This window comes from Oreochromis niloticus, linkage group LG11, assembly GCF_001858045.2.
Source record: "Oreochromis niloticus isolate F11D_XX linkage group LG11, O_niloticus_UMD_NMBU, whole genome shotgun sequence".
NCBI lineage: Eukaryota > Metazoa > Chordata > Actinopteri > Cichliformes > Cichlidae > Oreochromis > Oreochromis niloticus.
Window position 1 is genome coordinate 21,078,174 of NC_031976.2, and position 57,898 is coordinate 21,136,071.

The following is a 57,898-nucleotide window of genomic DNA, read 5'->3' on the forward strand; positions in this document are numbered from 1 at the left end:
GCATGTAATATGGGATTGGAACAATGATGTAATGACGAGACGCTTTTTTTCTCCTTCTTCTTCTTATCATAGGGTAATAGTTGGGTTTTCTTTTTTGACTGTGCTACTGGAATACAGGGTGAAAAACAAATGTGTGATTCACAGAAAGGAGGAACTGGAAAGAAAGACTGATGTATTGTGTGAAGCAGTGGAAAAGCTTGCCTTATTTTCCTATTCTGTCTAATCCATCAGTTTAGTGTTATACTTCCACAAGGTGAGATATAACAAAAACATCAAATTACTCCCAGTGTGATCTTTTCATTTGGACAACCTGCGTCTTCAGTGTCCCTTTAATAACTACTGTATGAATGCTTGATGATTTTTCTGGGATGTTGAAAGCTTGTAAAAGTGGGTGCACGATTTGTGCTGTTCCAGTTATAATGTTCTGTTTATGGTGTGAAACCTGACATCTAATACAGCTTTTTTAAGAGTCTTGTCATGGTTTGCAGACCCAAAGAGGACAAACATCTAAGATTTCCTAATCTTGATTTTAATACCGTCTGATAATAATCTTAGTGTCTGTAATAGGCTCAAATATCTTGGACATCTTATTACAGATCAAATGACAGGTAATGATATTGCACAAGCAAAACCCCCACTTATCAAATTTAAGACTTTAATAAACCACAATTATCAGCTGTGGAGACAATCACATTTTAAAGCCTTTTTATTTATTTATTTATTTATTGTGCTTATTTTACTTGGTCTTTGTTTTGTGTGTGTGTGTGTGTGTGTGTGTGTGTGTGTGTGTATGTGTGTGTGTGTGCGTGTGTTTCTACTTTGTCTTCTTTGTATTATATACACTCGCTAGTCACTTTATTAGGTACATATTACCAGTACCTACCTATTTGAATTCTTCATGACACAGATTAAACAGGGTGTGAATCTGTGATATGACGCTCTGGTTCCAGCACTTCCCAAAGGTGCTCTATTAGATTGAGATGGTGATTGTGGAGGCCATTTGAGTACAGTGAACTTACTGTAATGTTCAAGAAACCATTTTGAGATGATGTGAGCTTTGTGACTTTGCGGGTCAACATGCTGGAAGCAGCCATCAGAAGATGGGTTCACTGTAGTCATGAAGGGATGGAGATGCTCAGCAATCATACTCAGGTAGCTGCGGTGCTTAAACAATGCTCAGATGTTAGTAAGGGGGCGTGGCAAAGAAATGTCTCCACACCATTACACCACCAGCAGCAGCATGAACCAATGATATAAGGCTGGAAGGACCGATGCTTGCAAGCTGTTTACGCCAGATTCGGATCCTATCATCTGGAAATTGCAGCAGAAATCAGAACTCATCAGAGCAGACCACATTTTCCAATCTTCTATTGAACCCATGTGAACTGTACTCTCTGTTGTCTGTTCTTAGGTGTGGCACCTGGTGTAGACTTCTGCTGCTGAAGCTCATACGCTTCAAAGTTTGTGTATTTAGAGATTTAGACCTGCTTTTCTGCTCTCCTATCAGCTTCTCCATAAACCCTACTGATGGTTGTGTGGTAAAATTCTAGCAGATCAGACAAGTCACCTACAAAAGTTTCATGTTCAAAAACTTGAACATCACACTTAAATCATCTTAAATTATCCGCCTCTCCCATTCTGATGCTCACTTTGAACTTCCGCAGGTCTTGGCCGGTATACATTGAGTTGCTGCTATATAACTGGCGGGTTAGATATTTATAAAATCCAAAGCCAATTACAGACCTACAGAAGACATATAAAGTTAAATGCGTATGTAAAATGAGAGCCTTCCGGGTCGGGAAACACTGAATGTTTTCATTCTCGCTGACTGCTGAAAAGCTTTAAATAAACTGTATGAGTGACACGAGCTTTCCCACATCCGGGTCCCTCTGGCAGTCACTCGCCATCATCCAGCTCGCTGGACCTTTAAAATTCTTGCAACGCAATTACGTCCCGCGCTACGTTTCTTATCGTTTCAGCACCCTATTGGACCAGCCCTTTGAGCCTATAGCCAATCAGAGGACAGGAACCAGGAGGGCACTGATTGCAAATACGGAAATACAGTGAGAGCATCCGCGTCGTTATATTTACCTTTAATGTCAGGCAGTTTAAGAGTTTGTGATTAAAAGGAGACTGTGCACAAAGCAAGTATTTTTTCTCCCGCTCTATGGATTTGTTGTCGCTTCTGTCATGGGCCTGCATCGTGTTCACAGTCGGGATGTTCTCGACTGGACTGTAAGTTTAAATGATCGTTAATGGCATGCAACTATGTTTTATCTTACTTCCTGCTCTAACTTTGTAAGGATGGGAGAAAGTACGAAGAAAGCAAGATCACACTGAGACAGGATGGAGATTTTCTGAACTGCTTGCACTTGCTAGCATCACAACTTTATAGTGAAGGAATGCGAGAAAGTACTAACACTAAACATGGAGTTATTGGTTTAAATTGCTATTAGCATCTCCAGCCTAATCTTTTTATTCTTTCTCTGTGTATGTATGTATGTATGTATGTGTGTGTGTGTGTGTGTGTGTGTGTGTGTGTGTGTGTTTCTAGGACCGACCTGAAAAAGATGCGAGAATCCAAAAGTACAGACAATATCCAGTTTCTCCCTTTCCTCACCACGTGCCTCAAGTGAGTGTCTCTTTCTGTTTTTGCATCATTCACTGTGATGCATCATCACTAATGTTCCTGTTGTTTCCATAGTAACCTTGGTTGGATGTATTATGGGATTCTGAAGAGAGATCAGACGATTATCCTGGTCAACATCATTGGTGCTCTTCTCCAGCTGCTTTACATCATCATGTACTTCCGCTACACAAAGCAGAAGGTCAGCATAGTCAGACCTGTCATAAAGCACTCTCCTTAGTTGCAGCTGGATCTTTCATTTATCTGTCTCTGTATTTGTTGGTTTCAGAGGTTAGTGTCCTCCCAGACCCTCGCAGCAGGGGTTGTACTGATCTGCGGTTGGCTCTACTTCACCATGTTTCTTACTGATGGAGACATTCGTCTCAGCCAGCTGGGACTCACCTGCAGCGTGGTCACCGTCAGCATGTACCTGTCACCGCTCACCGACCTGGTACAATTCACAGGCACCGCAGACAAACACAACATACATGCAGCGTGTAGAACCTCACCTGTATTTGTTTTCTCTCACTGAACTGAATAATATTTCAGAACATAATCTGGAAATCAGTTACATTTGGATCATAGTACCAAAAAACTCGTCTTAATGAGTTTTATATTGTAAAGGTAAACACTTTTAGTAGTAGAGAGAAAATCCTGCTAACAGCAAGGTGGGAAGGAAGAACTGTCTTTTTAACAGGAAGACATCACACAGCAAACGAGTCGATTTCCACAATGCTGCGAATCGCTTCCTATGTGGATGCAGCTTAAGGGATCCAGCCCTAATTATAATCTTTATCAAAAAGTCACGTTTATTTTTATTTTTTGCACATTTAAAACAACAGCTTTTGGCGAAAGTGCATTACGAATAAAGTAATCAAATTGGATAAAACAGAGTTAATGACAGAGTTAAAAAAGGAAACCCGAATTTAAAAGAAACACATTTAAAAGTACTCAGAACTCATTTTGATTTAAAAGCCAAACAAATTAAGAAAAAAAAAAAAAAGGACAGGAAAGTCTAATCTGAAAGGTAAAGAGGGTGTCTGTCTCCTCAACCCAAACTGGGAGCTGGTTCCACAGAAGAGCGTCTTAAAAGCTGAGGGATCTGCCTCCCATTCTACTTTTAAATGGCCCAGGAACCCGGCCAGTTCAGCTCAGTGCATTGAGCAGGCGACCCATACGGCTGAGAGCGGTCAGCCTGGGTTCAAGTCTGACCCGCGGCCGCATGTCTCCCCCCTTCTCGCTGTCCTTTCTTTACTGCATCTATCAAATAAAGCTGAAGAAGGCCAAAAAAAGTATTCTTTTAAAAATGCCCCAGGAACCAAAAGTAAACCAAAAGAGGAATTACAACAGTCAAACCTCAAAGTAATGAATGTGTGGACTAAATTTTCATCATCACTGTGAAACAGAACATTTTTCTTTTTACTTATAGCAATAGTGCAAAGACTAAAGAAAGCAATGTTATTTGTTTAACGTACATGGTGTTTGTTTAATGTGCACGGTTGAAGGCAATGTCCTGGTCAGAAATGACTCTAAGATTCCTCGCAGTGTTACTACAGGCCAAAGTAAAGCCATCCAGAGCTCAGGGTGAAATACAATAACCTCAGCGTTTTTCAAATGAAGTAGAATCAGAAAATCACTTGCCAAAATATTTATAAAAACTAGTGTACATTATTATCTGATATTATCTGCTAATATGGGGATAATTAACAGCATACCAAACTGATACTATTTTTGTGCAGTTAATGAAGTCCGTTTGCAGTTTGCTGCTTTATTTCCAGTAAACGGTGATGGGCTTGGCTGGTAAATGTTTTTTTTCCTTCTAGTTTTGGTTTCGTTTTCACTTTTGTTTTGTTCTTTCCTTTCCAGTTTAGCCTGTTCTATACCTAGGATACATAATCCTCATATCCATGAATCTAATTTTTCAGGACATAATAAAAACACTAGATTGAGGGGAAATTAATTTTCTCAAAAAGCCATATGAGAAACTGGGACTGCTGTATAGGGCTGCACCAACAAGCTTATAAAGATATACAATTAGTATTGAGTTCAACTTTATGGACCCTTCAAAAACAGTCCCAGTTTCTGTTGGGAAAATTAATTCCCCTCCTCTGCACTATATAAACTCAGCCACTGGGGCGAAAGTCATTTTGTAAAGTAATTTCTTTTCTTTTTTTTAAATCTCCCCACAAACTCTGAGGTCCTCGAGGAGCCCAGAAATGGGACTGGCTATGAGTCTTAAAAGATTTACATATGCCAGTCTTACACATGCACGGCACCTGTGAACATCTTAGAACTTAACCAAAGGAGGTTCTTGTGATAATGCAAAATCCAGCAGAGTCTGATCAGGCGTTAAACAGTATTTAATCTGCCAGGATCAAAGTCCATGTAACATCTGTTTTCACGGATATGAGAGTCAGTGTCATGTGTTCTGCCTTCTGCACACTCTACCCAGGCAGTACCCTAAATCAAACTGAATATTTACAACAGTGAAGAAGCGTCTCTGTGGAGTCATTATTAACACATTTGGCTAACACGTGGAAGAGCTAAGCCATCAAAGCATCAGTGGGGGCATCAGTAAGACGCGTATCATGATACAGCATAGTAGATTACGATGAACATCTATCTAAAAACTGGTGCCATGTCTCCTGATGATACACCCAAGGGGCAGCATTTAAAAGCTAAAGAAGGTTAGTCCCAGGATCGAGCCATGTGGTGTGCCACAGCTGTTATAATAATCCTCATTCAGAGCAACAACAATATCTCTATCCAAACTACTGAAGAACATTTGCACATAAGTACTATATATATCCTGTACTATATGAGAACATCTCAACAATTGGGTGTTACACTAAAAACAGTCATTTGACAGGTGGTTGGATTCAAAGGGACTTTCCTTCAACCAGAGGCATCAGACAAGTAGATTTTTAATAGCATATATTGTGTGTGCTTTACTGCACACCTCCCCCCCTCAACTAAAAGTTAGTTGATGAAAAGTGTCGTAATCAACAAAGTGTTTGATTGGTCGGTCGCTCACACATGGACAGTGTCAGTTTCATGTCTTGTGCCTGCAGTTAACAGATTAGAAATGTCAGGCAGGAAATCTAAAGGGTTGAGAGGGTAAAGAACAGCCCCATGAAGCAAATACTCCTCAAACAGCATAGTATACTATTTGAAACTTGAAGCTCCACTAGTAGCGGACTCCTTGCTGGTTGTTGCCGCTCATTCAAAATCATTATTGCTTTTTCCATTAACAGGCAGCCCACACAGTGCTTGCCCTTGTACAATTCATATTTTAGAGGCTTGTTATTGTGGTCATATTTTTCTATAATGTAGCACAGCATTAACAGTGCTACATTATTTCTTATTCTTTGAACTCAAATTATTTGTGAGTCACTTCAAAACATTTATTTAAAAGATTCTATTAAACCTAACCTTGCAGCGGCGAGTTAAATAATCACTTGAACTAATGGCTGCTACTAGGAAGATTTTTGTTTGGGTAAACCTTTTTGCAATATAGACTTACTGGACAATTTATTAGGTACCCATTGCTAATACCATATCAGTCCTACTTTTCCCTTTAGAACTGCCTTAATTTTATTTTTCATGGTATAGATTCAACAGGGTGCTGGAAATACTCCTCTGAGATCTTTCTCCATATTGACATGATAGCATCACACAGTTGCTGCAGATTTGTTGGCTCCACATCTGTGATGTACTACTGGTTTGAGATCTGGTGACTGTGGATGACATTGGAGTACAGTGAACTCATTGTCATCTTTAAGAAAGCAATTTGAGATGATTTAAACTTTGTGGCATGGGGTGTTATACTGCTGGAAGCAGCCATGGGCACACTGTGATCATAAAGGGATGGACATGGTCAGCAACAATACTCAGGCAGGCTGTGGCGATTAAATCCTTAATTGATTCCAAGGTGGCCAGAGGGTACCAAGAAAGTCTCCCCCACACCATTATACCCCCACCAGCTTGAACTGTCTACATAAGGTTCGACATGTTTTACATTTAAAGATATTCTTCTGCGTGCCTTGGTTGTAATGGGTGTTGCCTTCTTATCAGCTCAAATCAGTCTGTCCATTCTCCTCTGACATCAACAGGCACTCAGAGAAAATATCCAGTGAGCAGGAATTTTCTTTCTTATACCATTCAAGCCTTAGAGATGGTTGTTTGGGAAAATCCAAGAAGATCAGCAGAGTCTGAAATATTCAGACCACCCTGTCTGGCACCAACAACCATGCCATATTCAAAGTCACTTAAATCACCTTTCTTCCCCACTGTGATGCTCAGTTTGAACTTCAGCAGTCATGTTGATAATGTCTGTGTGCGTAAATGCACTGAGTTGCTACGATATGATTGGTTAGTTAGATGTTTGCGTTAATAAGCATTTATATAGGTGTATCTAATATAGTGGGAGGTGATTGTGTACATGCGTTGCAGTTCATAGTGCCCTCACTGTATTCATGATAACACTGATTGTGTTTAGTATCTACAACAGAAACCTCATATCTTCAGTCTCATTTCCTGAACGTGTTCCTCTTTGAACCCACTGCACTGGCAGCAGCTGCTCGCTTTAATTCATCTGCTCACATCATCTCAGTCTGCATGTGCAGCTATGCAGCGAAGGGATAAATCCCCTGTTCTCGCTCTTTCCTTTTGTCACTGTATTTGATCTTCTGGTTCCGTCTTCTATCCTGTTTGTCTCCTTCCCTCCATCTGCCTCACAGCACCGAATGACCCCCAGTCAGCTTCCTGCCTTTCTTTCCCTCATCTGTCTTCCTGTTATTCCCAGTTTCTGTCTTGTGTGTTCCCTGGCCCTTTGGTTCCATTATGTTTTCTGCTTAAAGTTTATATAAAATGATGTAGGCACTGCACAAATTACTTAAAATCCAAAGCTGCCTGCTTAAAGATCATTGTTTTGTTGTTTTGATTACAGGTTGGGAATGTGGTGAAATTTCTAAGCAAAAATTGGATATAAAAAAAAGACTCTAACAAGCAGCCAGATACTTTAAACTAACCCAGAGGACAACTAAATATATTCAGAAAGTAAAACAAACGTATAAATATAAATTTACTGCCTAAGCTCTTAATTTAAAACACTCATAGGTTTCCTTTGCACCGAGTTATCAACACTTTAGTTAAGTTCTCTTTTGGGTTTCAGTACCTTCAAATAAAATGTACAGTATGTCATCTGACCACTTTAGAAGTACCCAGTGTTTATATCACTTCCAAATGGCCCCTTTTAAAAGCAGCATGAAGAGTCTGCCAGTCATAAAGTGGCGCAAGACACAATAGTTAAAATGTGGGCAAAGCAGTGCACACTTACTCTTTCCAGCATTAGAAGTGTGTGACAATGTAGCTGTGGGAACATCTATAGAGAGCACTTCTGAAGAGGCATGCTGGTATGTTGATATTTGAATAGAGTAATTCTCTCTCTCAGGGGTCATCACTGAATGGCACCTTTCATGTAGCAGTTGGTAATTCGATCCCTTGTAAATATTAAAAACTGTAATAATCCAGCTTTAAAGTGTATGTTAATGGCATCCCTCCTCCTCTCTTCCTTTGTAGGTAGAGATTGTGCGTAGTGGTAACGTGCAGTGCTTGTCCTTCCCTCTGACTGTAGCCACCTTCTTCACTTCAACCTCCTGGGTCTTCTACGGCCTTCAGCTGAGCGACTACTACATTGTGGTAAGACATCATGAATACACTCTTGCATACCTGTAAGCTCAGCTGTCAGTGTTGTGTGAGGATTGAAGCGATAACATGTTTTTTTCTTCTTCCTTGTTTTGCTCGTTTTCCAGGTTCCAAACACTCCTGGTATCTTCACTAGCCTCATCAGATTTTATCTATTTTGGAAATTTGCGTCAGTCAATCAAGGTTCGCCTTCCTACAAACCCGTGCACATTTGATGTTGACAGTTGAAAAATTCATCTTCACGGATGGACGGTTGGCAACAAAGCTTTAGAGTTACATGTTGGAACGAACTCACCGAGTGACTCGACGTGTAAAGTGTTTTGTTTACTTTTTGGGGGGGAAGAATAATGAGGACTTTTACTCAGCTGAGAGTAAATTTCATGATGTCTTTAATATGATTCAACTGTTACTGTTCTGCAGCTATTTGTTAGACATGTGACCACGTGTCTCTCTCTGTGTCTCCAAGTGCCTTCATTTAGGTAATGTTTGCCATTAAAGATTTATGCGAATTTTTAGAGATTAAAAACTTTATATATATATATATATGTCGTACAGTGGTTAGCACTGTCGCCTCACAGCAGAGAGGTGCTGGGTTTGGATGCACTGGCAAGCTGGGGCCTTTCTTGTGGAGTTTATCTTTGGGTGCTCTGGCCTGTTTCCTTCCACAGTCCAAAGACGCACTCATTAGTTTAACTGGGGATTTTAAATTGGCGATAGGTGTGAGTGTGAGGGTAACTGGTTGTTGGTTTCTCTATGTTTAGTGGGATTTATACCTCTGATTTAAATCTACTCCATAACGTCATAATCACAAACTCTTCCAAAACCCTGCACCCTAACCAATGTGCACCTCCCTAGAAATGTAACGTAAAATGTAATGCCAATTATTGAAACAACTGGAAGAGAATGAATGAGCTCAAAACTAAAAGTTTACTGCCAACTAGTGTATTGGAGGTGAAATTGCAGACTTATGCGGGCACACTACACAGAAGTACGAATGCTAACAGCAGCGTTAGCCAATTGCTTAGGCTATGCTGTTTTATTTTTTAGACTCTGAAGTATAAATTAAGCTTTTGCCTTGAGATAGGCTGGCGACCTCTTCAGGGTGTACCTCATCTCTCACATATGACAGACTCCAGCTTCCCTGAAAGCCTGAATGGATATATAACAGCACATGCAGTTTGTTACAGTTATATTACAAAAAGGAAAAATATTGTAAAGGAAGAAATTTATGTCCATTTTCTGCTGGACAAACAATGTGTTTTATTATTAAATAATGAAAGGTGCCATATCAATAAATTTTTTTACCGTAACTGTCACTGTGTGCTGTTTTTTCTCCTTGCTGAGGCTGTACTTGACCCTTTGAAGAAGAGGAATTTGTGCTTTAGTTTGGAGGTTTTGTTTTGGGTTCAGTAATGAGCTTTCATGCATGTGACGAGGTAAGTGTGTATGATTGGAGTGGCAGTGCAGGAGAGACAAAAGCCTGTTTGATGGTGCAGCAGTGCGAATGAGCTTGTTTGTGTGAGCTTGTTGATTTAGTGAGGGCAGCGGTGGGAAAGGCTATGCCAGAGATTCTCATCCTCAGTGTGTGTGTGTATGTGTGTGTGCGCGTGAATGCTACTTGGACCGCTCTTCCTGAGCTCAAAGAGCTTGCCCCTGACAGGGAACACACATACACAACAACAAGACAGTATTGTGTTGGAAGCTGAGTGTTATGTAGAGGCAAAGAGAAGACTGGAGGTGGGAGATAAATGAGATATACTTGAAAGAAACGTGGGGGAAATATAAGCAGCAGGTGAAAAAGCAACGAGAAAGGATGTATAAATGAGATGGAGGTAGTAAAGCGTGGGAAAAGAATAAAGGAATTTCACGGATAAATTTAGGTTTGGCTTCTTCTAATAGGTTGTAATTATGTAGCACAGTTCTTTAAGTATTGTTTGCTAGTATTTCATGGAGAGACACAACAAGGACATGTGCACAGAGTGTTTTTACCCCTCCACCAGCGCTCTGATTTCCTTTTTTTACGTCCAGTTTTGACCTTTATGAATCAATTTGGCCTTTGTATCGTATTGTCTGTCGGATCTCTATCTAGGAATTCTGTTTTTCTTGTCTTTGTTGCCCTAATGCAATCGATACACAACTGAAGATAACAGCACACATTCTCAGACAGTCTCTCTAAAACATTCATGGTGCTGTTATTGATTGTACATGCAAAAGGTGACAGAATTAGTTTTGTAGAGAATAAGAAAACAGGCGAAGGTGAAGTTAATATCCTCCTGATTTTCTCACATCTGTACATTTAGCTAAATGCTCAGTAATGCGAGTGTTGCAGAAATGGCCTGATACATAACGCCCCCTCACTGCTGTGGGACCACTCACTAAGAAGCTCTTAAATAAATGCTTTATCACAATAAGTAATTTAACCTGTGGTCAGGAACAATTAAGTAAATACAATTTTATTCAAGATAAAAATATTACAGTGCTTTACAACGAAATGCTAAAATTAAAGACAAAAATAAAGTCTGCTTTCATCCTAAGCTTTGTATGCTGCACAGCCAGCAGGTCCTGATCACATGACCTCAGGGACCTGCTTTGAATGCATTGATGTAAAAGTTCACTGATGCTGGTCCATGCTTAGCTCTAGAAGTCAAAACTGAGTCTTGAACCAGGATCTCACAACAGTGTGATTTGAGTATGTAAGACTTAGAAGCCTTGCTGCAGATGCTCTAATGAAACTTTAAGACAAATGAACAATGACTTACAATAATCCAGACATGATGAAATGAATCATGAACAACAATCTCCGATTCAGAGCATGACACAATGTAACTCAACTTGGCAACATTTTTCAAGTGATTTTAAGTGAAAGAGTGAACCAGAGATCTAACATGGGCATGTTACTCCAAAGTTCCTGATAGATTTGGCAAAAGCGGCAAGGAGACCTAGAGTACACATTACTGTACACATTACAGTATTCATTACCTTAGGCACAAATCTCTTTAGGGGACAAAACAGACTTATTTGTTTTTATTAATATTAAAAGAGCATAATAATCTATTCAAGATTTGTAACTTAGAAACATCTTAGGGCTTTAAAGAAACACCTAACAGTGTGTCACCAACATAGTCTCTACATTTTGATTTTCACTCACTGGGCCCATGTTTTAGTTTAGGTTTGACAGCGTTTTAGTAGATAAAGGTGAATGACTTGGACATGAATTGAGCTGCGGGGGCGCATGTAAACAAGAACGAACAGCTTGTAGAACTGGTGGAACATAGATAAGCTCGGAGGCGTGGTCCTGAAATTTTGATACTTTATCTCCAGTTATGCTTTTTATTTTTTCATTTCATTGTAGTCCACTAAACTTAAAGAAAGCCTTCATCAATATGTAGCAAGATTGTGTCTTTGGATTCCATGAATGTCAGTACATGTTAAAATATACAACTTTACAGTATTAAAAAAAGTCCTTGTTAGATTTTTTCTCACTTTATAACATCTCTGAGGTGATGTAACTAAATCAAGTGTGCTAGGCCCCACTATCACCAACTATATTTCTTCATCCTGTCTGTGCTGTTCTTGGCTTTAACAGTCTAAAAACAGTTTGAGCATCAGTTATGCTGAGTAAAATTTTACATTAACTGTACATTGAACCCGTAATGTTTGATGACCAAGCTTAGTGGCATTTGTAGCAGCAGCCTAAACGCCAATAATGAACCCCTAAAATGTAAATGTAAATAAATAAATATACATCCAGTGGTTGATGACACGTTGACTCCGTCCATCTTCTGTGTAGGCAAACAAACAACGAATACTTAAAGCTCAACAAATCTTAAAGTCGCTCAAATTTGTCTTATGCTATGAAACTTTTCAGATCTACAGTGGCTTCCAGTCCTGTCCAAGGCGGGCAAAGAAAACCTTCAACATGCAGAAGGTATATAAAATGCCAGAGGATAAACCAAGTACATCCACTGGGAATCTTGAGTGTATGATCATGTAAAATTGATCTGTTTAAAGCAATCCATTCGTTGCCATCCCTAAAGTCAAAGTGTTAGAGCTTTTTACTTGTGTGGTTAATTAGAAAAACATTATTTTAAAGGAAACCTGTGACGGGATACTGCAGACGAGTGACTCAGAGTTGAACAATAAGTCGCAGTTTTGTGAGTAGAAATTAGTCATGAAGGCTGAAAGGGAAGAAGGGGTATCTTGAGAAACAGTAAATGATGAGTCGTGGAGAAGACAAGGCAATACTGGAAGCTGATCATGCTTCTGTATAAAACGGATAGACATCAATAAGACGGAGAAAACAATGGTTGGAGTCAGACTGGCCAGACACACCCCTAATTAGAAACTCTGGCTGTGTTGTGAAGAGACAACGTGTTAAGTGCGAGGCAGGAAATCAAAACACAGACCTCACGCTGATGAGTACACGTCTTTGGTCGGCAGCCAAGTAGTAAAATGAGCTCTATCTTGTGTACATGAGCGCGTGTGTGTGTTTGTTTGTGTGGTGTAGTAGCGTTGATGAGGATGGGGTGAGGAGCTGAACAATGAGTACGACTCACAAACAGGATCCCTCTGTTTCCTGTCACAGAGACTGTCTCCTTAAACAACACACACAAGCTGACTCTTGTACTTTTGCCCATGTCCTTTTAAACATAGGCGTATACACATTGTATATACAGTAACTACAGCATGTTGTGTCTTACACAGACACTCCCACAGCCTCTCCTTCGCAAACACCATGTGTGCATTCAGATGTCTATTTTTGTCATTATGGGCAAATTTTGATCCGTGGGTTTTGTTTCCCCCGTAATTACACACAACAAAGTCTTTGCTAACATGCAGTCGCAGCCAAACAGTGTGCACACTCAGCATATAAACACACACACACACACAAGGCATACACACAGCACACTGGGAGGTAGTCAGCAGCTTGTGCACTTTCTGCCATCAGTAAAAGCACACCTGTCCCAGCTGCTGTTTTGAAGGGAATAAGAGAGAAAAAGGAATGTGCTTCTCTCAGTTTTCCTGTCAGCCCCTCACCCTTCCCAACCATCTCTGTTATCCTCCTCCCTTTACTTGTTTATCCAATTATTCTCATGGTCAGCTACTGTTCTTCCTTTTCTTCTCAATGCTGGCATCTTTTTGTCTGTCCTCATCTTCATTGTGTGTTTTCCTCTGTCTTTTCCCTCATTGTTTTTCTTACTCACATCTTTGCATTCTTTTGCAGTTTCCCTCCTGCTTTGCATTACACGGCTCGAAATTGTCTCTGTGGCCCCGTGCTCAGATCATCTGCAGTGAAAGTCAGTTCCACGAATCTGACAGTCAAAGATTTATATAGGTTATATAAGCAGAGCAGAAAGGATAAGACTACAAAGGGAAAAAAATGCTGTTGCATTTTCATGCAACAGATCTCATTGACTGGCAGAAGACAACTATAAAATTCACCCGGTTACCAATTATACTGAAACTGTCAGTTACAGTGTTTTTATTGGTGTGCGTGTATATGCCTGCATTTCCCTTTCTGTGCAGTTGTTGGTATAGATACTGTATTTATGATGAACCATGTGCAGCAAGTGGTTTTCTGTTCCCAGTTTTACCAGCTTCTCCACCTTGACTTTATAATCAGCGTTTTCTCCTCAGAGCCTGGAGGCTGCACAGCTGAAGAACCTAAAATGCACACATTGTAGGTTGCACACAGAGACCACCTTACTTCTTCTCTCTCTTTATCTCACACACATACACACACACACATGCACACACAGAGTAACATGCAAAATGTGACTCCTAAGCTCTTTCACTGTTTCCAGCAGCTGCTGAAAGACATTTGCTCTGTACCTTGAAGATTAACAGGGAGAACCTCCGGTGTGTCTTAAGGGTTTGAGTGTAGTTCGGTGTGTTCTGTCTCCCAGATTGTTTTTCTTCCTCCTTCTTCCTCCTCCTCCTCCTCTCCTTCTTGCTTCTACCGCCCTTCAAAATTTGAGCCGGGAGTGAAGTGATATGTGACAGCTAGTCATTAAGCTGTCAGAGGAGAGCCCATGGACCAAAACCCTGTCAGCATGGCTGAACATACACATTTCACCTTTGATATAAATCATTTGTCAGGTATCCTCTTGTTTTACTGGCAGAACATATCTGAGACTCCCCAGCTGTGCTTGACAGCAGTGGACCCAACAACAGAGGCATTAGATGTCTTAGGCACACATTTAATTTAAGCCGTTCCACTAAAAGTTAGACAGTGTTTATCTTTGGTGGTTTTATAACTTATTTACGTGTTTTTATTTCTTTGTAAAACATGACTCATACTGTACACCGGATATGAAGAAGCAGGTGAGATTTTCTGAAGAAAAACAAGCCGAGCAGGTGGTATAGGACATTTAATGACTTTTTAAAGAGGTAATGTTTTTTCCAGTCTAAAAATGACACACAGACGTAACTACTTGGAGAACCCGTGGGGCACCGGTCCTGTCTGAGCACGCCGTCCCATTCTGGCATCCATCCAGAGTGCAGACGGATCCCAGATTTGTGTGTCTGCGTGTGGTTTTGGTTCTGTTTTTGAATGGCAGCTGGAAAGTGGGATTGAATTTGATTATGTGCATGTGGAATTCTGTGCAGGGACATGCCAATGTGTCAAACCTACTGTGTCAGTTGTAATGTTGCCATATTTGGTTTAATTTTTCTGTTTTTTGAGGGAAAAAAAAGTTTCAACCAGTTGGAGCTTGCCGAGGTCCTCTGAGGGAGCCGGTTTGCTGGGGAAGAGTGTATGTCTGCGTGTTTGCACGTACGACGTACGCGTCCACTGCGATGCGCAGAGATGCTGAGAAACGGGAGACACAGCTGTTCAGGGGATTTGGAGCCCGTGCTTTCATTAGCAAACATTTTTGTAGCTTCTTGCACTGTATGCACATTTGAAAGTTTTCTGCATTTCATTGCATATGAAACTTATTCTGCATGGCAGCATTTTTAACAGTATTCCCAGTAAACTGTAAACAGAAAATCTCAGGTTTGCATACCAGTTTAAGATTATTACCTGTTATGAAACAACTGTATTTAATTAGCTACTTTGTTTCATTATTTTTTTTAGTTTGTGACATATCAAATATGTAAAGAAATCAAAATGCCTTTTAACCTTCAAGTGGCCAAGTCTGATCACTTTATGGTGACCCCTGTCATACACGTGTTGAGATATTTTTAAATCTAAAAATGTTTCCTACCATAAATTTACTTCTCCGAAAACTCTCCGCAGGGCTTTTTTTTTTTTTTTTTTTTAAATTTTAGCAGGAACTGTAAAGGTGTGGCAAAGACAGCGGAAAGTTGTGTGGTGTCATTTATGACCCGGAAATATCTGAATTGTGTTTATTTTTATTGTGAACACTGTAGGCTTGGATTTCTTTGTAATTTACTGGTAATCTTTCCATAGTTAGGCACTGATGTTGACGGTTATATTTTCAGATATTTCAGTGTTTAGACTGTTATAGATTTACACACAAGATATTTGTCTATATTTTGTTCTGATCAGGATCACGAGATGGGCAAATTATGATGAAACCCTGCACAATTATAATGACAAAAAATATCATGGAGTCACTAGTTCATCTATATCTTTAGTGTCAAAATGACACTAGTTCACTGTAATACATAATTCACTCAAGCCTACTGTGAGTTTTATTACATTTTGTCTATTATTGTCTATAGTTTTGCTGACAGCAAATCTAAATACATATATGTACGAAACATATGTCATTAAAAAAATATGGAAACCTGTGATTAGTTACATTGAAACGTTTTAAAATGTCCTTTATAGATACAGCAAACAGTCTAGTATGATACACAAACAAAAATTTCATAAGAATTTTAGTCACTAACAATCGCTGGGCTCAGATGAGGGTCAGAATTCCTTGTCATCAGTTAAGATCTCTTCTAAAAAAATTCCAGGTTTTTCAGGTATAGGTGCATACTGCAGATGAGGATGTTGTTATCAGCATGATTCATGATTACGTAATGATTCCCCTGAAGTCACAAATCACAACAAATTTCTTTTGAGACACAGTTACGTGTTTACGTGCAGATACAGCCTCGAGTTTTGAGATGCAGGGTTTTCTCTGGTAAACACGTTTACGCTACACTCAGCCGTAGCTAAGAAATGGTGAAGCCACAGGGCAAACAGAGGCCTGCGGAGAGAAAAAAAACACCAGGAAACAAAAAGCAAGAACATGTCTGTATAACGCTTCACTGGAAAACAGTGTGGTGTCAATGTAGATTTTTAGATTTGTGCCCTGTGGGAGGTTTTCTTTCTTTTTCTGTTATGTCCAAAAAGAAGAAAAAGAAAGGGATAGATACGAGCAAGATTAATATTCTTCCAGGTCTAACACCATGAATACCACGAAGACTGGTTCAGGTGAACCAAACAGAAGCTGAATGCTCCCATTACCTAACATTATCTGACATGTCATCACAGATTTGTGACCAGACAGCTCGGTGTTGACACCGTGTGCACCTGTTGTGAACCTTTTTTTTTTTTTTCAAACAAAAGAGAGGACAATTGGACAATGCAGAAGCAATGTTGCCCCCTAATGCTGAATATTTCATACTGCAAGCTTCTGAAGTGAAAGAGCTTCAGCTATGATTGCATGATTGGTTTGATTGCAACAGCTCCCTGCTGATATCAAATGACAAGGACAAATTCAGAGAAATTTTGAGATTGCATAATATGTATCTAAGTCATCTACCTTTCTGGAAAATATCTTTCTTTGATGACTACGCTGTTAAAAAACAACCCACTCACCTTTTCCCGTCTAGTGTTAACATGCTATAAAGCACGTGTTGAAATCTTTCTGCTGCTTTCAGTGTCAGATTTCCAAAGGTGTGTCTTGGCTGATTATATTTAAACCCTGTGGCACAAAACATCCACTTTATCCATTTAAGCAGCTCTGGCACACTTGCCCTTACACGCAATCGGGCATCACACACTGAGAGGCGGTTTTTCCATGACATGCAAACAAATAGGGTTTGTTTTGATAAGCCCTCTGAGACTACTGTTCTGCTGTTTGCAGTCAGTCAAAGTGTGTCGACTTTTATTGTGGGCAGCAATTTAACCACTAGCTGTGTTTATGTTAATGTTGGGTATTGTATGAAGACATGTCAGTTGATGATGAAATGCTTTAATTTAAGTGAGTTCATTTTGGGGGGGGGGTCAAATTTAAAAGACAGAATGTTAAGAAGCACTAAAGAAATTGTCGTGGATATCTACTTATAATTTCTCCAGTACAGAGAAATCTTTGAGTTCACATGTTCCGGTGCTTGAGGGCAGGGAAAAGAAATTCTTTTAAAGATTTTCTTTGGACATTGGCTGCTTTTCCACTTATTTGCAGTCCAGCCTGTGTACCTGAACACTGTCAGATGAATTTGTTTGTTTGTTTGTTTGATCATAAGTTATAGAACTTATGTCTACACACAGCAGACAATATAGAAAGTACCGATTTTAAATTATGTCTTTGCTACGTAGCTAGTTGCAAAAACACTTCAGTTCCCATTTCTTTAGCTGAATTTCTCTTAAGAAAAAAAAAGCCAAAGATTCAGTTTTATGCAGGCATGAAATAGTATTTTTGTACCAACAGGGTTAAGTGCGAAGAGATATTAGCTGAAAACCGTAAATATTTTGTATGCAGTGTGTCTTTGGACAATTTGGATAAGTATAGAACAAATGAAGACGTGGAAGGCCTAAAAACCATCTACGTTAGATGAAAAGTAGTCGTGAGAAATGCATCTGGTCCTTTACTATTCATTGAAGTCTCATCAGGAATGGTTTCAGTGGAAGGGAGGCTGTTAAGAAGCAATTCATAAGGATGGGAAGGAAAGGCTGAGGTATGCTGCATTACACAAGAACTGAAACAGGTCTGATGGAGTCATGAATCCAAATATGAAATCTTTGGTTCCAGTTGATGTCAGTATGCACGGATGAGGTCAGGGGAGCGGTACAACATATACGGTAATCTGTAAAACAAAGTGGAGGCCGTGTCATGGTTTTGGCTCCATTTCAGCCAGTGGCTGTTAGAATTGCACAATCTCTGTTTTTACTGTATTTTTTTTCCCATGTACATTTGCAAATGTTTCAATAGACTGTTGCACTCATTTCCCATTTTTCAAGAAAAATAAAAAGAAATGAGGGATACCTGAAGACTTTTTCACAGTACTATACTTGTTTTAGGAATTTTTCGGCACAAAGTGACTCCACATCATAGTTGCCATTCTTTTATTGTTTTCTCTTGACTTGATAGAAACATTCTGCCAGCAAGGCAAAGTCTAAATCAGGAGGACTCTGATTTCTGAGATGCTACAGTCTCAAGTCATTCAAGTGCTGTGCTGGAACATACGTACGGGGTATAGACGAGTTATTCAAGACAGGACAGGACAGGATACACACACATACATACCACAGAAAGGGTGAAAGTTACAGCCAGAGCTCACACACCCACACATACCCACAAAAAAATCATATCAAAATACAGTCAGAGCCTGTCATTTTGAAAATACTACAGTGTAAACTCTTTGCATTTAAATGATACATAACAGGAAATAAGTAACTTAGCTAATATTGTAGGTTTCAAAAGGTATAGGGAGGAAAAGTGAAATATAAAGTGTACTTCAGTTTGTCTCAGTAATCCACTTCATTTACCTGATCATTGACACTTACGTGTAAATCACTCAAACACCATAAACACACACGACACAAACAGGCCATAAACATTTCCAACTTTTCAAAACGTGACACGTTGAAATGTATTCGCATGGTTATGTCAACCAGCGTAACGAGAACAGTATTCCTTCAGGTTTCTTTGATTTGTGTTATAATCACACACACAAAAAAAAGTAGGCAACTGTGAGCATGTTTACGCAGCCAAAAAGCCACACAATTCTTTTGAAATGCAAAACAGTGACTATATAAAACCAAAACTGAAGCTTTTTATTCAACTACAGAAGAAAATTCACATTCTCTAATTTTGTTTTATATTCACATTGCTGGCGCTACATAAAAATTTAAGATAAAAAAAAAATTAGGCATACAGTACATCTGAGTTATTTTCACAAGGTGACAGTCGGTTATCTGCAGATACGCAAGTTATGAATCTTAGTTACACCTGCATGCAGCTTATGTTATCCAATTATTCTGGGACAAAATTAGCCAAAAGTAAAGGGAGAGCAGTTGTTTTGTTTTTTTTCCCGTTGCACACAGATTATTGAGAGACCCTGTGAACAGAATTCTGCATAGTCTAAAACCACCTTGGCTACAGTGTCCTTAGTAGTCGCATTGCAAAGTAATTTTTTTAATTAAAAAAAAAGCCAAAAGAGAAATGTGATCAGTTCAGGCCAAGTGCAACTGTAAAAGAACATCAGATATTTATATTGATCACACTGAAGGGAAAACTAGAACTGTATTTAGCAGTCACCGTTCAGCCAGAGAGCATTTTCTGCCCAGGATCATTTCACAAACTCTCATCTCTGAGTGAACTGTGCCAACGAGCTGTTTATTTACTTAGATTCGTTGCCCTTGTTTGGATGGTTACTCTCCGAGGTGGTGGCTCCTCAATGCTCCTGTTGGCCACAAGGTCCTGCAGCTGCAGGGCTCCACCGCCAATGAAACAAAATGCCGGACACACCGGAGCGGAGCAATCCACGTGTCCCTCCCATAGGATACGCAAAGAGTGGGCATCGTAGAAGGTGACTCGTCCTTTGTCGCAATCCAGACACACTCCTAGCCGAGGTGGCAGAGGAGCAGTGTGAGGGTGAGACATGCTACTATGGCTGCTACTGTGGGAGTGCATTGCTCCATGGCTCTGGCTGTCACCCTGGCTCTGAGTTTGACTGTGTCCTTGGGGAAGCAGGATTTTGCCCATGCCCATAGTGAGGAAGCAGAAGGGAGGGGAGTCCTGGCCATCTTCAGCCCCGCTGTCATGGCCGCTGTCTGGGTCGCAGCTGGGAGGAAGCAGAGGTAAGAGCAAAACTTGGAGTAAACCTGATTTAGTTTCTTCTACTTAAAATGCTGTTTCCAGCAGTGGCCAACAGCAGTATTGATGTGTTTACAAGCTGTTATGTTGCCCCCAAGTGGTTAAAAATATATTTAATTCTAACTTACTGTATGTATGGAGGAAGTGAAAGTGCTGCCATGGCTCCTATCCATCTGAATACAAGGCATGTTACTGAATGGCAAATGAAGTGGCTCTTATTTAGTGCTTTTCTACTTACTTGAGTACATGTCTCATTCACCATTTCATAAAAACAGTCATTTCCATGTCCAAGTTCTTTCAGTATGTTAGGATACTGTAGCAGCCAGAGATGGAACCAACAAGTTTCTGATTAATAGATGGCCTGCTCTACTACCTCAGCCACAACCAGTTTCTGAGCACTGCTATTTCTACCTTTGACAGTCATGATCAGATGATTACATCCATTCATCATGGATATTAATGTCATGGTAATTTGGGGCTTTTGATTACTTTTCACGTGTTGAATAACTATACAGCATACATGTTTAATGACTTTACAAAACAAGAGTTGGGTGCACACGTTTGAATGGGGAAGACCCAAACTGTAAACCTCAGATGAGAGGATATTGGTCAGCATGCTTGGGAACAACTCAGGAACCACAGAGGCTCGAGTCTGGTATGAACTGGAAACTGCTGGAACAGCAGCATCACTGTCCACAGTGAAACTAGTTTTACATCACCATGGAGGGTGCCAACTGAGAAAGACACCCCTGCTCCATAATGAACACCTTCAAACTCAATAGAAATTTGCAGCTGCCCACATTGACAAGCCTTCTGAAGAAAACTGTCACGCATGGTGACAGCATCATGCTCTGGGGCTGTTTTGCTAACAGTGGCACTGGAATTATGCCCAAAGTTAATGAGATAATGAAGGACAGGGACTACCTCCAAATTCTTCAACTTCACCTCAAATCAAGAGCTTTATGGTTTAAATTTGGACATAGTTTTGTGCTCCAGCAGCACAGTAATCCCAAACATACATCTAAACTGGTTGTGGAATATAAAACGCAGGCTAATATTAAGCTTTTAGAACGGCCTTCCCAAAGCCCTGACCTCAACACTATTGAAAATTTGTGGCCTATGCCTAAAAGCTGGGTTCATGCCAGGAAACCAGTCAGTTTAAATAAAGTCAAACACAACCCTGAGAAGGACAAGCGGAAGACGATGGATGGACGGATGGATAGTTGAAAAGGTAAGGTTTAGTTACCGAGGGCTAGCCATGTCCTGAGGGAGATGGAACCACTCTTGTAGCTTAGCCTCCTGCCCAACTCCTATCTGCAAATGAGGGGAGCAAAAAGAAAGAAGCTTTGGTCACATCCATTGTGAGTTTGCATGTAAAAGATTTTTTTAAAAGCCTTCTTCACAACATGATCAACAACACTTCCTCTTACCTTTACCAGGTACGAACTAGGCTCTACAGAGCATGCCCAGTAGTGTTTGCCTTGAGTGACAGCCAAGTCTGCTACCAGTAAGTCAGAGGTCAAGTGGCAAGATGTTAGTGTGCGATCGGCAGCCTGCAGAAGGGAGAGGCCTGGCACACTGCGGGCGTAGGTTTGGCCTTTACCCAGTGCCAACCGGTCAGCATGCAAGCCCCAGCGAGAGTCTAGAGAAAAACTCAAGACTGGTAGGAAAGATAAAGAAGGAGAGAGATGACAAGAAAGGTAAAGGAAAGGAATCAGAAAGGAGGAAAGGTTAGATCCTGCAGCTCAGGCGTAGAAAATGAAAAAGGGGCTAAAAGGAGCATGAGACAAACACATAGGAGACAAATGAAAAGAAAACTTTGTTTTCAAGATGAATACTAAGACGGCTTTACAACAAAAACATGAAAAACAATAAAGGTAAAGAGTAAAATTTGATCAGTGTACATATACCTTTTTTCCTCAAATATGTTTATAATGACAAATACTTTTGGATGGATTATTATTTACAATAATACCAAAAAAGAACAATGGACAAAATGTACGAACACAAATGATTTTGGAAAGTGCAGAAAAAACAGACCTGTGGCATATAAGACAGAAGTAGATATAGTATGACTGGGATGGCACTGGAATGCAGAGCAAATAAAGGAAGGCTTTTGCAGAAACTAAAACAATGGGAATGGAGGAAATCAAGGGATGGAGAGAAAAGAAACAAAGATTAGTCAATCGGCTGAAAATGACTACTGGCAATATGAATACTAGGGGAAAAAACAGCTTTTGTTAATCTTAGAATTTCATTAAAAGAGTGGCAAGATGAAGACTTTTAGTCCTGAAACAACTGTGTGTACACATCCTACCAGGTGCCGGTGGAGTGTGGAGGTAAACCTCTTCGCTGTACTCTCCAAAGCCAGCCTTGTTGCACCCTCTCACTCTCAGCACATACACGCTGTCCATCTGCAGTCGATCGACCACAGCACTAGTCCCCTTCACTTCATCGATGCGCAGCCAAGCTGTGGCCGAATTAGGGGATCTGATGCCACCCCACGTGGCCGCAGCTCCTCCTGCTCGTCGCTGGTATTCGACAGAAAAGTGCCACGCTGGAGCGGAGTCCTGAGGGAGCCGCCAGCATAAAAACAGCTGGTCGTAAGCTAACGTCTTCTGAGTGTCAATGACTGGAGCCAGTGGAGCTGTGGAGAAAAATTGCAAAGATATGGAGGTTAAACTATTCATTTTTAACTCTTTAACATGCCGCGTATTGCAGGAACAAAGAAGCTGACAACCCACCTTGTATGAAGTCCAAACTGTTTATGATCTTGATCTCTTTGGATGCATCCAGGTGAAAGTGTCTGAAGGAGGGATCGGCAGCGAGAGAGAAACACTGGAGATTTTCTATAGCCTTCACCAGCCTGGAGAAATAAGATAATAAAAGGAATTTAAGAAAATTCAAATAAAGGTAACAATTCGAACTGAATGAAAACGGCTGAAGCTCTTACCTGTTGTGTGTTACTCTCGCAGCCTGCACAAAGCAGGGTGCATCCGTCTCTTTCAGCAGCTCTTGAGTGTAGGCCATCAGACCGGCCTGCTCCAGCAGGCCTTGCTTCTCAAAGACCTGAGAGGACAGGGCCTCCTCCTTTCTGCTGCGGGATCCCTCCAAGGCCAAGGTCAAAGACCCCTGGCGCTCAGCTACAGCCGCTCCCAGCTCTTGGATACAATGAGTCAAGTGCTGTAGAGCCACTGCACTGTTGGCCTGCAGAAAGAGAGAGGATGCAAAAATAGTTGGAAGAATGAAGAAAGATTGGAGATACTGTTGCTACTCAGGGAAAAATCACGATGCTTTTGGAGACAAAGGCCTATCTGCAACCAACACGTATGTGCTATAGCACTAGAGCTTAGGCATCTACAGGGCCTTTTCCTTTGTGTTGCAATTGTAGTTAAAAGCAAGTGGTCAGTTAAACTGAAGTTCATTCATATTGTACTGAAGCATCACAGTTCCTCTAAATTCGGTGAAATAATTAAATTTTTTGCTGAGAAACTCGGGAGAAAGCTGCAGGTAAAATCTACACAGTATTGATATCCCAATGACATATTTTCTACTAAAATTGTAAAATGTACCTCCAAAATATTCCATTTGAAGCCCTAGCAAATACTGTTGCACCTGAACAAAGATCAAAAGCTACTTTAACAAAGCAGAGGAGAAGCACACCTCCATGTGTTTGATGGCAGCCTCCAGTTGAGTGATCTGACTCTGTATTGTCTCCTGGTTTGCCAAAATGAAGTTGACTTCCTTGGTAATCTTGTCCTGTAAAACCAAATAGAAAGCTAACACTGCTATGCTGCAATCACCATGGCTGTAGCACAGTAAAAACATATTACTGCCACTCTCGAAATCACCTTGAGTGCCTGGTAGGCTTGTGCTATAGGCAAAACTTTGTGCCCATGATGGATACGACGTAGCTTACAAAGCGGACACAGCAGCCTCTGGCAGGTACGGCAGTACCACTGCAGTCTCTCCTGCTCATGCTCTGTGCATGTTAAAACCTAGAACACAAAGGAGGGTTAACATACTGGAAGAGATGCAACTTTGTATCATGTGCGGAGATAAAAACAGAGACCAACCTTTGGCCTAAAGTTGTTGGTAGGTAGAATGTGTTCATGCTGAGCTCGAGGGGTTCCCCACGGGTGGTAGAGCTTGAAACACTCGTTGCAAAAGTTGGACTTGCAGTCAGCGCAGCCCTTGGTAGCCTCCAGAGACTGGGGAGGCTTACAGAAACTGCACATGATGGCTACGCTGCCCAGACTTACTGTGTGCCTGTACCTAAAGGACAGACGTGTGTACATGGAGATAAGGGCAAGGCTGTGATAATTCTGCAGCGGCAAAGAGAATGGGAATAATGAGCTCATCTGACTGTGGCCTGCTTTTTTCAGTAGTTAGGAAGGCAACTCTTCAACTGCCTGACCTGGTTACATCACCAGCAGCTGCCTTGTTAGTGCATCCTGCGCAGTAAAACATGCACCGTCACACTTTCCCCACCAATAGCAGTGATTCTAGGGGAGGAAGCAGCGAACAAACTGCTGCGTGTGAAAATGGCTCTCCCTGTCTCACTGTTTTAGAAGCAGCTCCTCTTACTTTGATCTCCTTTGTTTGAACTGATGGGGGGGGGATTAAAAAAGCCAGAAGAGTGTTTCAGTCCAAACAAAAATGAACAGTTTAACCACTGCTGCGCTGCATTTTTACAGCTGCCCCTGCACTTTGCTCTCAGCCTTGGATCAAGAGTAAAGGAAAAGATCATTATTGCAACTCCTTCCAGCAAATGATTTCCTGTCTCATTTATAAAGCAGCACTGGCTTCACTCTTCATTCGCTGCCTTTTCACATTGCCTGCACGATTGGTTAGAGTGCTTTTCCAAAACTATTACAGCTCTTATAATGCGACATTCCCACTGGATAAAATAAAGCCAGGTGACATGCACGGGGGAGCCAAAAGGTGTCGGCTCTTTCTCTGCCTGACCTGAGGTTCTGATGCTACAGCACTTACGTGATATTCATGGTGTTTGTGCGTATACATACCTCTCCACAATGCGCTCCAGGGTGAGGTTGCGAAGGCAGTCTGTCAGGCCTTTCTCCCCGAGCTCTATATCCTGCTGACAGGAAGGACAGGGGAACAGCATGGGGGGATGGGTCTCCTTCCGCCGTCGCCCTGGGTATGTCCCACACACTGGGAGAGTGATGCAGGTGTGGGGATAAAGAGGAAAGAAACACAGACACAGAAGAATAAAAATGCAAGGTTTTTAGAGATAGTTTATGAGGAATTTAACAAAGGTGGACTAGTGAGAAAAGGAAGGAAGCGAAACTCTAATTTGTCTCCACATTTGTGAGATCATCATGAAAAATAAACTTGTAGAGGAAAAACTATTTGCTTACACAGACACCTTGGCAACACACCTGCTCAGCAGATGCTTACTGCCTTTCGTGTCTCCTTGAGGTAAGGACTCTCGGACTCTATCTTCTTGCTCTACATGCACTTAAATAAGTCATTAGATGAATCCATAAAGCTCTGGATGTGCGGCAGGATGCTGAGGTGTCTGTTAAATCATCTATGACACTCTGAGAGGACAGTGACATCATGCCACGCCAACATCATCCTTGTTCATTTGAATGCCAAACACACACACACACATAAACTATTTCCTTTACCTGTTCTAAGGACCCGCTCCAGGCGATCAGGCGTCCTGGGAGCAGGTCTGCGTGTCTGTCGTGGGGATCGGGTGTTGGGTGTGGAGGATGGTGAGTAAGGCTCTGGAGGGAGATCTGGAGGAGGATAGCCTCTTTGTACCAACACCTCAGCTGCACAAAGCAGACACACACTGTGCTGGCAGGGCAGGAGGATGGGCTGCTTCACCATCTCATCACACACTGGGCAAAGCAGCTCCTGTTCCATGCTCTTCATGTTGGACTGGAGAGGAGGACGAAAGAGGCTGAAGACTAAATAACAGTTGAATCACTAGAATAAACAAGGAATCGGCTGCTCTATACATTCTGTGTCTTGTGAAAAAATGTATAGTCAATGTGTAGGAGTCAAGAGTGAAAAATGGGAGATGAAAACTGGTTACGTAGGCTGGCACTGAATATACAGGGAGCAGAGAAGGCCAGCGTGGATGAATAAATAGCTTTCCCCTGAATACTCATCTAGCTTTACCTGTACCCTGTAAAATATTTAGATGCAGTTTACACAACTCTGAGTAGTACAAAGCAGTGAGATTTTTAAATCTGTAAAATGAAAATGCATTTTTCTGCTCATTCTGTCCACCAGCATCAATTTTACTGGTTCTGGAGGCCCCTTTCTATTGCTGCAGCTACTTAAACGCAGCTTCCCGTTTCTATGACAACGTGCATCTTCCCATCATGTGCATCACGAGTATTTTAACCTACTACTCGCCAACATATTTAATTAGTTTTAATGCTCAAACACTCATTTGATCTACTAGAACTTTTTGTTTACTTAATTAATAAATTTGTGGTCACAGTGGCCCAGTTTTACGTTTCCAGCCACAGTGCTAGAGCATTGCCTTTTCTCTTTGATTCGAGATGCAAAAAAATACCTTCCAAAGGAAGAAATGCCACACATTCCTTCATCATCAGCGCACATATATGCAATATGGAAAAGATCCACAGGTAAATGCACAGGTGGTAAACAGATCGCTTTTAAAAAGAGTACACATGGTTAAAAATGGCTAATAAAATGAGCGTCACACTTACACTGATGCGAACCAGCGCGTCCATGATAGATGTGAAGGTTTGTAAGTCCGCTTCTGCCATACTCCTTCGATGCAAATACCTCTGTGATACAATAACGGATCGCCTTTTTTTTCGTCTGGAGAAAGGCTGAGCAGGGTTACCGTACCGAGGTATGGCAAGCCCGGGCCTCGACCTGATGTAGCCGTGCTGGAGGTGTGTTTTTGCACACACGCCGATTCAGTGCCGTCTGTCTCAAAACAACGAGTCCACTCCACGTAGCGATGGGAGGAGGGGGGATTTGGACTGGTTTAGGCTACAGCTGCCACAGTCGCATTGCTCAAAGACCGATTAATACAATTAGAATGGAACTTGGCACTATTATATTCCAGCTACATTTATTTTATCTTAATGTATGCCAAACCTGCAAATAAAAATGTCCGATTAACATTTATACAATTACAGCATTTTATAGGGTTTTTCCATGCATGGCATTCTGGATGTGTGTTTAAAACAGCTTAAAACAATTTGCAGTCAGTTTTTCGAAATAAACCTCCAGCTCCTTGAACGTGTAGCTCCTCCGTAGTATTTATATGTTGATACATATGCTAGTGGCAGTTTTTCGTTTTGCCATTAGATGGCAATGTTTTGTTTTTTCAAGCACACACACACACACACACACACACGTATGACTTTGGCGGTTTGAACTGAAACAATTTCAGTGTTTCAAACCATGTTCCAGGGTTTTTCCTTCACCATTTATGAGGTTTCAAGAAGAAAATAAGCGACAGATATGAATGTTTGAAAAATTCTGTAAAGATTAGACGAAAAATACTCAAAAGATAAATTCAATTGGTTTATTATAAACAAGCAAGTCAAAAAAAGTTAAACAAGTAAATAATGAAACAAGGTAAAATGAAGTAAGAACAAAAATGTTAAACAAGTAAATAATGAAACAAGGTAAAATGAAGTAAGAACAAAAATGTTAAACAAGTAACTAATGAAACAAGGTAAAATGAAGTAAGAACAAAAATGTTAAACAAGTAACTAATGAAACAAGGTAAAAGAGAGAAAACCCCAACAATCCCCTCTGAGCAAGCACTAGGCGACAGTGGGGAGGAAAAACTGCCTTTAAACGGGCAGAAACCTCCGGCAGAACCAGGCTCAGGAGGGGACAGTCAACTGCCGGGACTGGTTGGGGGGAAGGACAGAGGTGGAGCAAGACGAGGCTACATCAGGTGAAGCAGTAGAGTCCCTCCTCCAGGGCAAGCGGAAGCATTTTTTCTTCTTTTTCATGGACTTTTCCACAAGCGCCTTTTTCTCCAGGATGAGGGTTCTTAACTGATCGATTGTTTCTGCGTTTTGCTTGTCAAGTTTCTTGCATGTTTGCTCCACCTCTTCTAATGTTGCTTGTTTTTCTTCAAGCTTTTCTTTGAGTTCTTTGGATGTTGCCTCCTGCATTAGCTTGTCCTTGTGCATGTCTGCATTTCTCTCTTGTACTTCTTTGTACATGTCTTCTAACTCCTCATTTCTTCTGTGGATGTCTTGGAGAGTACGCTGCAGGTCGTCGTGTATTTTTTCTTGGTGTTGCTTTTGTGCCTGCATTTCAGTGTGTTTGCGCTTCAAGTTGTTGTATTCCAACAATATCCCCTTAGTGAGCTCTGAGTTGTTTCTTGCCATGTGATCAATCCTTTTCTGCATCTGTGAGCATCTTTTGTCCAGTTTTTCCTTTTCCCCTTCTAGTTCACTTGTTTTGTTCTTCAGTTCATTACAAAACTGTTGCAGTTTTAGATTTTTACTCTCAAAGTCTTCGACAATACGTTTCTCTTCTTTCAATGTTTCTTGCTGTTGCACTTTCTCTTGAAGAAGGACTTTATTTTGGCGCACTGTTTCATCCAACTTTTCTTTCAGCATTCTGTATTTTTCCTCCGTGACTTTGAGTTTGTGCTGCAAGTCTATTTGCTTTGTCTCCTGTTCTTCCTTCTGTTGGAGGATTTCTTTATTTTTTTTCACAGCTTCATCGAACTTTGTTTGGAGCAGCTGATTCATTTGGTCCATATATTGGAGATCCCATTCTGTCTTCTCAACAGTAGCTTTGCTGTCTTGAAGCTGGTTGGACATCTCCTTTAGTTCCGCTGTCTTCTGCTTGTTTTCTTTAATCAAGAAGACGATCTGCTCTCGGGCTTGTCCAAACCTGATTCCCCAGCCCTCATTAATAATTTCTATGTCGGGCTGGCGTTGTTGTCTTTCCTCCAGGTTTTTATTTTGCACTTCCATCTGTCTACACTTCTCCTCCAGTTGAAGTTTCTCTTCTTCAATTTTTTGAATTTTATTCTGGAGGTGGTAGTTTTCCTTCCTACTGTCATGTAATGCCCTTTGGATGGATAAGAGCTCATTTGGGGAAATTGGCCGGCCACGCCAGGAAGGAGAAGCGGCGTGTTCATTTTGTTTTGGTTGGTGTCTTGTTGGATACATGTTGAAGGTTGTACACGACGACTCTGAAAAGCTTTCCAAAACTTTCTGTGGTGAACGTTTGAAGGCTGCAAATGCTGCGAAGAAACGAACTAAGAATAGCTGTGTCTCACCCCTATTTGTGGAAAAAACTTCAAAGGATTAAAGGTTCTTAAGGCGACCTTGTGACATCATCACTCCGTGAGCCAATGAGATTGTCGTGTGAAATTTTGGAATGGGGATATTTTTTTTTAAACCGTTTTCAAATTTAACTTAATATTTGACTGTTTCTTAAATGACCTGTTTAGCTGATTAAGAAATTAATTGCCACGAACATACCTAATGTTATATAACAGACAACAGAAAAACAGACATTTTTCTGTTTTATTTAAATTTTTTTTAATTATCCTACTTTTTATAAGAGGGAACATTATTTAAAGAATATGTATTTAATTAAAAAACTCTCTATTCATCTAAAGGGTATAACAAAAAAGGTGAGCTTCCTGCTCGAAAATGAAATGACCAAAATAAATGGAGTATTTCTCTGCAATTACAAACTTTGTGTAAACAATCTTGGTTTCAAAATAAAGCTAACCCTTGTGAGATGTCATCAGAGGTGTAAATATTACTGCAGATGTTACTATGTCAAAGTCTCACAATTGTCTTATGTTTATTTATATAGGCAAGACCTACTTTTCACTTTTTTGCTTTGCTTTATGTTCTTAAGTGTATTAGTTTGCCAGCAGCAAGAACATGTACTAGTGTCAATAATAATAGTACGGTGGATTAGAAACCTGCTCACAAGTTGAATAAACACCCAGGATTGTTTCATCATTTTCATTCAAAACCAATATTTGAGTCAAAAAGAGAAAGTTGTTTGTGCTGTCTGATGGAGATGAAGCAAAATAAAATGCAGTTTTGATGTAGCTGATGTTGTATACAAACTAGAAGAGGAAGATAGTAGGATCTCTGTATCATGTTTTGTCACTTTGTACCATGTAATTCTTTCCATTTCCACCAGGGGGTGTTTTCAGAGGTGGTAGGTGGTAAAAGAAGAGGTTAGCAGGAAGATGGTGAAGAACGACCAAAGACCAAGAAAAAAAGGCAGTCAGGCAAAGATGAAGAGTATTATATCCCTTACAGACCTAAAGACTTTGACTCTGAGAGAGGGTGAGGCATTAAACTGTTGCATCTGTTTCTTTAAAAAATGTGAATGGCTTTGTGTTTTATGCTGTTTTGTCCTGTGTTACGCGTCGACAGGTTGAGTCTCGGTGGAGAGGGCAGTGCTTTTGAACAGCAGGCCTCTTCAGCTGTCCTTGATCTCATGGGAGATGAAGGCGATCGCCTTAACCAGCAGAAAAAAATGATGAAATGGTACAAATTTCCCTATGTTTGACTCAATATCCATAAAATGGTCATTTAAAACTATAATTTAAAGTCTTTTTTCCCCCCTTGTTTTTTTAGGGACCGTAAGAAGAAGCGTTTTGTGAGAGAAACTGGAAAAGAAGACCAGAAGAAGAAGATCAAAACAGACAGCGGTCAGGTTATCAGTAACAAGAAGAACAGGAAGAACTTGTATCCTTCCAACAAAAAGCTTCTCTGTGTGCTGCTCTTAATGACCCTCTTCTCTACTCCTATGTCAATGTTAAGCTGTATTGTGAAGATGTTGTATCACTTGACAACATGTCAGTTATGAGGAGTGGAAGAAAAAATACAAGATTGATGATACAGGATCTGGATCAGACGGAGAAACAGGCGGAGGAGGCAGGAAGCCAGCAAGAGGTAGGACGGCATCAAAATGAATAGCACAAACACGTCTGCCTGTTAAATATAGACCATCAGCCACCATGTTTTAACTCAAGTCTAAAAGTAAATACTTAACGTCACTCTTCCAGCCTTGCAAGCTATAACCTCCAACCTCTTTGTTGTGTCGTGCCTCTCCCAGGTCGTGGCCGTGGCTGACGAGGTCCAAACGTACAGAGCTCCGGTGACCACAAAGCACGCTCGGAGCTGAAAACAAAGGATCAGATCATGAAGCAGCGCAAGAAAAAGCAGAAGCACCAGTTCCTGCAGGGCGGGGGGATGAGCAAGCTCCGCTCCAAGAACAAAAAGTGTCTCGGAGAAGTGAAAAAGTCAGGTTTTGGAAGGGGTGGCTATAAGAAAGGCAAGCTGAGGAAGAAGCTGTGAGGAGGACAGAGGGTTGATGGTGTGGAGGACATCACGAGGAAGTAAGCGTCAGAATCACCTGAGAACATCACCAAAGATTTTCCTGGCGCTTTGTGTGACTGTAGATTAAGGAGAAAATGATTTGTGCATCTTTACGCTGCAAAAATGCACGTCACTTCTTCCTTGATGGCCTGCTAAACTCTGCGTTTGCCACAGAGTTATGTTTAATTATGATCCACTAACCTGGATTTACTACTTGTAAGCATGTTGGCAGTCTAATAAAAGTGTTTTGGAGTACTGAAATATGTCTTATCAAATTGGGAAAATACAGATATTTGGTGCTTAATTTCAAGATTCAAAATTCAAACTGTTTTTTGTCATGTGTCCAAAGAACAAAAAGGCATTTCTCTGTGCAATGAAATTCTTTCTTTGCTGTCCACACACAGATGCTGATTAATATGTACAATAGAAATACAACATATAAAATACAAATAGTACAATAAATAAATGAAGACAAAAAAGAAGACAAAATATTGAAGTGTGAAACAGAGATGTGTGTAAAAGAGTAATGAGCTTAATATGCAGGATGACCTGATGTGCAAAAGTTATTATTACTGTTCAAAATAGGTCAGCTGTCCATGAGCCTGATAGCAGTGGGGAAGAAGGAGTTGTTGAGTCTGGATGTTCTGGATTTCACACTTCTGAACCTTCGTCTTGAGGGCAGAAGTGTGAACAGTCCGTGTTGGGTGTGTGTGGGGTCTTTGAGGATGGAGGCAGCTCTCCTCTGGACTCTGGACTTGACCAGCTGTGTGGTGTTCGGTGTCCAGGTGAGGTCCTCAGAGATGTAGACGCCCAGGTATCTAAAGCTGCTCACCCTCTCCACTTCAAGCCCCAGATAAACAGCGGTTGGTGAGGCCTCCTCTTCATCCTCGTGTCCACTATTATCTCCTTTGTCTTATCAGTGTTGAGGGTGAGGTTTTTGTCCTCACACCATGACACCAGACCGGCCACCTCTCTCCTGTAAGCTGCTTCTTCCCCTCCAGTGATGCGACCAATCACTGCAGCGTCATTCGCGAACTTCAAAATGATGTTATCTTTGTTGGAGGTGACACAGTTGTGGGTGTACAGGGTGTAGAGGATGGGACTGAGGACGCAACCTTGTGGAACGCCAGTGTTTGTAATAATGCTGGCTGAAGTCCTGTTGCCGATCCTGACGGACTGGGGCCTGCCAGTCAAAAGTCCAGTAGCCAGCCACAGAGGGTGGGGTGCAGGCCGAGTGTTGCCAGCTTGTGAGTGAGTTTGTAAGGGATGACTGTATTGAAGGTGGAGCTGTAATCAACAAAAAGTACTTCAATGTATAAGTCTTTGTTTTCCAGATGGGAGAGGGAATAGTGAAGGGCAGCAGCAATGGCGTCTGATGTGTAATTTGGAGTACTTAGTTAGCTACTGTATAAAAACCACATTAAATTCTGTAAACATGTCCTATTCACAATTATTTATCATTACTGCTGTCCAAGTGGTCTCATTTCAAAGTTCAAAGCGAGCATCGGAACGGGCAAGAAAGGCGACTTTTAATTGACTTTGAATGTGTTGTGGTTTTTGATATCAGATGGGCTGGGTTGAGAAACTGGCTTAGAATTCCTCTTGCCTTCAGCATGGCCATGCCCCTCTGACTTCTGGCATCAACAAGGCATTTTTACCCAGGGAAATGTTTATTTCGCTTTTCTGTTTGGACTATTCTCTGTAAATTCCTGAGAAAATCTGAGAAGATCAGGAGTGTCTGAAAAAGGTAAAACAGCCCATCTGTCACCAACAGCAATGCTGCCTTCAAAGTCACTTAAATCACCTTTTTTTTTTTTCTGACGTGTGATTGGCTGATTAGATATTTGCATTAACAAGCAGCTGAATAGGTTAGTGGATATTGAGTCTGTACTGTGTTATTGTATATTGTTTTTTCAGTCATTGCTCTGGTATAGAAGTTTTTTTTCTTCAAGTAATTTATTAATTTTAACATCTCTGCTTATGTAAAGTGCAGACCTAATAGTAAACATCATTTACATGTCCAGTTTTAAAATATTTTTAATCTTGTCTGGTAAAGTTTTCTTTTTTTGTCAGTCACTTAGAATAGAATGCCTGTATTGTCACTATACGGTTGTACAATGAGATACAGAACATCTCCTACTCAGTGCAAACATGCTGGGGCGGGGCAGCACTATATACATATGGACAGTATTAACAGAGGGAAAAATATATATATATAAAATGTACAAATATACAAGCCGGTTTTAAAAAAGTAATATGTAATAATAAATAGTGTTGTGTGTGTACAGTTGGGTTATTGCACATAGAATTTGGTATTGCACAGTGGTGGTTCATAGAGGAAATGGGAAGAAAACAAATTGGGGTGGGGGGGCTGTGTTATCGGTGCATGTGTGAGTTCAGGGTGGTTATGGCTTCAGGGAAGAAACTGTTTTTGAGTCTGTGGGCTTTTGTGCTGATGCACCTGTAGCGTTTCCCTGAGGGAAGCAGGCTGAACATGTTGAAACCAGGGTGGGAGCTGTCCTTGATGATGTTTGCTGCTCTGCTGAGGCAGTGGGAGGAATAAATGTCCATCAGGGAGGGGAGAGGGCAGCCGATGATTTTTTGTGCTGTCTTGACCACACTCTGAAGCCTCGCTCTATCCGCCTTAGTGCAGCTGCCGTACCATACTGTGATGCAGTAGGTTAGCAGTCTCTCAATGGACGAGCGGTAGAAGGTCAGCAGCAGGTTGGAGTTCAGCTTGTACCTCCTGAGGACTCTCAGGAAGTGCAGCCGCTGTTGGGCCTTCTTGACGACCGCTGAGATGTTGTCTGTCCAGGAGATGTCAGCAGAGATGAGGACACCAAGGAACTGGAAGGTGTGGACCCTCTCCACACACTCCCCGTTGATGTAAAGGGGGCTAAGTCAGTGCTGTGTCTCCTGAAGTCGATAATGAGCTCTTTGGTTTTCTTAGTGTTCAGTGCCAGGTTGTTTTCTGAACACCAGGCTGCCAGCTTCAGGACTTCCTCTCTGTAGTCTGCCTCGTCTCCCTTTGAGATGAGTCCGACTACCGTGGTGTCATCAGCAAACTTGATGATGAGATTGTTGTTGTGGGTCGAACTGCAGTCGTGGGTGTAGAGAGAATACAGGAGGGGGCTCAGCACACAGCTCTGTGGGGAGCCGGTGCTCAGTGTGCGAGTGGAGGAGAGATGAGGGCGAGTCTTACAGTCTGGGGCCGGTTTGTGAGAAAGTCCTTTATCCAGGCACATGTGAGAGGAGGGAGGCCAAGAGTGACCAGTTTGGTGATGAGGATGTCCGGGATGATTGTATTAAAGGCTGAGCTGTAGTCCACGAAGAGCATTCGGACGTAGCTCTGCCCCTGCTCTAGGTGACTCAGCACAGTGTGGAGGGCTGTGGCCATGGCGTCTTCAGTGGATCTGTTTGCGCGGTATGCAAACTGGTGGGGGTCGAATTCTGGGGGAGGTAATCCTTGATATGCTGAAGGACTAGTCTCTCAAAGCATTTCATGATTACCGGCGTGAGGGCCACAGGGCGGTAATCATTCAGGCTGGTGATGGGAGACTTCTTCGGCACTGGGATGATTGTGGCTGATTTTAGACAGGATGGGATGGCTGCCTGATCCAGTGAGAAGTTGAAGAGTCTGGTGAAGATGAGGGTGAGCTGGTGGGCACATGCTCTTAGTACCTTGCCAGGTACTAAGGGAAGGAAAGGACATTTAGGGAAGGAAAGTTTGAAGAAAGGAAATTTGACATGTATGTTCAAAAATAACTGTGACATTGACGACCTTTATTATAACTGTATTGGGCATGTTCACTTAACCAACAAAAATAACAAACCAACAAAATAAGAAATATAATTCATGTTTTATAAAAAGCCCGGGGAGGGTGCCCGAGGGCGAGCGTCTGGTGGCCGGGCCTTAGTCCATGGGGCCCGGCCGGGCACAGCCCGAAGAGGAGACATGGGCCCATCCTCCCGCAGGCCCACCACCCGCAGGAGGCGCCATAGGGGTCGGGTGCATTGTGTGTCGGGCGGCGGCCAGGAGCGGAGGCCCTGGCGGACCGATCCCCGGCTGCCAAGACTGGCAATAGGGACATGGAATGTCACCTCTCTGGTGGGGAAGGAGCCTGAGTTAGTGCGTGAGGTTGAGAAGTACCGGCTAGATATAGTCGGGCTCACCTCTGCGCATGGCTTGGGCTCTGGAACTAGTCTCCTGGAGAGGGGCTGGACTCTGTCTCAGTCTGGAGTTGCCCCTGGTGAGAGGCGGCGGGCTGGGGTGGGTATTCTAATATCCCCCGGCTTGCTGCCGGTACGTTGGGGTTTTTCCCGGTGGATGAGAGGGTTTGTTCCCTGCGCCTCAGGGTCGGGGAACGGGTCCTGACTGTCATCTGCGCTTATGCGCCGAGTGGCAGTTCAGAGTACCCAGCCTTCTTAGAGTCCCTGGGGGGGGTGCTGGAAGGTGCCCCACCTGGAGACTCTGTTGTCCTACTGGGAGACTTCAATGCTCACGTGGGTAATGACAGCGAGACCTGGAGGGGCGTGATTGGGAGGAACGGCCTCCCTGATCTGAACCCGAGTGGTGTTTTGTTATTGGACTTCTGTGCAAATCACAGTTTGGCCATAACGAACACCTTGTTTGAACATAAGAGTGTCCATAAGTGCACGTGGCACCAGGATGCTCTAGGCCGCAGGTCGATGATCGATTTTGTAATCGTATCACCAGACCTGCGACCATATGTTCTGGACACTCGGGTAAAGAGAGGGGCTGAGCTGTCAACTGATCACCACCTGGTGGTGAGTTGGATCAGGTGGCGGGGGAGGACGCTGGACAGACCCGGTGCACCTAAACGCGTAGTGAGGGTGTGCTGGGAACGTCTAGCAGAGGCCCCAGTCCGCGAGATCTTCAACGCACACCTCCGGCAGAGCTTCAACAACATTCCGAGGGAGGCTGGGGACATTGAGTCCGAATGGACCATGTTCAGCGTCTCCATCGCCAAAGCTGCTGCATTGAGCTGCGGCCGCAAGGTGGTTGGTGCCTGCCGTGGTGGTAATCCCCGAACCAAATGGTGGACACCAGAGGTGAAGGGAGCCACCAGGCTGAAGAAGGAGTCCTGTCGGGCTTGGTTAGCCTGTGGGACTCCAGAGGCAGCTGACAGGTATCGACAGGCCAAGCGGAATGCGGCTCGGGCAGTGGCTGAAGCAAAAACTCGGGTGTGGGAGGAGTTCGGAGAGGCCATGGAAAAAGACTTTCGGACTGCCTCGAAGAGATTCTGGCAAACCGTCAGGCGTCTCAGGAGGGGAAAGCGGTGCTCTACCTGCACTGTGTATAGTGCTGGCGGTGCGCTGCTGACGTCGACTGAGAAAATTGTCAGACGGTGGAAGGAATACTTCGAGGACCTCCTTAATCCCACTGACACGTCTTCCGAGGAGGAAGCAGAGTCTGGGGGTGAGGGGAATGACCCGCCAATTTCTGGGGTCGAGGTCACTGAGGCAGTTAAACAACTCCTCGGTGGCAGAGCCCCTGGTGTTGATGAGGTCCGCCCGAGTTCCTGAAGGCTCTGGACGTTGTAGGGCTGTCCTGGTTGACACGCCTCTACAATGTTGCGTGGAGATCAGGGGCAGTACCCCTGGACTGGCAGACCGGGGTGGTGGTCCCCATCTTTAAGAAGGGAGACCGGAGGGTGTGTTCCAACTACAGGGGGATCACACTCCTCAGCCTCCCTGGGAAAGTCTATGCCAGGGTGCTGGAAAGGAGAGTTCGTCCGTTAGTCGAACCTCGGATACAGGAGGAACAATGCGGTTTTCGTCCTGGTCGCGGAACACTGGACCAGCTCTTTATCCTCTCGAGGATACTTGAGGGTGCATGGGAGTTTGCCCAACCAGTCTACATGTGTTTTGTGGACTTGGAGAAGGCATTCGACCGTGTCCCTCGGGGTGTCCTGTGGGAGGTGTTGCGGGAGTATGGGGTGTCTGGCCCATTGCTACGGGCCATTCGATCCCTATACAACCGTTGTAAGAGTTTGGTTCGCATTGCCGGCAATAAGTCGGACTCGTTTCCGGTGGGTGATGGGCTCCGCCAGGGCTGCCCTTTATCACCGATTCTGTTCATAATTTTTATGGACAGGATTTCTAGGCGCAGCCAAGTGGCGGAGGGCTTTCACTTCGGTGGCCTCAGAATCTCATCTCTGCTTTTTGCGGATGATGTGGTTCAATTCAATTCAATTCAATTTTATTTATATAGCGCCAAATCACAACAAAAGTCGCCTCAAGGCGCTTTATATTGTACAGTAGATAGCACAATAATAAATACAGAGAAAAACCCAACAATCATATGACCCCCTATGAGCAAGCACTTTGGCGACAGTGGGAAGGAAAAACTCCCTTTTAACAGGAAGAAACCTCCGGCAGAACCAGGCTCAGGGAGGGGCGGCCATCTGCTGCGACCGGTTGGGGTGAAAGAAGGAAAACAGGATGAAAGACATGCTGTGGAAGAGAGACAGAGATTAATAACAGATATGATTCGATGCAGAGAGGTCTATTAGCACATAGTGAGTGAGAAAGGTGACTGGAAGGGAAAAACTCAATGCATCATGGGAATCCCCGGCAGCCTACGTCTATTGCAGCATAACTAAGGGAGGATTCAGGGTCACCTGGTCCAGCCCTAACTATATGCTTTAGCAAAAAGGAAAGTTTTAAGCCTAATCTTGAAAGTAGAGATAGTGTCTGTCTCCCGAATCCAAACTGGAAGTTGGTTCCACAGAAGAGGGGCCTGAAAACTGAAGGCTCTGCCTCCCATTCTACTTTTAAATACTCTAGGAACAACAAGTAGGCCTGCAGTGCAAGAGCGAAGTGCTCTAATAGGGTGATATGGTACTACAAGGTCATTAAGATAAGATGGGGCCTGATTATTTAAGACCTTGTATGTGAGGAGCAGGATTTTGAAATCAATTCTGGATTTAACAGGAAGCCAATGAAGGGAAGCCAAAACAGGAGAAATATGCTCTCTCTTTCTAGTCCCTGTCAGTACTCTTGCTGCAGCATTTTGGATTAGCTGAAGGCTTCTCAGCGAGTTTTTAGGACTTCCTGATAATAGTGAATTACAGTAGTCCAGCCTGGAAGTAATAAATGCATGAACTAGTTTTTCAGCATCACTCTGAGACAGGATATTTCTAATTTTAGAGATGTTGCGCAAATGGAAGAAAGCAGTCTTACATATTTGTTTAATATGTGCATTGAAGGACATGTCCTGGTCAAAAATGACTCCAAGGTTTCTCACAGTGTTACTGGAGGCCAAGGTAATGCCATCCAGAGTAAGAATCTGGTTAGATACCATAGTTCTAAGATTTTCAGGGCCGAGTACAATAACCTCAGTTTTATCTGAATTAAGAAGCAGAAAGTTAGCGGCCATCCAGGTCTTTATGTCTTTAAGACATTCCTGCAGTTTAACTAATTGGTGTGTGTTACCTGGCTTCATGGATAGATAGAGCTGCGTGTCATCTGCATAGCAGTGAAAATTTATGCTATGTCTTCTAATGATGTTGCCTAGGGGAAGCATGTATAATGTAAATAGAATTGGTCCTAGCACTGAACCCTGTGGAACACCATAATTGACCTTAGTGTCTGAAGAGGACTCTCCATTTACATGTACAAACTGGAGTCTATTAGATAGATATGATACAAACCACTGCAGTGCAGTACCTGTAATACCTACAGCATGTTCTAATCGCTCTAATAGGATATTATGGTCAACAGTATCGAACGCAGCACTGAGGTCTAGCAGGACAAGCACAGAGATGAGTCCACTGTCAGAGGCCATAAGAAGATCATTTGTAACCTTCACTAAAGCTGTTTCTGTGCTGTGATGAGCTCTGAAACCTGACTGAAACTCTTCAAATAAGCCATTCCTCTGCAGATGATCTGTTAGCTGTTTGACAACTACTCTTTCAAGGATTTTTGATATGAAAGGAAGGTTGGAGATTGGCCTATAATTAGCTAAGACAGCTGGGTCTAGAGATGGCTTTTTAAGTAAAGGTTTAACTACAGCCAGCTTGAAGGCCTGTGGTACATAGCCGATTATTAGAGATAGGTTGATCATATTTAAGATCGAAGAATTAATTAATGGCAGGACTTCTTTGAGCAGTTTTGTAGGAATGGGGTCTAAAAGACACGTTGATGGTTTGGAGGAATTAATTATTGAAGTTAACTCAGAAAGATCAATTGGAGAAAAAGAGTCTAACTTAACATCGATGGTACTAAGAGTAGCTGTAGATAATATTACATCTGTGGGATGATTATTGGTAATTTTTTCTCTAATGATAAAAATTTTATTTGTGAAGAAGTTCATGAAGTCATTACTAGTTAACGTTAAAGGGATGGTTGGCTCAGTAGAGCTCTGACTTTTTGTCAGCCTGGCTACAGTGATGGCTTCATCGGGTGAGGGCCTCCAGCTCGCACTGGAACGGTTCGCAGCCGAGTGTGAAGCAGCGGGAATGAGGATCAGCACCTCCAAATCTGAGGCCATGGTTCTCAGCCGGAAAAGGGTGGAGTGCCCACTCCGGGTCGGGGATGAGTTCCTGCCCCAAGTGGAGGAGTTTAAGTATCTCGGGGTCTTGTTCGCGAGTGATGGGAGAAGGGAGCCGGAGATCGACAGACGGATTGGTGCTGCGGCTGCAGTGATGCGGACGCTGCACCGGTCCGTCGTGGTGAAGAGGGAGCTGAGTGTAAAAGCGAAGCTCTCAATTTACCGGTCGATCTACGTCCCGACCCTCACCTATGGCCACGAGCTGTGCGTAGTGACCGAAAGAACGAGATCGCGGATACAAGCGGCAGAAATGAGCTTCCTCCGAAGGGTGGCTGGCCTGTCCCTTAGAGATAGGGTGAGAGGTTCGGCCATCCGGGAGGGGCTCAGAGTAGAGCCGCTGCTCCTCCACATCGAAAGGAGCCAGTTGAGGTGGTTCGGGCATCTGACAAGGATGCCCCCTGGGCGCCTCCTGGGTGAGGTGTTCCGGGCATGTCCCACCGGGAGGAGGCCCCGGGGCAGACCCAGGACGCGCTGGAGAGATTATATCTCTCGGTTGGCCTGGGAACGCCTTGGTGTTCCCCCGGATGAGCTGGAGGAGGTGGCTGGGGAGAGGGAGGTCTGGGCTTCTCTGCTTAGGCTGTTGCCCCCGCGACCCGATCTCGGATAAAGCGGATGAGGATGGATGGATGGATGGATGGATGGATAAAAAGCCACAATGACCAAGTCATCAGTTACTTTATATGCCTATAATATCCACATTTATTTTTATTCATAAAATTGGAAATTACTAGATAAATTTACAAAAGAAATTAAATGTAGTTCAATTCAGTTTTATGCATATGGGGCCAAATCACAACAGCAGTATTAGATAAAATTTTAATTTGGTCCATCTGGATGTGATTATAATGCTCCTGTTGTTTCGGGATGATATGCATGCATACCATTTATTGATTGCTGCTGGCTCCTGGCTCATGAAGACTTGAGGCTTACAGTTGTCTGTGTGAATGCAGCTGAAGATGAAAATGCAGCTGAAGATGAAAAACAATTGATTGGTGCAAACACAACACATGGAGATGGAGCACTGTCATAATTCCCAGTAGTGGGCTCTTTATATCACACCCGTTCATAAAACGCATCAACTTATCTTTCTGTGGGTAAAGTAAGCAGATCTTTGTGTTTAATGCACTTTTTATAACAGAGGCCCAAACTGAACCTGGTACTCATGTTGTGATTTAAATCCTGAATGCATTTTAATTTGTTAGTATCACTTTAAGCCTCAGTTACTTGTTAAAAGAGAGAGAGAGAGAGAAAATAAGGCTACATATAATTTACCAACTAAAGCAGTGCATACAATATAAAATCTAGCTAAACCAATAACTCAAATAAAATGCATTATATTTCTATAGTGAATGTAGCATGTAGAAACGTGATTATGCAATATGAAGAAAATATAAGCGATTGTCCATTAACCTTATTTTTTACATGCACACACATCTACAAATATTTATTTGGGCTTTGGAACATGATCATATTCTACAAAATGAACCATAGATGTATTTACAGATATTATTATTCACTGTATCTGTATATTTACATGTACATGTACGATAAGCATGAACACCCTGTGGAATTTATCTTGTCCATTGAACTCACAATCAGCACATGATAGATATAACGGGGCATAAAAGCCATTCATGCACTTACATGCAAAAAGAGACTTTTAGAATTAAATAAAATGTTCATTTTTGTATTAAAAGAACCATTAAAATGAAGCTTACAAACGTGTGTCACTGGGCAAACTTAATCAGCGTGTTATTAAAATTTTGCAGTCCTTTGTTGAGAAACCAATATTAAGTTCCGAACAAAAAGAGAAAATTGTTTGGTTTTATGTGGTAAAAAAACTGGAATTTATCTGGTAAATATGATTAAAACCAGGGTAGTGCAGTTGCTTTTATCCCAAATATATGTTCCAGTCTGTTTTATGAAATGTTGTTTATAACTAAAGAAGTAATGTTTTCTTTACACATTGGGTTCATCTAAAAAATTAACCCTCCACGGTGTAGTTTCTCAAGTTTTTCTGGCTTATTTTCTCATCATAAAACATATTCATTCAACTTAGCTTCCATATTTTTTAGCATCTAAAGGCAAATAATCCTAATTATATTCACACCGGTGTATACAAACTTTTTTCCCAGGCCTGACAGAACCTGTTCTGATTCATTTGGATGTGGATTCAAAGGTCAGTGATCAGATCAAGGTAAAAAGGCAGAACTTGCTTTTGTTTTATTTACCTTTTGTTTAATCTAAGAAATTAGATGGAAGGCTTTGATACATTTTTAACAACCTCAGTACAGGATTATTGCATCTACTCTACATGCTAACTTATGCCAATTCAGCTTCTGTGTCAGTGTCTTGGTCTTTCTATTGGTGCTCTGTCTTCAGACACTTGCTATTCAAACCTTTTGTATTCTTCTCCCAGAAATGTTGAATGATTTAAATGTAAAGCCCAAAGCAAAAGTCCTTACAGTCACCTGGATGTTTCCATGGCTTTGAGCATGTTTTCATTTCTTCTAACTTCCATCAACTGTCATTCTTCCACCTGCGTGTGGATGACAAGCCGGCTCTGCTGCTCCACCTCCTGAGGAACGTAGTGAAGCCTCAGGAACAGACAGTGGTCTTTGCTGCCACCAAACACCATGTGGAGTACCTAAAGGAGGTAAGATAACAGTGTAGCATAGATTTGTGAGATTGTTAAATATTGTTTAAAAAACTAGAGCTTTAGTTGACTTCTTATTTTTTTCTGATGTCCAGCTGCTGTCGTCAGAAGGTTTAGAGTGTGCCTACATCTACAGTGCCCTTGATCAGACTGCCAGGAAGATCAACATTGGGAAATTTGCGCATCGGAAAGCCATGGTGCTTCTGGTGACTGATGTTGCTGCTCGTGGTATAGACATCCCCCTGCTGGATAATGTCATCAATTACAACTTCCCCTCCAAGGCCAAACTCTTGCACAGAGTTGGTGAGCAGCATTACGAGTATTTTTTCCCCTGTCTTTTCCATCAGGGCGTGTGGGACGAGCGGGCCGAAGTGGCACAGCCTATAGTCTACAACCTCCACCCCTTCCTAGGGCGACCAGTTCAGTTTGCTTTGCCTGAACACACACAAGGTAGACTCTACTGCATGCCTGTCAGGTCTTAAACTGACAGATGAACTGTTTAACTGATGTGCTACACATTTGAGGTTACTAATAAACTTTATTTAGTGCTCTTTTTATCTGTCACTGTATTGAAATGTCTGCATTTCTTTTTGTACTCCAGATTCAGAAGGTGTGTTTGGTCGAGCCCCTCAGAGGATCTTGGATGATGAAAGTGCTCATGTGATCACGTCTCACGAAAACTCACTGGACCTGCAAAATCTGCTCCGTGTCTCAGAGAACGCCTACAAGCAGTACCTCAAGTCGCGGCCAAAACCCCTCGCCAGAGTCCATCAGACGGGTTAAAAACATAGATCTGTCCAGCATGGGTGTCCATCCAGTACTCGGTAAGTTCAAAGGAGGATAAATTATAACAAGAAGAGGGAAATTATGAAAATAATCAAAAGGAATAGTGAGGAACTGATGGCAGTTAAATAAGAGAATTTGATTTAATTTGTTTCAGGGTGTGGTCTGGAAAAAATGGAACTGGAGTGCCTTCAAATAGTCGATGCCATCAAGAGCAACAAATCCAAAGTGGTGAGTTTGATGCAGACACGTCACAGCGCTGCATTTTCTGGTAAAATGTGTTCTAATAAGCAAAGAAACATATAATTCTCTCCTGAAATAGACCATCTTCGAAATCAACTCCAGTAGTAAGACACCAGCCAGTGAGGTGATGCGGGCCAAACGCTCTAAAGACACTCGGCTAGTGGACAAATTCAGCAAGCAGAGAGAGGACCGAGCTGCAGAAAGCAGGCTGCAGCAGCCAATCAACCCCACCACTACTGCTGACTGTGACATCACAGAAAAGGAGGAGAGTGATCTAAATGTAAGCATGGGTGAAGTATTGTTTCTTTCTATCCTCCCTGGATCGTTGTAGTTGCAGGTTCAGATCAGTTTCATAAAGGATTAAGCACACACATTGAACTCCAGGAAATCATAAATCAAAATATGGATATTACCTGTCCACAGATTCATGGTGACGTAACTGCTCCTTTGCTTTGTTTTTTGATTGTAGAAATGGTTTACATGAGCTTTTAGCTGAGATTCAGAGGTTTCTGCAGCACTTATATTTCTGACCTCTTGTTATAACCGATTAAATGCGATCTCCTCCTTTTTGCCCCCATTTTTGATGGTGTGGGTGCAAATGATCAGGCATGACATTCTCATAATAAATGAGATAAGATACTGCAAATAATTATTTCTGCATTTGTGCGATTGAAATGAATTGAAAATGTGTATGCAATGATACAGTTTTAAAGATTTGGCCTAAATAATTTCTCGAGTGAATGAGCCTAAACATGATGACCTAATCAGTGACAACGTGTCACCTGTGACACACACACACACACACACACACACACACACACACACACACGAGTTCTTAAATTGTTGTTCCATGTCCGGAACCTTTGTATGTTGCTTTTTCATGCGGTGGGTCAGTAATACTGGATGCACCCGTTCGCTGGTTGTTGTAGCAACCAGAGCATCCGCCTTTCGTGTAATAATCACAGCAAGGGGAAATCGGATGACTTAGTTCGTATTTTATATGGAATACGAGTTAAATCAGTGACATGGGCGGATGTGTTTATGCTGCAGTTATCTTATTTGTACTTTTTGCTACCTTACCGTAGCTACTACGCACATTTGAATTGCCGAAAAACTGCATTTCCCGTCCAGGACTAATACCGTAGTTGTTCTGAATTGTTGTCTAGCTACACTTTATTCAACCATGTCGGCGGTCAGTAGCCTTGTCCCCGCACGATTTCTCACCATCATAGCTCACCTCGTCATCGTGATCACAATCTTTTGGTCGAGGGTAAGTAAGCAAGCATGGCAAACAATTTTTTGTATTCTGTGATAACTTGTTGTAAATATCCATGAACACAATAAAGGGTGACGATAATCTGCAGATACTGGCACTGAAACTCGACAGGAAAATTAAAAAACAACTAAAATAAATTTTAAAATGTCAACATGTGAGAGACCTCAGAGTTTAAAGACTTAAAAAGAAGAAGACATAAGTACTTTATCCCAATGCGCTAAAGAAAAAAACTTGCCAAGGTAGAAAGTAATTCAAATTCAGATTCAAATCTGGACTTACAAGACGCACGAAACAAAAAGAAAAATAAAAGAATACGAATAATCTTCCTCAGGTGATGAAGTCAGGAAAAATAAATAAATAAAATAGAAATAAATAAATAAAAAACAAGAACTGGAGCAGCTGCATGGCATCAGGAAGCCAAAGATTTTGACGTCCAAAAGAGAAACTGTGGTACTTCATGAGGAACTCAGGACTGGCATGAGGGTGATGCAGGACATGTATGAGGACAGTGAAACATGAGGTGTGTGTGGTAGACGTGACAGGTTGAAGGTGAGGGTGTGATTACATTAGAGGTCTGCTCTGAGGCCCTTCTTGTATCCATTGGTGATAAACAGGCTGGCCGATGAGATCAAGTATGAGTCTTCGTGGATTATGATGTATGCAGACAACATTGTGATGTGTAGTTAGAGTAAGGAGCAGGTGGAGAGGTGGAGCTATGATCTCGGGAGAAGAGGAACACACGTGTGTGAATGAGAGGTGGGGAGATATAACAGTGATGCTGCAAGGGTATAGCAGTGGAGGTGGATGAATTTAAATACCTGGGTTTAGAAATGAGTAGATGAGAGATGACTCAGGATTAGAGGTTTGGAGATAAAGTCAGAGAAGCGAGGCTGACAGGCTTTGGACATGTGCAGAGGAGAAATAGTGGATAAATTGGACAAAGGATGTTGAAAATGGAGCGAGTCAGGAGGAAGTTGTCCATCACACAACAGAAGCATTGGAATTGGCACTGCTTCTTTTTCCTCATGTCGTAAGAAGTGATTACACCAATTTGTAACTTTTACTTTACAGGAAAATAATGTGAAAGCTTGTTTGCCTTTGGATTTCACACAGGAGCAGTATGACACTGAGGACAGACAGTAAGTAAATGTTTTTAAACACATTTGACACATTTGTGTACACATCTTCCAATCTATTATATGTATTCTCTTTTTCAGGTTGGTGGTGGCGTTATCAGTGACTCTCGGTCTGTTTGCTATAGAGCTGGCTGGTTTCTTTTCAGGAGTGTCCATGTTCAACTGCAGCCAAGGCCTCCTTTGTATCCTTTTCACTCACATTTTACACTCTTATTTATCGTCCGTGTTTTGATTCCAAATGGTTACATTTATTAATTATTATGCATATATAGTCCACATAGTTTCCTCTCTAAGGACTATTTATGACTGACTGTTCAAAAACATGCAAATACACCAAATACATATAAAACTTGCAGTTGTAAGTGAGATGATATGTAGCGCCAAGGCAAACAGAGAGATGTATGGGAGTAACCGAGTAACAACTGCAATGATGTTAGTGTGAAAAAAAAAGCAATAATTTAAAAGTGCTTGTGATCAGTTACACTTCCATGACTATCTTTTGCCTGGTATAGCAACAGGAGTCCATGCCAGTGCCTCAGTGGCTCTGCTTTTCTTTCTGTTTGAGCAGTGGGAGTGTCACATCTACTGGTGGATCCTCGCCATCTGCAGGTTGGTGTATAAGCTTGCTCAATGTTGTTGTGTTTTTCCAAAGTGCTTTTCCCTGACTCATGGTTCAACCAGCACTGTCTGCCCACTGCAGCGCATCAGTGTCTTTGTCTTTTTTTGTGTTTGAAAAGTGGGAATGCTGGACTTACTGGGTTATTTTTGCCACCTGCAGGTTGGTGTGTATGCATGTTGATGTGAATATTAGTATTTATGTCTCTAGTTCAAAGTGACATATCCTCTTTTAAGCATTATAAACAGAAGTATAACCTACATTGGTGTCTCTCTGGCTCTTTCTTTAGTGTTCTACCTGCTTTAGTGGAGATTCTTCTGTTCATAGCCGTTTTTGGACTGAAGAAAAAGCCTTTATGAAAGAAAGTCCGGATGCAAGATGGTGCAAACCGAGTGTGGATGTAGACATCTGTCTGACATCTAAGAGATATACTGTAGCTACAGAAAAAGAGTGGATACCAGACATATATCGGTACAAAACACCAACAGTAAGGGATGCATAAAACACGCTTTTCAAAATGTTTTTTAATCTATTTTTATATATTTTGAATAAAGTTGATGCACCATACGTTTTTACCTTATGTCTATTTTTTGTATGTTGGAATTAGAGTTTTTCGTTTATATAGTGTGTTTGTATTGTTAGTTAGTCTGTAAAAGTAAATAAAGCTTGTAATTGTTTTGTTGCTTTGGTTGTGTGTGTGTTAAAATTATTTCTTTCAGCTTGATCTAGTGCATCTACTGCAAAGTGTTTCTAGGTAAATACATTTAAGTTGTAATTTCTGTTGAAATAAATTGAAATTCAGTTAAATGATTTAATGCTAGCATAATTACACACGTGTTCTGAACTGTACCATGAAGTTCTACTTTTAGACCTCCACAAAACAGATAAACATAATGTATATAACGCACATATATATGTATGTTTGTGTGTATTTAGACGATAGAAATGTAATTGTAATGCAAACACATAATTGTATTTTATAAATGTTTCGATTTGAATTTTAGTGGAATCAAACAACCATTATTTGGATTTTTATTCTTTTATTGATTTTTTTTTTCACCCGGAGAGCTCATGTGGCTCCTCCCACCGGTCCCACCTGACTTTAGAGCCGGGTAATCTGGTTTTTAGTTCCTAGAGCCGGGGCAGCTAGCTGGCTCGTCGAAGTTAAATTTAATTTACTGGTGCTTCGTCACGGGGACTATAATTAAGTATTACAGTATGGGTATGTATTGCATAATTATCAATAGAAACACTTCAGCACAGACATAGATGTGCAGATATCATCAGTCTCAGTGTGCAGTCATGTCTTATAGTCCTGTGTAACTAATGTTAAATGTAAGCCACGCTAACACAGATTTCTTTATAACAGTCTAGCAATCACAGCGTTACTGTAAAGTACCAGAAATGTTTTCATGTACTGAGTATTTAGGAAGTTATATTGGAGGGGTGTTTTTGGTGCAGATGTGAGTTGATTAGCACAGAGCTAACAGCTATACGTGGGAAACGTTATGCGTGAACACTGACGTGGCGTTAAGCTCCAAGGCGTATGACTGCCCAATTCAAACGAGATATGACATTTAAAACCATCGTTTACTTTCGGTTGCTTTACAGTTCTATACTAGATAACTCTTTAGTCTTAGATAGTCTCAGGTTTTGTCCAGATGACAGTTTGTCTCTGTTGTTTGTAGCGGTGAACACTGGAACCTCCCTGGTGCTATCCAGCCTGCTCTCAGTGCTGGTATTCGCGGGGATGCAGATGTTCAGCAAGCAGCTGGCATCCACCGAGTGGCTCACCATCCTGGGAGGTTTTCTGGGCTCAGTCCTCTTCATCTGCTCCCTGACTGTATCCTTTAAGTGACATGTAGAGTTGAATTGCTTTGCCAATGTTGTTAATCAGTAAACTGCACAGTTATTTTGGAATTCGGTATTTATTGAACAACTTTCAGTGTTTTATTATATATTCTCCATAAAAATGTCTAGATGTCACTGAGGAGAGTCGCACCTTAACTTTGTTTTCAGGCATTTAATAATCTGGAAAACTTGGTTTTCGGAAAGGGATTCCAGGCCAAGATATTCCCTGAGAGTAAGTGATGATGGCCCATGCAGTTCCCTTTTTCTTGTTCACATGGTGTTTAATATTTCTGCTGAGTCAACTGTTAGCTCAGCTTTACCTGAAACATCAGAATTGTTTATACCAAACTCTAGCCTAGAAATTATAGGTGGAAATCTTGGTAAAGGTCAGAGGTTAGAGAAGCCAGGTAACCCAGATCGCTGGTTTAAGTCCCTGTTCAGATGAAGCGATCTTCTCTGAGATGTTTGATTTTGTACACAAACCCTGCAAAAAATAACCAAGAAGCAAAAGCCTGACTAAATTAACAATAATAAAGCTAAATTGTTCCTCTCAATATATAGCCGCTCTATGCTGGTTTCTGCAGGCTGAAGAGCAGCGGTCACTACAGGAATCAACATCTGCAAAGTAATTTAGTGTACGCAGTTAATATGCACTTACAGTGGTTTGCTTCTGATTGCAACAGCAAAACCTGTTCAGGGTTTTTGTGCCTGTTAAAATGCTAATTATAAATACTGCTCCAATCACTGTCAGTAACACAGTTATTACAGTAAAAATAAGCTGAAAAATTCACCGAAAATGCATTGTCTTCACTAAATGTCTCACTGTCGAGTTCATGTGCAAATATAAGAATCTCCTCAGAAGAAAATGTAACGTGCTTATTTGATAAGGAGCATTTTTTTTAATGTTGTTAGGTAGTCCTAAAATAAATTAAAACATTAAACATTTCATTTTAATTATGTTAAACATCTTGCTGATGTTAAATCTACCACGTCAGGTAAACCAGAACAACAAAACATTTGAGCTAATGGAGAGAATAAAAGCTAGATAAATTTAGGGTGGTGCTGATGATGATGATGATGATGATTAGTTGTAGTAGCATTTATAAGCAGCAGCTGGTTTCTGTGTGTGCTTTAGTTAGCCAAGGTAAATAAAACACAGCAATGCTACTAGACTTGAGGTAAGTAAAGCTTCTGCACTACCTCTGTGCAGGCTTTAGGCTTCCCACACACACACACACACACACACACACACACACACACAAATCTTTTGAATGGGTGGGCAAAATGCTAGTTTCAATGGGCTGAGTCTACCCTCTGGTCCAGATTTGAATATCATCATGACAGCCAATGCAAATTTAAAATAACATTCTAACATTATTACCTCTATGCACATCTGTAGGCTCACATTAATGCTCATCACTTATATCATTTCCTGTGTCATCTTGCAGTTCTGTTGTGTCTGTGCCTTTCACTGTTTGCCTCTGGCCTGGTTCACCGTGTCTGTGTCACTACTTGGTAAGTGACACCTCTGCAGAACACGCTTACCCAAAGTATCTAGAAAACACTTCTAAATGTATTTGATTATTAAAATACTTCTCTGTCTTTTTTCATGTTCAGCCTCATCTTTTCCCTCTTTGCCCTGTACTACATCAACAAAGTGTCTGCCGCCCTCTACCAAGCAGCTGTTCCTGTAGTAACACCAGCCAAAGCTGGCAGCAAAAGCAAAAGGAAGAACTAAAGAACCCACTGGATCACACTTGTATCACACTTCGACCAGTCATTATTCCCCAGGTGCTGGTGGTCATTGCTACTCAGCTGAATGCAGTTTTGTCACAATGATCCTATGTTATTAGGCCTTTTTTAGGTATATAAAATTTGGTTTGGGGTTATTATTTTAAGTCATCATTTCATTGAGTACAAGCCTGTAATAGTTAATCTGATCCTTTTATTTGTATATTTTTTTATTTTACAGTTCTCTTAAATTTGAATCACAAAGCAATGGTAGATATAAGGCCAAACGGTGTTTTACGTTCCATCCCTTTCTAATCAGCGCTCTTTTTAAAAAGGTTGCAAAGAGATTCTTTCCTCCATCGCGGCACCTGTGTATTCAGTTTTCTTCTGTTTTGTTTTTTCAAAATTTTTGTAATTAAACTTTCTGAAAGACTTTCAATGTGTTGTGCTTCCTTCTACCTTTGCTTAGTTTGTAAATTGCAGTCTAGCTGTGTGGTGATGTAATAAAATCATGATATGCAGTGGCATATGTGTGAATATTACTAGTGCAGCCATTCCCATAGTCAAGAGTGCTGCAGCCCACTTATTTTTCTGTTATATACTGAAATATGCATTTAAAGAGGACAGCAGTGGTGTAAAGGTTAGGAAAAAGTACTGGTGGCTCTAGTGGTAACACAAAATATTCAATTTTTATTAGATTTCACTTTTCTCTCAGCTAAATTTTTATCTGTCTTTCAGATTGGTTTTGGTTTTTGTTTTAGTTTTCAACTTTTAGGAAATATTTAGTTTTTATTAGCCTCAGTAGGAAAGTTAATGTTTTTTTATGTTAATACGGATGAGATATATGCTAGGAGAGTAATTTTACAAGTTCAGCACAGATAGAATGTAAGGACAACACTTCTTGAAGGTATTTGATGCAGACATGGAGAGAGCCTTGACTGAATAAATCATGCATCAGTTTCTCTTCATGCTTCTTCGACCAATGTAGTAACAGTTTTCTTTCAGCTTTGTAAGTAAACAATATTGTTTTAGATTTCATTTTTCTGTAGATCATTTAAAATTTCAGTTTTCAGTTAACCATAACAGTCTTCAGGCCCTTCACTCCTCATCTCCTTGGAGAACAGGAGAGCGTGAAATCACTGAGGAGCTGTTGAGCAAGTTTTAAAGGAACTGCCAAGTGACAGTAAAGGGTCAGTTTGATCAGGGTGCTCCTGCAGTGCTGCTGAAAGCGGTATCTGGGAATACACTCGCAGTGAAGATTGTCCATTGCCCACAGCCTCACACTCCCTTCCCCCGGCTCGCCTTGTTTCGGGAGAGCATCCTGCTGCTCTCATGTATCCAGGTGTGCCGACTGTTACGGGTAAAGAAGACGGCCCAGTGCAGACTTGCTCAGTCTTAGCAGGTCCCATCATGCATGCGTTATTCTGCTTTGTGTCATCTTCTGTTTTACTTGGATGATGAAACACAAACAGAGTGTAGATTTTTGTGAGGTAGCATCTTCATGTCAACGCCTTCTATGTCTTGCAGTAACTGTGAGAAAACAGGGACAGTGTTCCTTTATTTGCTCTCCCTGCCTCTCTGCATCCCTCCTCCCTCCCATCACTTGGGCGTTGCTTAGATGACTATAAAGTGTTGAATAAACTTTCAGTCAGCCCACGTCTAACTCCACTGAAGCTCTGCCACAGTTTCTGCACCCTCGTGATCCGGTAAGGCTATTTAAACTTATTTTAAAAAGTTAGAAAGTTGTTTTTTTTTCTTTTTTCCATTGAATGTTACGTTGGGTGGGCTGAGGTGCTGTTGGTGCATTACGTAGGATTTTCCTCCTTTGCTACGCCAGGACTGGGTGTCTCCAAAAACATTAGGCCTATTTCTCTCTAGTCTATCTTTACTGTGTGTCTGTGTGCCTAGTTTTTTCTTTTTCTGAAACTGAACCACAAAGTGTTAAAGTTTATAAAGAGAGGGGAGGTAGAACCCATATACGGGGTTGGGGTTTGGGGCCAGAAGGTGATTTGTGCCAGAAGAATTTGCTTTGAGTGCCAGTAAAAACCAACACCCACATCCTCTTCAAACAATGTGCTGTAACCTAATGCTTGGCTGCATGTTTCACTCATTTTTCTCCAATGTGAATGTAACAAGCCAACAGTAAAAGTTAAAAAAAAAAAAAAATTTGAAAACTGAATATTTGTCTCATATTTTCAGAAGAAAGGCAACTGTCTTATAAATATAATGTCGCAATAAGAAAAAAAACCTGTTATATTTATTTCCATTCCTGCCTTTTCTCCTTTCAGCACTCATTTCTGCAGCCATGACTGACTTGGAGAAATCTATGGAGTCCATGATAACCGTGTTCAACAAGTATGCCCATGATGGCAAACATGGAAAGGCCTTAACAAAGAAAGAACTAAGAAAACTAATTGAGGCTGAGCTTCCCAACTTCCTGAAAGTAAGGATTTGTTTTGCTATCATATCTGATCTCTATCCTCAGCGTGAATCATTGTCCATATTTAAGTTATTTATAAAAAATGCTATTGCTCATGCGCTAACTTTTCACCCTGAACTCGTCTCTTGTTACATCTGTTTCAGACGCAGAAGAATCCCAACACCGTGGACCATATCATGAAGGATCTGGACCAGAACAAAGATGATGTCTTGGACTTTGAAGAATTTATGCCATTCATCGCCGGCCTCACAATGGCCTGTGAAAAATATTGCTCCATGAGTGCTAAAAAGAAGTGAAAGAACTGATGTGCAAATATACTGTAAGAGAAAATAATGCTTGTCTTTTTTTTTCCTTTTTTTGGTAAGAGATAAAGTTGATTGTGTTGCACAACTGTGTGCCGGATTTACAAGTAAAAACTGCTTTTGACAAAATTTCCCCGACTGTGTGTCTGGCTACTTTTTTGTAAATTTTATTCAAAAACATTGGGTATGCTAGAGTTTTAGCTACTATCCGATAGCTGACTTCTGCAACACATTTAAACTAGAAGATGGATCTAAAAGTAGCGAGAGTATTAATGAATTCATATCTGATGTGCATCATTTCACTCATACTTCTCATTGATAGTTTAACTGAGGCAGCAGTTTCTACACAGCGTGAGAGGGTAACTGCTTCGATACAGGAACGTGTCAGGATCAGATGTTTGTGTTAAAAAGCCTGAAGCATCCTGCAGCACACATGCCTGTGAGGCGTGAGCTCATGATTTATTTAGGGTGGGTCAAATAAGTAACATTTTTGGAGATGGTGGAGTTTCTCTCACAGAACTCCTCCAGATGAGATACAAACTGCACTTTTTGAACTTGGTGCAGATCCATCTGGTAAACATTAAGTACTCGGCTCATTACAAGTTTGGAATTCCACCTTTAAACTGACTGAACTCCAGTTCAGTACAAATACAAATATATTGTGCACACAGGCATACACACTAAGTGAATGTTAACATGCTCATTACACTGTGAAGGATCTGTCTTACTGCAAACACATCAGGCCACCCTTGGCCTTTGCAGTGTTTTCAGTCTGCCAACTACACACACATCAATATGTTCTGTGTGCTTTGCAGTGTATACAGTAATGCCCTTTTAAGGGTTCATTTTAAAATTCTTTTATTTGTTTTGAAGTCCTTAAATGGTCTCGCCCTGCCTTATATCTCTGGGCTGCTGCACTCGGACTCCCCTTCCCGGTTGATCACATGAGCTTACCAGCTGCTCCTGGATGTGCCGAGGACACAGCAAAGACTCTGTACATCACTAAATCAACTCTTAAGATCCACCTTTTCTGCTTGGCTTGTGACCCAGGTTGACTTTATTATTTTTATCTTATTGTTTTTACTCAGATTTGCCTTTCTGTTATGCATATTTATTCATGCTTTTAATTTGTCTTGTATTTTATTTAATATATATTTATTACTCATGTTGACTTGATACTGACTGTATGACATGGCCAGCCTACTTTGCTGAAGCCAGCATGTAGTGCATGCAGCACAGAGGTGCATATTTCCCCAAGGACTCACAAAGTTCAATTTTTAAGGCACATGGTTACAGAATTAAGGTGCACAACAGTTGTTTTTTCCCCCACACAGGTTACATGTAGCATAAGTGAACTTTAAATCATCTTGAGGAGATTGAAGTGAATAAGGTTAACTCGAAATATTCACTCCAGTGTATAACTCAGATTCATTCTCATTCTTTTTTTTTTCAGAAATAATTTGCACATCTTGTTTTTGTTTTTTGCAAGGGGTTATTCCTCCATTCTTGACCTTAAAAAAGACAGATCATGATTTAGAAAATATTAAATGAAGCCAGAAAGGAAGATTAAAAGAAGTCCAACTCTGGATTTTCCCTCATGAAGAAAATGAAATCAAAAGTTTAAAAGCACCAGTATTTTATTATATGTTTGTCTGAAACAGGTCTCTCTTGTAAATGAGACAGTGAGTATCAGTGGGACTACCTGTATAAATAAAAGTTAAATACAATACAAATAAAATGTTCAGGTCTAATGAAACGTTTGGCAGCATGGTGGTTAGCACTGTTGCCTCACAGAAAGAAGGTCCTGAGTTCAATTGCACAGGCTGGGGTCTTTCTGTGTGGAGTTTGCATGTTTGCCTGGGTTCTCTCCGGGTGTTCTGGCTTCCTCCCACATTCCAAAGACATGCAGTTATCGGGGTTAGGTTAACTGGTAACTCTAAATTACCCATGGGTGTGAATGGTTGTCAGTCTCTGTCTTAGCCCTGCGACAGACTGGCGACCTGTCCAGGGTGTACCCTGCCTCTCGCCCTAAGACAGCTGGGATAGGACCCAGCCCTCCCGCGACACTGACAGTGACAACGATAAGCGGAAGAGGGTGGATGGATGCAAAGTTTCGAAACCTGTGAGTAAAAGTAAACTTTAAAAAAAACAAAACACACATATGAGGATTTGAAACTTGTTCCACATTGTCATTGCTATCAATACTGTAGAAACGGTTTCACTCACTTCAGCAACAAGAACTACACTTAAGGTTTTAACGTGGGGCTGTTTACGCACTAAAATCCTGTTTGATTTATTTATATTTATTTATTTATAAGTCTGACACATTTTGGGATAAATAAAAAAATGAAACGCACTGGAATTGACCGGTGGAAATTTTTAATTTGACAAATTTTGATTTGACCAGAAGATGGTGCTACAGTGTTTGGAAAGAAGACAGGCAGCTATGCAGGGGACAGAGGCTGCACGGCTCCATTTAAACAACAATGTTTAAACCAACCATAATGAATAAATACATTCACATTTAAGAAGCCTGTGTAGTCTAAACTTCAGGACTGCAGGACAATGAAGAAAGAAGCAAGCCTCCAGGAAAACAGTGTTAAGCGACATCAATTTAATATACAAATTTTGGATTTTATATTTGATTTAATAAGTGTGCTTGGCTGATATATAAAAAAGGTTAATAACAGTGTTTCATGCATTTCACTGAGGCATGCACTAAATAATAAATACAGTCACAGCACTGCTGCGTCAGTATTTTGCTATTGCTTGCTCATCATTTTGGCAGAAAGAGATAAAATAAAATTGGAACAATTTCAAATTCAGTTTTATCCCTACCTGCCGTAACATTCCTGAAAGCCAATTAGAGAGTCTGCTGGTTCACTCATTGATTCTTCTCTTGGTTTTTCTATCCCTCTTTCCATCCTCAATTAAGAAGAAGCCCTGTTTTGAGTTCTGAGTTGGTGTATTAGGGCAGATGTAGTTGCATTCGGAGGATGGTGGATGTTTGAAAGCACATGGAGTTGAAAAGGAGCACCCACGAGAACAGAACAGGCATGAAAAAGATGAGATAAAACAATTCTTTTGCTCAGATCTGATCACTTTGCCTCATATAACCCTTAATAACCTCTTTACCTTTGGCTGTAAATGCTGTAAGTGGGAAGAATGACTATATGAAAAAAAACTCAGGAAGTTACTAGAAGCAAAGATGATCAGAGTTATACCTGGATTGACCCAAGGAGGTCTGGTACTGGTGGTCTTTGTTAATACAACTGGATTTAACTGACTGGATTAAACTGATGACTGAAAAAAATTCCTTTGAACTGATAGCTATGCACACATTTTATCAGGTCTGTGTCCATGTTTTTTAATTAAATGGAAAATAGACTGTTTCTTATTTAGCACTTTATACAACATGCCTCATGAGAGCAACCTAGGGTTAATATCTTGCCCAAGGGTATTTGGCATGCAGACTGGAGCAACCAGGGACTGAACCACCAACCTTCAAATTGGTGTGAGCAGTGGATCACCTGCTCAACCTCTACCTGAGCTATATAAAAGATGAAAAAAAAAATCTGAGAAGAAAGATGACTATGATCAGTTACAGTGGGGGATGCACATCATACACCGTTAAGAATTATTTTTATTGTTTCACATATTTGCGTTTAAAAAAATGAAGCATTTTCTTGTGTCTTACCTGAAACGATTTTATGGTAATCTAAAAGTAAAATATAAACCTGAAGTAGGAAAAATGACATAAGGCAATAATACACAATTGCACCTCTTGCTATTGTATATTGAGGTAAAGCGAAAGACCTATGGCACCTATATAAGAACTACTGTTGAAAAAGAGATAAACATGGTTCACACAGTGCAGCTGCTTCAGGTTTAAACTATCTATTGCAGAAAAAATGTCATGATTAGAAGGTTTAGTGATGATGAGCTGTGACACTTTGATGTGCATGTACATTATTTGCTAGTGTTGACACATAACACCGTTACTGGATTCACTCGGGGGCGTTTGTGCAAACCAGAATGCAGAGGAACCTGTCCCTCACACGCATTATTTTGAGGAAAATTCTAACACACTTTTGTTGTGTCAAGATCCAATTAATTCCAGTGTTGTTGCAAGTTCTAGCAAACATGGCTTGTTGCTTTTCTGGACAGTACACATTCCATTAACACAAAGCATTTTCACTCCATCCATCAGCTCGTAATGTTACTCACTAACTTACATAAGTTATTTACATAAATATATAGACTGTTTGCTGTGGCCATTAAAAAAGTGGTCATACGGATCCTGTTTGGTTAACGATCCTTAAAATATTTCTTACTGACTGTCAGATGCCTTTTATTCAAGACTGGTGTTGCTCTTACAGATGATTAATTGATGGAGTGCTGATGAGATGGCCATGCATCTCGTCTTCTTCTGGAGCTCTGCTAGAGAGATCTTTGTGTTCCTGGTCACCCCAGCGGCAAAGGCTTCTCTCACTCATTAATTCCTTTTGAACAGCAAACTACAGGGAGAGCAGAATTATTAGGCAAATGAGTATTTTGTCCACATCATCCTCTTCATGCATGTTGTCTTACTCCAAGCTGTATAGGCT

General features: G+C 41.3%; 7 protein-coding genes across 14 annotated transcripts; 6 read left to right on the forward strand and 1 right to left on the reverse strand.

Annotated features, from left to right (window-relative positions):
• The first annotated feature begins 2,011 nt into the window (after nucleotides 1-2,011).
• slc50a1 (solute carrier family 50 member 1) lies at nucleotides 2,012-9,642 on the forward strand. Its single transcript, XM_003450974.5, has 6 exons — nucleotides 2,012-2,235; nucleotides 2,555-2,632; nucleotides 2,705-2,828; nucleotides 2,916-3,077; nucleotides 8,207-8,326; nucleotides 8,440-9,642. The coding sequence occupies exons 1-6, from the start codon at nucleotides 2,168-2,170 to the stop codon at nucleotides 8,545-8,547; spliced, it is 660 nt and encodes a 219-aa protein (XP_003451022.1). The 5' UTR covers nucleotides 2,012-2,167; the 3' UTR covers nucleotides 8,548-9,642.
• Nucleotides 9,643-18,561: 8,919 nt separating this feature from the next.
• Nucleotides 18,562-27,673, reverse strand: trim46a (tripartite motif containing 46a). 5 transcript variants are annotated; one of them, XM_005472655.3, is made up of 12 exons: nucleotides 27,048-27,668; nucleotides 25,986-26,244; nucleotides 25,359-25,506; nucleotides 24,408-24,606; nucleotides 24,183-24,329; nucleotides 23,995-24,090; nucleotides 23,285-23,538; nucleotides 23,076-23,197; nucleotides 22,649-22,978; nucleotides 21,762-21,991; nucleotides 21,578-21,645; nucleotides 18,562-20,299 (listed from the first exon to the last, which is right to left on the reverse strand). In XM_005472655.3, the coding sequence occupies exons 1-12, from the start codon at nucleotides 27,105-27,107 to the stop codon at nucleotides 19,852-19,854; spliced, it is 2,361 nt and encodes a 786-aa protein (XP_005472712.1). In that variant the 5' UTR covers nucleotides 27,108-27,668; the 3' UTR covers nucleotides 18,562-19,851. The 5 variants fall into 5 exon arrangements, with proteins under 5 accessions (XP_005472712.1, XP_025767292.1, XP_025767291.1 ...); XM_025911507.1 differs by having other exon boundaries at nucleotides 20,157-20,504; nucleotides 27,048-27,671; XM_025911506.1 differs by having other exon boundaries at nucleotides 20,157-20,523; nucleotides 27,048-27,671.
• Nucleotides 27,674-30,498: 2,825 nt separating this feature from the next.
• On the forward strand, nucleotides 30,499-32,061 carry LOC109204278 (ATP-dependent RNA helicase DDX54-like). Its single transcript, XM_019365085.2, has 5 exons — nucleotides 30,499-30,644; nucleotides 30,735-30,848; nucleotides 30,939-31,049; nucleotides 31,165-31,256; nucleotides 31,420-32,061. Exons 2-5 carry the CDS (start codon nucleotides 30,799-30,801, stop codon nucleotides 31,434-31,436), a joined length of 270 nt encoding a protein of 89 aa, XP_019220630.1. The 5' UTR covers nucleotides 30,499-30,644; nucleotides 30,735-30,798; the 3' UTR covers nucleotides 31,437-32,061.
• Nucleotides 32,062-42,118: 10,057 nt separating this feature from the next.
• LOC112848238 (ATP-dependent RNA helicase DDX54-like) lies at nucleotides 42,119-43,300 on the forward strand. The gene is made up of 4 exons (XM_025911625.1): nucleotides 42,119-42,133; nucleotides 42,752-42,913; nucleotides 43,009-43,205; nucleotides 43,261-43,300. The coding sequence occupies exons 1-4, from the start codon at nucleotides 42,119-42,121 to the stop codon at nucleotides 43,298-43,300; spliced, it is 414 nt and encodes a 137-aa protein (XP_025767410.1).
• Nucleotides 43,301-43,668: 368 nt separating this feature from the next.
• On the forward strand, nucleotides 43,669-47,653 carry tmem107l (transmembrane protein 107 like). Of its 4 annotated transcripts, none has more exons than XM_025911695.1 (7): nucleotides 43,669-43,737; nucleotides 43,854-43,927; nucleotides 44,019-44,219; nucleotides 46,287-46,354; nucleotides 46,433-46,533; nucleotides 46,864-46,960; nucleotides 47,257-47,653. In XM_025911695.1, the coding sequence occupies exons 1-7, from the start codon at nucleotides 43,716-43,718 to the stop codon at nucleotides 47,324-47,326; spliced, it is 633 nt and encodes a 210-aa protein (XP_025767480.1). In that variant the 5' UTR covers nucleotides 43,669-43,715; the 3' UTR covers nucleotides 47,327-47,653. The 4 variants fall into 4 exon arrangements, with proteins under 4 accessions (XP_025767480.1, XP_025767481.1, XP_003450935.1 ...); XM_025911696.1 differs by lacking the exon at nucleotides 46,864-46,960 and adding an exon at nucleotides 47,033-47,129; XM_003450887.5 differs by lacking the exons at nucleotides 43,669-43,737; nucleotides 43,854-43,927; nucleotides 44,019-44,219 and adding an exon at nucleotides 44,830-45,209.
• Nucleotides 47,654-48,036: 383 nt separating this feature from the next.
• On the forward strand, nucleotides 48,037-50,988 carry krtcap2 (keratinocyte associated protein 2). The gene is made up of 5 exons (XM_003450888.5): nucleotides 48,037-48,189; nucleotides 48,656-48,810; nucleotides 48,987-49,050; nucleotides 50,267-50,333; nucleotides 50,436-50,988. The coding sequence occupies exons 1-5, from the start codon at nucleotides 48,186-48,188 to the stop codon at nucleotides 50,554-50,556; spliced, it is 411 nt and encodes a 136-aa protein (XP_003450936.1). The 5' UTR covers nucleotides 48,037-48,185; the 3' UTR covers nucleotides 50,557-50,988.
• A 1,089-nt stretch (nucleotides 50,989-52,077) lies between these two features.
• Nucleotides 52,078-53,424, forward strand: s100a10b (S100 calcium binding protein A10b). The gene is made up of 3 exons (XM_003450889.3): nucleotides 52,078-52,255; nucleotides 52,838-52,992; nucleotides 53,133-53,424. The coding sequence occupies exons 2-3, from the start codon at nucleotides 52,855-52,857 to the stop codon at nucleotides 53,283-53,285; spliced, it is 291 nt and encodes a 96-aa protein (XP_003450937.1). The 5' UTR covers nucleotides 52,078-52,255; nucleotides 52,838-52,854; the 3' UTR covers nucleotides 53,286-53,424.
• The last annotated feature ends 4,474 nt before the right edge of the window (nucleotides 53,425-57,898 follow it).

Excerpts from the sequence above, each read along its gene's own strand:
- slc50a1 (XM_003450974.5), top strand. The coding sequence starts at position 2,168 with ATGGATTTGTTGTCGCTTCTGTCATGGGCCTGCATCGTGTTCACAGTC. Across the intron at positions 2,236-2,554 it reads GGGATGTTCTCGACTGGACT|GACCGACCTGAAAAAGATGC; the intron begins GTAAGTTTAAAT and ends GTGTGTTTCTAG. Across the intron at positions 2,829-2,915 it reads TCCGCTACACAAAGCAGAAG|AGGTTAGTGTCCTCCCAGAC; the intron begins GTCAGCATAGTC and ends TGTTGGTTTCAG.
- trim46a (XM_005472655.3), bottom strand. The coding sequence starts at position 27,107 with ATGGCAGAAGCGGACTTACAAACCTTCACATCTATCATGGACGCGCTG. Across the intron at positions 24,091-24,182 it reads AAGCCTACCAGGCACTCAAG|GACAAGATTACCAAGGAAGT; the intron begins GTGATTTCGAGA and ends TTGGTTTTACAG. Across the intron at positions 22,979-23,075 it reads CAGTTTGGACTTCATACAAG|CTCCACTGGCTCCAGTCATT; the intron begins GTGGGTTGTCAG and ends TTTTCTCCACAG.
- LOC109204278 (XM_019365085.2), top strand. The coding sequence starts at position 30,799 with ATGGGAGATGAAGGCGATCGCCTTAACCAGCAGAAAAAAATGATGAAA. Across the intron at positions 30,849-30,938 it reads CAGAAAAAAATGATGAAATG|GGACCGTAAGAAGAAGCGTT; the intron begins GTACAAATTTCC and ends TTGTTTTTTTAG. Across the intron at positions 31,050-31,164 it reads AAGAAGAACAGGAAGAACTT|TTATGAGGAGTGGAAGAAAA; the intron begins GTATCCTTCCAA and ends ACAACATGTCAG.
- LOC112848238 (XM_025911625.1), top strand. Across the intron at positions 42,914-43,008 it reads ATGTGGAGTACCTAAAGGAG|CTGCTGTCGTCAGAAGGTTT; the intron begins GTAAGATAACAG and ends TCTGATGTCCAG. Across the intron at positions 43,206-43,260 it reads CCCTCCAAGGCCAAACTCTT|GGCGTGTGGGACGAGCGGGC; the intron begins GCACAGAGTTGG and ends CTTTTCCATCAG.
- tmem107l (XM_025911695.1), top strand. The coding sequence starts at position 43,716 with ATGGGTGTCCATCCAGTACTCG. Across the intron at positions 43,738-43,853 it reads GGGTGTCCATCCAGTACTCG|GGTGTGGTCTGGAAAAAATG; the intron begins GTAAGTTCAAAG and ends AATTTGTTTCAG. Across the intron at positions 46,355-46,432 it reads TATGACACTGAGGACAGACA|GTTGGTGGTGGCGTTATCAG; the intron begins GTAAGTAAATGT and ends TCTCTTTTTCAG.
- krtcap2 (XM_003450888.5), top strand. Across the intron at positions 48,811-48,986 it reads TCTTCATCTGCTCCCTGACT|GCATTTAATAATCTGGAAAA; the intron begins GTATCCTTTAAG and ends CTTTGTTTTCAG. Across the intron at positions 49,051-50,266 it reads GGCCAAGATATTCCCTGAGA|TTCTGTTGTGTCTGTGCCTT; the intron begins GTAAGTGATGAT and ends GTCATCTTGCAG.
- s100a10b (XM_003450889.3), top strand. The coding sequence starts at position 52,855 with ATGACTGACTTGGAGAAATCTATGGAGTCCATGATAACCGTGTTCAAC. Across the intron at positions 52,993-53,132 it reads AGCTTCCCAACTTCCTGAAA|ACGCAGAAGAATCCCAACAC; the intron begins GTAAGGATTTGT and ends CATCTGTTTCAG.